General features: G+C 49.5%; 4 protein-coding genes across 18 annotated transcripts; all 4 read right to left on the minus strand.

Moving 5' to 3' along the window:
* Window positions 1-3612: 3612 nt before the first annotated feature.
* On the minus strand, window positions 3613-37696 carry tafa4b (TAFA chemokine like family member 4b). Of its 6 annotated transcripts, XM_023793928.2 has the most exons (8): window positions 33829-34326; window positions 30789-30989; window positions 29705-30682; window positions 25330-25445; window positions 24460-24596; window positions 18281-18436; window positions 5917-6041; window positions 3613-4300 (listed from the first exon to the last, which is right to left on the minus strand). In XM_023793928.2, the coding sequence occupies exons 5-8, from the start codon at window positions 24569-24571 to the stop codon at window positions 4289-4291; spliced, it is 405 nt and encodes a 134-aa protein (XP_023649696.1). In that variant the 5' UTR covers window positions 24572-24596; window positions 25330-25445; window positions 29705-30682; window positions 30789-30989; window positions 33829-34326; the 3' UTR covers window positions 3613-4288. The 6 variants fall into 6 exon arrangements, with proteins under 6 accessions (XP_023649696.1, XP_023649699.1, XP_023649700.1 ...); XM_023793931.2 differs by lacking the exons at window positions 29705-30682; window positions 30789-30989; window positions 33829-34326 and adding exons at window positions 28429-28526; window positions 28747-28760; XM_023793932.2 differs by lacking the exons at window positions 29705-30682; window positions 30789-30989; window positions 33829-34326 and adding an exon at window positions 37590-37696.
* A 1964-nt stretch (window positions 37697-39660) lies between these two features.
* Window positions 39661-50343, minus strand: eogt (EGF domain-specific O-linked N-acetylglucosamine (GlcNAc) transferase). Of its 3 annotated transcripts, none has more exons than XM_023794061.2 (16): window positions 50245-50343; window positions 48997-49258; window positions 48684-48784; window positions 48290-48398; window positions 47939-48033; window positions 47536-47640; window positions 46888-46994; window positions 46691-46794; window positions 46354-46446; window positions 46197-46268; window positions 45295-45381; window positions 43719-43787; window positions 43490-43551; window positions 43259-43378; window positions 42950-43052; window positions 39661-41731 (listed from the first exon to the last, which is right to left on the minus strand). In XM_023794061.2, exons 2-16 carry the CDS (start codon window positions 49198-49200, stop codon window positions 41585-41587), a joined length of 1578 nt encoding a protein of 525 aa, XP_023649829.1. In that variant the 5' UTR covers window positions 49201-49258; window positions 50245-50343; the 3' UTR covers window positions 39661-41584. The 3 variants fall into 3 exon arrangements, with proteins under 3 accessions (XP_023649829.1, XP_023649830.1, XP_072571081.1); XM_023794062.2 differs by having other exon boundaries at window positions 50131-50251; XM_072714980.1 differs by lacking the exon at window positions 50245-50343 and having other exon boundaries at window positions 48997-50116.
* Window positions 50344-50421: 78 nt separating this feature from the next.
* tmf1 (TATA element modulatory factor 1) lies at window positions 50422-59979 on the minus strand. 2 transcript variants are annotated; one of them, XM_023794040.2, is made up of 17 exons: window positions 59538-59979; window positions 57758-59091; window positions 57133-57236; window positions 56811-56937; window positions 55934-56039; window positions 55704-55846; window positions 55448-55614; window positions 54678-54834; window positions 54388-54480; window positions 54134-54290; window positions 53848-54040; window positions 53578-53647; window positions 53391-53483; window positions 53188-53310; window positions 52576-52728; window positions 52179-52304; window positions 50422-51511 (listed from the first exon to the last, which is right to left on the minus strand). In XM_023794040.2, the coding sequence occupies exons 1-17, from the start codon at window positions 59671-59673 to the stop codon at window positions 51371-51373; spliced, it is 3423 nt and encodes a 1140-aa protein (XP_023649808.1). In that variant the 5' UTR covers window positions 59674-59979; the 3' UTR covers window positions 50422-51370. The 2 variants fall into 2 exon arrangements, with proteins under 2 accessions (XP_023649808.1, XP_023649809.1); XM_023794041.2 differs by lacking the exons at window positions 50422-51511; window positions 52179-52304 and adding an exon at window positions 52929-52982 and having other exon boundaries at window positions 52593-52728.
* Window positions 59980-60579: 600 nt separating this feature from the next.
* Window positions 60580-66917, minus strand: uba3 (ubiquitin-like modifier activating enzyme 3). 7 transcript variants are annotated; one of them, XM_072714982.1, is made up of 19 exons: window positions 66776-66917; window positions 66625-66663; window positions 65749-65854; window positions 65259-65339; window positions 64830-64912; window positions 64624-64704; window positions 64455-64498; window positions 63937-64001; window positions 63690-63845; window positions 62939-63041; window positions 62687-62800; window positions 62428-62481; window positions 62237-62273; window positions 62060-62141; window positions 61884-61925; window positions 61577-61722; window positions 61416-61479; window positions 61287-61341; window positions 60580-61155 (listed from the first exon to the last, which is right to left on the minus strand). In XM_072714982.1, the coding sequence occupies exons 1-19, from the start codon at window positions 66793-66795 to the stop codon at window positions 61067-61069; spliced, it is 1461 nt and encodes a 486-aa protein (XP_072571083.1). In that variant the 5' UTR covers window positions 66796-66917; the 3' UTR covers window positions 60580-61066. The 7 variants fall into 7 exon arrangements, with proteins under 7 accessions (XP_072571083.1, XP_072571085.1, XP_023649684.1 ...); XM_072714984.1 differs by having other exon boundaries at window positions 66593-66663; window positions 66776-66868; XM_023793916.2 differs by lacking the exon at window positions 61884-61925 and having other exon boundaries at window positions 61577-61677; window positions 66776-66910.
* Window positions 66918-69524: the final 2607 nt, after the last annotated feature.

The raw sequence follows: 69524 nt of genomic DNA on the forward strand, positions 1-69524 counted from the left end.
CCAATCTCAAGCTTCCGCGATGTTGTAGGGTGCAGATTCACACGCTGAAATGCCTGAAGGACTGGGCAGGAGAGACAGAGATACGCGCGGCGTATCGATCCTGTGCTGTGAGAACCACATCCTGTTCTGCTCCGAAATCCGAGCGCTAAGTTCCGCTTCCGACGGAGACAAACCTGCTAGCGAGGCTCGAGGTGCACAAGAGCGAGTGCTTGTGCGAAAGATTAATTCCGTTTTAAAATGAAGTCTAATTAGATACATAAGCAGAGTTACAGAATGAATAATTCAGACAAACTAACGGTGGATGACTGATTTGCTGACGAGTCCAAGTCCTGCAACATCTCAGCAGCTGTGCAGACGAGTCGAATCATAGTCCGTTCATAACATCCGTCTTGCTAAATCTCTGGTTTTAATGACTCCGGGTGCACTTTAATTGCCCCCCCCCCCAAACCCCCATGTTTCGCAGAGAGCCCACAATGTTTCCGGGAAATCCTACCGGACCTCCCTCCTGCCGCTGATGTTCACGAGGCCCCCACGCCATGGCCGGCCGCACCGTAAACGTCTTCCCCCGGGGCTCTGCTGGCTCCCTGCCCCCGAGCCCGGTCCCACGTTAATGTCCCAGCCGCCCAAGCAATCACCCAGGTCAACAGAGCCTCCAGTAGCTAATTGCTTTCAGGAGATAACGTGTTTTTGACTGCGTGCTGAGAGACCTATCGAATAAGCACATAATGAATCCTCAACTGCCCCGATGTCAATATCATTCTACGTGCACAGAGCTAATTAATATGAAAACCTTTGATTGTTTCGTTTTTAATATTTAATTTAATTTAAATGTAATTTCTAATAAATTGCGTGCTGTGCAGGGAGCATAACTAATGTAATTAATCAATGAGCCATTACTAAAGGTGAGGGGCTGTTATTGTAACACACCATCACAGTATTAAAACACATCTGACAGCTATAAAATCCCATAATGAGGACAGTAGCCGCTCCTGGGGGAGGAGCTACTCGCCATGGTCTGAGGCACCTTTAATTATTGATAAACGCTTTAGTCATCCACGGTGTGCAGATGACACAATTCCCAAATAGTAAAAGAAAACGTAATTATCTCTTCAATGGAAACCGATACCAAAGACTAGAGGAAGCCGAGTCTGGCTGGAAATGTGAAAGGCGGAGGTGCTCGCTCACTCCTGCTCGCCCACAGGGTGCGTTTGGGACTGCTGCTGGGAGACAGTGGGGGGCAGGGGTCTCCACGGGGGGGTGCGGTCTGGGGACAGGCAACTGTACTCGCCTGTGACTGAGGATCGAGTACAAAGCGGGTCATCCCTGTCCGGCCAGGAGCGATGGCTCCTCTCGTGCCCTCCTGGGTTTATGTTTTAGATTTCGTAAGTCCTTTGATTTTCCTGCCTGAAGTATCGTAGGGGTGATAACAAAATGGCCGCCTTCCATCCCCCAGACCCTGCTGTGCCATGGATCTGCCTGAACACCAGAAGCTCTTTCCACAGGTTTCATAGCCACTTCACACTAAGCAGGACGGACCTGCACCCCCACCTGTGCTCCCATTGGCTGCTCCAGCTAAGTGCCCGCCCCCATCAACCATCAAGGTGAGCCGTGTGACACACAGAGCCACCTCTAAGCTGTTAAAGGAACCAATAACCCAGCGATGTCACTGACCTGTATTCCAATCAGGAGACACAGGGGCACCTCAAAGGCTGGTACCCACCGCAGCCCAGCAGCAGCAGCAGGAGAGCTTTAATGACCCCCCCCCCCCGGCCGTTCCTGTTCGTAGAGGGGCCTCTGCCCTGGAGGAACAGATACATCAGTGCTGCACCGATGTTTGCATAAATTCTATAGTCTGTGTGCAGCACACAACAGGGACTAGGGCTCCTGGGGGCAAACATTGCCCCCCCTAGCATGGGGGTGAGGGGGGGCATACACACACAGACATACAGACACATGCAGACACACACAGACATACAGACACATGCAGACACACACACACACACACACAGACATACAGACACATGCAGACACACACACACACACACACACAGACATACAAACACATGCAGACACACACACACACACACACAGACATACAGACAGAGACATATAGACACATGCAGACATACAGACACATGCAGACACACACACACACACACAGACATACAGACAGAGACATACAGACACATGCAGACATACAGACACATGCAGACACACACACACACACACACAGACATACAGACAGAGACATACAGACACATGCAGACATACAGACACATGCAGACACACACAGACACACACAGACATACAGACACATGCAGACACACACAGACATACAGACACATGCAGACACACACAGACATACAGACACATGCAGACACACACAGACATACAGACACATACAGACACACACATACATACAGACACATGCAGACACACACACACAGACGCGCACACAGACACGCAGACACACACACATAGACACACACAGACAGCCATGCAGACACACACACACACAGACGCACACATACACAGACAAACACACAGACACGCACACACACAGACACACACATACACAAAATAACTTGCACACAGCATCAGTCAAGCATCTCCAAAATCAGAATGCTGTATGTACAGATGTACAAAACCACATAACTAAGTCATAAATGCCAGAATATACAAATAAACAAGGAAGCTTATCTGCATGGTATAGAATTGAGCGACTTGCCGTATCCACGGTGATTTTTTGAGTGTGATAAGAGATGAGAGTAATCTCCTACCTTCATGCTGCACACATCACATTTTTATGTCAGTTTTTTGGTGGGGGGAGGGGCAGCTCTTCTGGGGTCTGATAGAGAGAGTGAGGGGGGGGGAAGGGGGGGGCAGTAAATATTCCAGCACAATGGACCCTAAAAATACGGCCGTCCTCCCAGGAGAGCAGCAGCAGTGCACCCCAGTTTTAATGAGTTCAGTATGGCTGCCCCCCCTCCACCCAGAAACAGGAAGCACACAGAGATGTATTTATGGTGCCTCACGGAGCGGCCCCACCTGAAGGACCTCTTACCCTGTAAAAAGCATCTCAACAGAGGCATGTCACTGGGAGACTGCAGCCTGCCATTTTCCACACAAGGACCCCCCACCCCTGCCTTTAATTATTTGGTCTGGACCCGATAAAAGAGATCCATCTTATTCTATTGTCGCGTGCGTACACATGTGATAAATCACAACGGGATAAAGGCAACAGGTAATTCCCACTGCGCCTTTAAGAGCACAAAGGGACGAGAAATAAAGCAGGAAATATGCTCATTGTGTGCAGACGCTACACGGCGCCCATCCGTTCATGTGGAGGACGTCAGATTCACCTGGTTACTTGTTCATATTCATTACTCCCACTTACTCTGCACTGTGAGCAGATATAGCTGCTGACAGAAGGCAAAAGGACAGCATCCTAAAATAAATACTGTTAGCAGACTGATCGCTTTACCTGAGGAGATCATAGCTGTCATCGTCCTGCTAATCATGAAGACACAAACCCTGGCCTATTTGCTTGTTAGCTAGTACCTTACCCTAGTGGTAAGAGAGAATGACATTTTCCCAGTTCGAAGGCACAGATCTTATAAAATATGTCCTTTAATTCTTGTGTGACATCAAACAGAGACAGACAGGAAGTGACTGGGAAGGGGGGGGGGTCAGAAAACAGTTAACTAGTGCAAATATATGACATGAATTTTTAATATGTTGTTGCGATCCTATCAGCAACCTTAATTAGAACTGCAAAATGACTTTCAGAAAACATTTCATGGTAGTAACTTGACCCACAAGAGCAATTTAACAATAATTTGATTTAAAATGCATGGGCCCTCCTCCACTTGCGAATATATTAACTTGCTCAGACAGCTAAACGTCGCGGCAGCGCTGAATCCGGGTTCGCGGATGCCGCCGTTGCTCAGCGGGGGCTGCCAGGACCATCGCGGCCCGTCCGACGTCCAGAGCGCGGTACATGGTCTATATGCTTTTCAGGGGCATTAGCGGAGTCCGGGTCCTCACATACATACACACATGCATGTACAGTAGCACTGGAAATCTCGGGGCTGTCTTTATGGGTCGAGGTCACTATTCCACACTCCGAGCCTCTACGAGTCTGTTTATTTCACGTAGTTTTCCTTATGCTTTTTCGCCCTCGCCAGCTACGTGGTCCATCCTCAGTCTGCTTTAACTATCTCCGCTCCGGGACACAGACGACGAGACCTGCCTTGGGGTCCGTGGCTGGTCTGCATGTTTTTTCTTGCTACCGCGTGACCTGCAAGAAGAAGCAGAGACACGACACGTCAAGAGCGGACAGGCGAGGGTAAAACCTCAGCGACAAAGCAGCCGCCCGGACGGGCTGCGATTCGCTACCCGGGGCCAATCAGCTTTCAGCTAGGGCCAGTACCCCTGTGACCCCACCCATGTATACAGCCCAGGCATTAATACAAAGGTATCAGTGCACACATTACTGGGTTTCTGCTTCCACGATTGGGCACTGTGGACTGTAGTCACCAAATGAGACGAGACATTCAGTGGGGGGTGTGCGACATCACGGGAGATGACCACTGGGAAGTGGTGCTTCCAAACCACTGTGTCGCGGTTCACTTTTGTGGCGACGTCTTCCTCCACAAAAGCAAGGAGAGAGTGAGAGAGAATATGACTGGGCTGGTGAGGGCTGGGGGTGTTAGAATGGCAGTGACATCTGCTGTTGTAAGTCACGGGTGCTGAGCTCTTATTTTACAGTGAGCAAATGTAGAATTAATGCCCCCCTGAGCCAGGATCCCCCCTCCCCCCCGAGCGCACTCGTAACCCGTTCCAGCTGACTGCCCCCTCAGTCACGGCAGAAAGCAAGGATGATGGAAACGGCTTCACCCAGCAGTCACCTGACCACCGGGGTCGTTAATGCACACAGAAGTCCGACGTTTATCCCTCGATTTTGTCGACATTCTTGCCAATTTAATTAGGTCCCTTAATGTGAAACCCTCGATGGAAACAGCAGCCATAATGCATGTTAATGAACGCAACAGATGTTGCGCTGTTACTCCGTTCTGCAAGTAAACGCTCGTACTGTGTTTCTCTTCTCATTGCAACCGTTTCTTTTTTATAGTTCACCTGTGAATAAACCACACCTGCTCGATTTAACAAGCCGCAAATTAACTTTCATAGATCACCGGATTACCAGCTCCATCAAGGGTCTTCATATGAATCAATTAGTCTCTGACATGCCGCACTCTCGTTCAATTAGCATACCTGTCATTAGGCTTCGGCATGACCCCGGATCTCCTCGGATCAGCCCGTCTCTCTTGATCCCGTGTCGAGATTCATGAATGAGGTTCGCTGATCAGGAGATTTTCTCTCCTCTATAATTTTACAGTCATCGTGGCTTTATAATGTCATTACTTCCCGTTCCATGGAGGAGCCTTTACCACAAACCTGAACTTACTAACCGTCCTGCTAGACCTGTGCGTTTAAAAATAGGTGATGAGTGTTGGAACTGATTAAATTCTGTCCCCCCCCCCCCCCCCCGCACCACTGCCATCCTTCAAGCCGACATATGCATTATGCCGTACTGACTGTTGGTAAACTGAAACATTAACATCTGAAACATCACTGTGACATTACCACTCATATTCTGTGAGTGGGAAGATAAATACGACCAGGTTCTTCTTTATCCTGTGGTTGTTGGATATACAGACATTGTGTTGTGGGGTGGATGTGCTGCCCCATCCGGAATGGCCACTGTAATCCTACAGATGAGTGGACGTGGTTTAAGCTGGACGAGCCGCCAGACACTCAGCATTCAGTGCCAAGAGCGTAGCATCTCTCCTGGGTGCCAGGGCCCTGCAGGCCACACCCCCTCCCGCCGGGCACCGCCGGCCGTCTCCTCACCTTAGTGGTCTTCACCTTGTTGCCGGTGCTGCAGGACCAGCCGGTGAGGTCGGGAAGAACCTTGCACTCCTCACCGTCCAGGCACGGCTGCATCTGGCACCACCACTTCTGGAGAACGATGGAGGCTGGAGAGCAATACGGAAGGGGGGGGCACACGTGAGGGACGGCCTCCGAGCCCAAGCAGGATCCTACACCGGCGTTTCCCAGTCCGGGCCCTGGGGCCCCCAGCGGCCCCTCCCAACTCCCTACTAGAGATGTCCGGCAGGGAGTGAAAACGTGGACCGTCCATGGGTGACCAAAGACTGGATTGGGAAACACTGTGAGTTCCGCGCCTGTGACTGTCCTTCAAATAAAGCTCATCCTCAGGTTTACCTTCAGCACAAACCACATGTACAGTGCTGGTCAACATTATTGGAGACTCAGAGTTTTTTGTATGTCATGTACAATATCTTCGGAAATTGAAATGTACCAACTTTGTATGAGAATATTTCAATCGTATGTCCAAAGTTATTCGAGAAAAAGGTACCTTTTCGAATTAAATGCAGTGATTCCACAGAATTAAAAAGCGAAGTATCAGCGGGACGACGTTAAAAGCTCCCCCGATAATTGGCTGCGTAGCCCTTCGTAAACGTTAAAAGCTCCCCCGATAATTGGCTGCGTAGCCCTTCGTAAACGTTAAAAGCACGCTCCCCCGATATTTGGCTGCATAGCCCTTGGTAACAATACACCTCTAACCTCTCTGCACCTGTCTGATGCCAGCATCTGCATCTCTTCAGTTATATTATGTTCCAGCTCTTGAATTTTTGCAGGATTGCGTGCGTTTTTTCCTTCTTGATCATTCTTGTGTGCTTTTCGGATAAGTGCCTCGGATCGTTGTTCTGGTGCACGACCCATGATCTTCGACCCAAGCCTACTTTCCTGACACTGAGCAGGACATTTCGCTCTAAAATACCTCAGCAATCCTACGTTTACTCAGGATTCCTTTAATATATTCAAGGCCCCCAGTACCTGAAGCACATAAGCAGCCCCCCCATATCTATCTACGCCTGACTGTAGCTTCTCTGCTCCATCTCTTATAAGCTTCATTCTGTCACCTATAAACAAATCACTGCCTTTTTATGGTTTTCCTCCAGCCGTCATGCCCTCCCTGACCCTCGTCCATAAAGCCCTTCCTGGTTTAGTGTACTGTGTGTGCTATAGGTTGAAACATCACCTCGTATGGTTCCAGGTCAGCCCTAAGCTCTGTAGATGTTTGATGTGCTGTTTTTTTCCCCCCACAGTTCTCGCCTGCTCCTCGAAGGCTTCTCTGATGAATTTCCCTCATTCCATTAGTCTGCGGGTGGTTCTTGATGGTTCTGCTGTTGAGTGTTGAAGCAGGGGTGCCGAGGTTTTTGGACATGTCCTTGTACCCTTTAGAATTCTGATAGCTGATGATAGCATTTTTGATGCTCTCAAATAGCTCTAATCATTACCTTTCTGAAAAAAGGATCCGGGACCGAAAGTGGCCATTTTAAGCATTAAAGTCATCACTCATTGGGTAATTCAAGTCTTGTGAGCATTGTGGGCACAGGTGAGTCTAATTTCCCTGCAATAACAATCATATACTTTTTTCAAACTGATCTGAATTCTTCAGAGGTGCCACTAATCATGTCATAGCAATGATTCCGATTTTATATTCTCTCCTCCCTTTCCCTTGTCATCACTAACACATGTATATCAAGGACATGACTGCATTTACACATAAGCTATTTCACGGCACATTTTCCAGGAGATATTGTACAGTGCTGTAGGTGAAATTCAGAGCTGCCAATGGTGTTGACCAGACCTGTAATAACACTAATTACAACAAGTGACCAATAACATCCGCATGAAACTGAATTTTCTCCATCGGAATTAACAAATAAATATGAACAGGTGGAGTGAGTGCGTAAAAAAGCAGTCCTGCTCAGGAGATGAGGGCGTCACCGGGACACACTGCAGCTATACTTGGTGACGTTTCTCAGGAACGTATGTGGATTCAGCTGCTGACTGAAACATACTGAAAAGCGCTTTGACATAGACTGTGATTTTCACGGGGATGAGGGGAGGGAGAAGAGGACTGGAGGGCATGCAGAAGCAGAAAGTCAACCCCCACCCCGAGCACACTGGATCACGTGTATGCGTGTGTGAGCATGTGTGTGTGTGTGTGTGTGTGTGTGTGTGTGTAAGGTTTTATACTGCATTGAATCCTTCTGTAAGTCAAAACGTATATAAGTCAGGTTCCACTGCTCCATACCATTCAAAACAGCATACAGAGAAAAATACATCAAAAATACACTAGTAGTACTCACTAAATAGTAGATCTATCAGCCTGTTTATCAATCCATAAATCCATCCATCCATCAATCAACCTAATCACTGCACCTTTGAAAAAAGATGGATGTGGAGGTTGCAGAGCGCCGTGGACACGCCTGCTGAGGCTGTATGTTTACTGATGTACAACGACACCGAGAACAGTGAGGACAGGAGAAAAATGGCTGGAGGTGCGGGAAGACTGGGTGGTCGGGGAGGCCACTGCGGGAAGACTGGGAGGTCGGGGGGGCGCTATAGGAGGTCGGGGAGCCACTGCGGGAAGACTGGGAGGTCGGGGAGGCCACTGCGGGAAGACTGGGAGGTCGGGGGGGCGCTATAGGAGGTCGTGGAGCCACTGCGGGAAGACTGGGAGGTCGGGGAGCCACTGCGGGAAGACTGGGAGGTCAGGGGGCCGCTATGGGAGGTCAGGGGGCCGCTATGGGAGGTCGGGGAGTGCCTGGGGCTGGGCAGCTGACTGCCAGGAAATGAGATGGAGGGGAGCGACACACTCGGGCACCAGCAGGCACATAAGAGGCGGAGTTTCGCAGTTACGCATCCCGGCAGCCACTGGACACTGACCCCGGAATGACGGGAAATGGCCGTCTGTCAGACAGCAGAGCAAGCGAAGAGAGATGGGCTCCATACTGCTGGTAGGATGCTGCTCTTCTCCAGCAAGTGATCTGTGTTTCCCAACCCGGTCCTCGGAGACCCCTGGCCAGTCCACATTCAGCTCCCATGGACTCTCTGGGGGTCCCAAAGGACCAGGAGGAGAAAGACTAGTGGAGACAAACCTCTCATCATCATCTAATGGAGAGATTCCCAGAAGAGCTCCTGTCTAGACCGTCGGCTCACCCCCCAGCGCCTACCATGCAGGGTCAGGTCAAGTCACACCTAATAAAGGAGGACGAGTAAAAGTGTAAAGGTCACCACAAAATTCTGAGGGACCAGATTCAAATCCCCCCTCCTACTCAAGCATTACAGCAAGAGAGAAGTCAGTTTGCTGGAATTAAGGCCTATGGCAGCTATTTTTCTAGGAAGAGCACTAGAGAATCTGAAACTGTGGGGTGGGTGGGGGCTGAGAAAATCCGCAAGCATGGGAACAGCGACTGGCGGGGGGGTGGACTCACGCTCAATGGACCAGTGAATGAGGGTGACGTGGTGATGACAGTACAATGATGTCAGCAATATTGGAAAGGGTGGTATGGGGGTTAAGGCTTTGATTCTGCTTAGGGTCAGGTGTGGTGTATGGGCTAGGCTTAGGGTTCTGCTTAGGGTCAGGTGTGGTGTATGGGCTAGGCTTAGGGTTCTGCTTAGGGTCAGGTGTGGCGCTTGGGCTAGGCTTAGGGTTCTGCTTAGGGTCAGGTGTGGCGTTTGGGTTAGGCTTAGGGTTCTGCTTAGGGTCAGGTGTGGCGCATGGGCTAGGCTTAGGGTTCTGCTTAGGGTCAGGTGTGGCGCTTGGGCTAGGCTTAGGGTTCTGCTTAGGGTCAGGTGTGGCGCTTGGGCTAGGCTTAGGGTTCTGCTTAGGGTCAGGTGTGGCGCTTGGGCTAGGCTTAGGGTTCTGCTTAGGGTCAGGTGTGGCGCTTGGGCTAGGCTTAGGGTTCTGCTTAGGGTCAGGTGTGGCGCTTGGGCTAGGCTTAGGGTTCTGCTTAGGGTCAGGTGTGGCGCTTGGGCTAGGCTTAGGGTTCTGCTTAGGGTCAGGTGTGGCGCTTGGGCTAGGCTTAGGGTTCTGCTTAGGGTCAGGTGTGGCGCTTGGGCTAGGCTTAGGGTTCTGCTTAGGGTCAGGTGTGGCGCTTGGGCTAGGCTTAGGGTTCTGCTTAGGGTCAGGTGTGGCGCTTGGGCTAGGCTTAGGGTTCTGCTTAGGGTCAGGTGTGGCGCTTGGGCTAGGCTTAGGGTTCTGCTTAGGGTCAGGTGTGGCGCTTGGGCTAGGCTTAGGGTTCTGCTTAGGGTCAGGTGTGGTGCTTGGGCTAGGCTTAGGGTTCTGCTTAGGGTCAGGTGTGGTGTTTGGGCTAGGCTTAGGGTTCTGCTTAGGGTCAAGTGTGGTGTATGGGCTAGGCTTAGGGTTCTGCTTACGGTCAAGTGTGGTGTATGGGCTAGGCTTAGGGTTCTGCTTAGGGTCAGGTGTGGTGTTTGGGCTAGGCTTAGGGTTCTGTTTAGGGGTCAGGTGTGGTGTGGACCCAAATATTTGCAGCTGTATACTCTGACTTAGCGAACGATTCTACTCAAGGGAACAATGACAATGTGTCGACCTACAAGCTCGGCAAGGAGATACAGGCACAGCTCATGAAAGCCGTGGCGTCTGTACCACTCGCTGTGACCAGACACTCTGACCATTCAGGTCGGGTCCAGTCCGGACGGGTCCAGGTATGACCCCTGAAAAAAGCTTGTTGGTCCTTTGAAACAACCTTAAATGTCTTTATGCTGGCCAGCATTTATACACAAAAAGAGTCATCTTAGGATGCAACCAGAAGCTCCACCCCCCCACACTTTTTATTCAACCAATGGGAACCATCCTTGGCCCTGCCGGGGGTGGGGTATAGGGGGCATGGTTGAAAGAGCTTCTCCCTCTAGGGCTGTTGAGCACATACTGTGATTTATTTAGCAGGGACACAATAACGGACTACTGTAATTTAGCTGAATAATCTTAAGCCCTTTATTAATTGGACTGTCAGCTATGATGTCGGCTGCTGTAATTATGTTTACCTGCTGCTGCAGCAGGAGAAACAGCTCCAACAATCAGAGGGCCAGCCCACCCTGTTAGACTACAGGCCAGCACTCCAACAATCAGAGGGCCAGCCCACCCTGTTAGACTACAGGCCAGCACTCCAACAATCAGAGGGCCAGCAGACCCTGTTAGACTACAGGCCAGCACTCCAACAATCAGAGGGTCAGCCCACCCTGTTAGACTACAGGCCAGCACTCCAACAATCAGAGGGCCAGCCGACCCTGTTAGACTACAGGCCAGCACTCCAACAATCAGAGGGCCAGCCCACCCTGTTAGACTACAGGCCAGCACTCCAACAATCAGAGGGCCAGCCCACCCTGTAAGACTACAGGCCAGCACTCCAACAATCAGAGGGCCAGCCCACCCTGTAAGACTACAGGAGAGAGGGCAGGTACACCCTGAATCGGACGCCAGCCCAGCACAGGGCACATACACACACAAACACTATGGACAAGGTAGAGAGACAAATACACCTGTGCCGGCAGAAATTCACACAATCACGAGAGACAAGCACATATCACACACCCAGCGGGGGGGCTCCACACCTCCAACAATGCCAGACTGTAAGTACCTATCGGCAAGAGATAATTAACTGACAGAGGTGACCGATCTAAAGGGTTATTGTGCTTATTGTAGATTTGAACACGTAAGTCTACAATTTAGCTAGATTTGTGTGAACTATGAACCTTGAAATGATCATTATCTCCAGTAACAAATTAACACAATTCATGTTTACCAGCTTAATGTGCATAAATATGGTTCATTTTCGCCTGCTATAATTTACATGCGATTCTACTCTGTAGCATTTGCCAAATCTGCCACCAGATTCCATATTTATTTCACGCATTTTCCTACAAATGAGACAGTGGCAAAATCAGAAGCCATAACAAACCGGGATGGATCAGACACATCTGTGAAACACGGGCCTCAGCAGACAGGTTTGAGAGAAGGCAAGGGAAGCACAAGATTGAAAGGCCAATCAGGGCAGTTCAGGGCAGTGCAGTGTAGAGACAGCAGAGGGCGCAGAGGAGCATGAACCACAGAGCGACAGTGTCAAGGATCTGGCTGGGCGGAGCAGGGCCAGATACTCACTGCTGTTACACTCAAACAGGCCCCTTTCAGAGAAGCACTGGCACCCTGAAATCTTCTAAACATTAGCCAGAGGGGCTGTGAACGCAAATATCCCAATCAGTCGTACCGGACATTAAAAGGACACCCTGCTAGATCCGTAATACAAAGTCCAGACATGAAGAGGACCCCAACACACATGACTAACTGGAGAGACGTGAAGAGGACCCCAACACACATGACTAACTGGAGGGACATGAAGAGGACCCCAAAACACATGACTAACTGGAGGGACATGAAGAGGACCCCAACACACATGACTAACTGGAGAGACATGAAGAGGACCCCAACACACATGACTAACTGGAGAGATATGAAGAGGACCCCAACACACATGACTAACTGGAGAGACATGATGAGGAGCCCAACACACATGACTAACTGGAGAGACATGATGAGGAGCCCAACACACATGACTAACTGGAGAGACATGATGAGGACCCCAACACACATGACTAACTGGAGAGACATGAAGAGGACCCCAACACACATGACTAACTGGAGAGACATGAAGAGGACCCCAACACACATGACTAACTGGAGAGACATGAAGAGGACCCCAACACACATGACTAACTGGAGAGACATGAAGAGGACCCCAACACACATGACTAACTGGAGAGACATGATGAGGAGCCCAACACACATGACTAACTGGAGAGACATGAAGAGGACCCCAACACACATGACTAACTGGAGAGACATGAAGAGGACCCCAACACACATGACTAACTGGAGAGACATGAAGAGGACCCCAACACACATGACTAACTGGAGAGACATGAAGAGGACCCCAACACACATGACTAACTAGAGAGACGAAGGGAATCGACAACTTTCTGCTTTTTTCATGTCCTGCATCCCACATGCTCTACCCAAGTGCTGCTCCTCGTCTAAACCAAACAGAGCATTTCTAGCAGGAGTGAATGCATCTGACATGATGATCTCTGGTTGTGGGCCACATGCATGGAAGGGCACCTCTGGAAAATTTCCAGACGTGATTTCCTGGACAATGTCCGGAGTTCATGTGCGAAAACGGATACGGCAGCTCAGAGAATCTCAATGCCACTGATTTGTCTGTTGCCACAAAACACAGAAATAAATGGGAATCATTGGATTCTTTTTCGAGATATTTCAGCAGTCCGGATGAATTGATACCCAAACAACAAGATATTCAGATGGATAGGACCTGAGCCAGCTCCCTTTCTTGAAAGTCCTTGCAAGCCTCTTGGTTCATATCCACACCCAGTGACTTTTATTCTTCCGGCATACTGGATTTTGTCCGTTCAGTGCGTGTGTGAAGCAGCTTCATGTCTGAGTCAATACGTACACGTGCCAGGTGTGTGATGCAGCAGGCTGGGCCGTGAGCACGTGGATGCCACACGAGGCAGTGCACACATGCACACTGTGTACCAGGACTCCCGCTGGGCCCACCACAAGGGAGCAGAGTGCTCTGAAGGTCATACCAGCGCGGGCATCACACTTAGAGGTGAAAAATGCCACCCAGCGAACCAGACCGGCATCACACTCAGACGTACCATGTGACCTTAAACCTGGAGGAGGGGCCGGCCTGACAGGGCAGATTTAACGGGGTGCCAGACGGGCGGCCAGATCCCGCCCTCCAATAAACTCCTCTAATTGGCGGATGGGGCCCGCAGGGGCCAAGTGAGTCACTGTCGTGTTTCTGCCACCATGTGGTCACAGCTGTAACTGCAGCTGTTTCGGCGTGCACCACACACCCTGCGCTCCTCAGCACCTCAGCCCACAGCATGCTGTCTGCAGTCTCCCCCCCACCCCACAAATCGGGGGTGGGTCGCTTCAAAAATCAACCAAACACTTGTTTCATAAATGGTATGCTTCCGCAAAGCACGCACACACACGCACACACGCGCGCGCTTGCGGCGTGCTCCGATGCACTCATTAGCATAATGACGAAACGAGCCGCAAGATGAGACCAGCGGCTCGGCGAGAGGGTGTCTGGTGTGTGTGTGTTTGTGTTTGTGGGAAAGCAGGCCTGTAACCACCCCCCCGGGGCACAAACACACAGACGCCACCAGGGCGGGTGGGGGGGGGGGGGGGGATGCTTCTTTCACATGCAGCCTGAACAGGCCCACCGCCGGAACCCCCTCTTCACTGGGCCCCACATGCCGGGAGGGGCCACCCATGGCCTTCAGAGACGACATAAGAACATCACTCCTATCCCCCAACACCCCTGCTCCCCCATAACACACACTCAGCTCTCCACACCCTCAGAATGATCCGGCTGGTAAACGGCATAGCTGAAAAAGATTAGCCAATAAAAGTGCAGAGGCTGGTCAGGTGGTCTCCACTGGGGCTGGCCGACAGCTGGTGGGCCTCCCCGGTGCCAATCTGAATCCATTTACGGCATTAAATTAGATTACACTGGCGTGCCCAACCCCACTCCACAGGGCTCACAATCACATGACGCACCCAACAGGTTAATGACTAGGGGTGATTCGCGGTTCGGTCCGGTCCGACCCGCCAGGAGTGTCATCATAAACACAGACAGCCGCACTGACCCTTACTTATCAGCCATTGGGAATCCTGTTTTACACACCCCTGCTCCAGCATTCACTGTGGCCTAATCCCTCAACCCCCCCCCCCCCGAATGCAGGAATCAGCAGACACACAGAAGAAGCCCATGCCAATCCGCTCTCCATAATGTCGGCTGTCGAAAGGAGGCGGGAGGACAGGAATGCTGCGTCATCTATGGGAAGTGTGTTTGTCCCCTATGGGGACATTTATGAAGATGGACAGGGGACCTGCACTGGATCCTGATGGGGGACCTGCACTGGATCCTGATGGCCCCTTCAAAGTCCTAGCAGTGGCTAGTAGACATGCAACGACATACCGCGCAACGATAAATCACAGGACTAATTTATGATGATCCAAATCACAGAAATAAAACATGAACTGCAAAATAACTCAAATTATTATTAGTCTGTGTAATGCCTTAGTGTATCCTAGCTGTAATTGCGTGGTTTAGACAGCAGAAGGCACAATAACTTGGCCTGTCCCCTACCAGCAACCAATTAATGCAACCTACAGTAGTAACACTGTAATAGTGAAATGGTCATTAAGAAAAGGCCTATATATTATTCACCCTTTTCATTTTTAATAGTTAACAGGCTACTATATTTTACAACAACCTTTACAAATGTCTGTAAATAAATAAATAAATAATAAATAATTATTGTTGGTTAAACAATAGGAAATGTTAAAGCAATATTTAAGTTGATAAAGAATGGGAAAATGTTACATTCTTTTAGTAATAAATTTTTCTTAATTTTTTTTCCAAAAATATCGTGGGAAAATCGAATCACAAATCCAGCATCGTGAATCGAACTGAACCGTGAACTGGGTGAATCGTTGGCTTCTATTAAGGACGCAAACTGGGTAAGTCACCTGTCCCGTACCAAAGAACAGGCACTCTAAGCGCAGTGCATGTCAGTCCATCACGAGGCACCCAATCCCACACTAAGGGCTGTCCAAAGAGTAACTGATGCCCTTTGGCTGCTAGAAGAAGCCAGCCTTCCAGAAGGGGACATGCAATCTCACACACACACACACACACACACACACACACACACACACACACACACTCAAAGCCACGTCTTCGGACGTGTCATGCCACAGGGCTGTGTCCAGAGCCCCCACACTGCCCTGGGTCAAGATTCAGGTATTCAGGTATAACAATTTAGTTACAGTTGATTGGTGGCATTGCCTTGTATCAGAACATCACCCACAACTGGCAGCAGGGGGCGTAATAGGGCCATGGATAATCTGGCAGTTTCAGGGGGCCCAGCACCTCATAGGGGGCCTTAAATATGTGAAATTATACATGAAATTGGGTGGGGGCACAAGGTGACAGTATGTCAGGGGGCCTGGAATTTATAGCTACACCCCCATCTGGCATTGAAGGTTCGTCTCGAGCCATCGCCAGAACGTACAGCGGCAGCACTGCAGAGCCTGGAGGGATGCCATCCCCACATCCCATAATGCCAGTCAGTCCACACATTTCCACGGGAGGGCAGACATAAAGGTTACCTAGAAACAGCCCTAGACCCATCTGTCGATAAATAAAGATGTTTTTCAGGAGGTCACTGGGGTCCCGGAGTCATGGGTTCGAGGGACGCCGGCAGTGGCAGGGGGGCGGGCTGCTTCAGAGGATGGTGGAGTGGAAGGCGACGCACTGGAGAGCCATGGGCCGCCCGCTAACCCCCAGAGCCATGTGGGTGAGAGATCCCATCACAGACCCTAAACCTAACCCCTGCACTGTTTGGGTGATACAGGTACTGTGCGTTTATGAGGCAGGAGGCGCCATGCCGCTCACTTCAGGCCCATCCTGTAGGGGGCGCTGATGACAGCCTAATCACTGAGACCAATAAGAGGCATGTGACACATCGGAACAGTTACAGTATTATGGCTATTTAGCAGTGGCTAAGGAAAGGCATCAGGAATCCCACACATTTTAACTGCCTCCTAATTGCCCATTTCTGGGCCTGGTGTGAATGTGAAAGCAGATGTGTGGGGGGGGTGAAGGGAGGGGGAACTTGAATTTGCATGTGTTTAAGAGGTAGTTGGGGGTAGAGCAATGGGGGGGGGGGCTCATTAGGTCAAAAAGGGAGCACATTGTCCCTCAGCTTCCCCCACACTCGCAAAGAATTTCATTACAGTGGACGGGAAGTCAAGTCACCTCCAAATCCAGGCTGCCCATTTTAAAGCAGCCATAAAGTTCACAATTAAAACAGACTCCGCTGCCTACAACAGACCTCCGGAGGCTATGCGAATGGAGAACTCGCCCTCTAGTGGCCAGAGCAGCATAGCACCCAACAAGGGTATATGTATGTAAATTAATTCAGGTTAATACAATTACGTGGTGTTTTGCAGTGAGCCAAATCATTTCCATGGCATTTACTCTTTATTAGGATAAAATGGGAAATACATAGAAATTTGATCTCTAGAATTCTGGATCAGGCCTTATATGTAATCATACAGTAACAGCAGGCCAGCACTTTTATATCATTATTCTATAATCCGCAGCACTATGCGACTCCCAGAGCAACTATATAGTTTCTGTTCCATCAGCATGTTCTACCTCGTTGTGTCAAAGTGGCTTCACTGTCTGGGAGTGAAACGAGAACTTTGCCCAAGCGAGCAAAACAACGACAGTCGGTGGGTGAGGGGGAGATGACATAGACAATCGCAAAAGCGCTAAAGCAAACGCCCACAGCGAGTCTGTCGAGCCCTAAAGACACATTATCCCTTACAGCCTGAATGACGTTTTGCCATTATGAATGAGACACACATCTGTATTTAATCCCTTCTGGAGAGATGGGGGCTGGTTGGAATCGGCGAGGTGGCGTTTGCAGCAGAGCCCCTCGTGGACGTCGTCGGCACCCATTGCCTCCTGTGACCTTCGCTTACAAACCCCCACTAAGCCTGGGCAAGACGCAGGGGGGTGGTGAAGACTCCCATGAAACACTGACGTTTCTGTCTTTTTGCAGGAGGTACAGAAGCCGCGAAGTGACCTGCTGTCAGAAATTACAGCTATGATGAAGATTTAAGACTAAAATCCCTAAAGCTGAATATCTCTGTCCCAATTGCATGAAATTATTCCTTTACTGAGATCCAAACATCTTTCTGAAACCTACACAACTAACCAAATGTACTTGAATAAGTTTTCCACTTCTTTGGCCTTACGATTGATGATTTTTGGAGCCATTCACAAGAGGATCTGACCATTCTGACTCAATGTTGACGGGCTGGCCATGATATGCTGAAAAGTTCAAGTGACAGAAGAGTAGCCAGCTGTGAACAGGACAAGATCAGCACAAATGGAGCGCACTGTCTAATCCGACATTTAAAGGCTCATTCACATCCCATTGGGAAGGAAGTCATCTGTGAAAGTCTAATCAATGAATGACTCGTAAGTGAATCAACTGCGTGGAGCGGCAGAGCATAGGTTGGTATTACTCAGGACAGACACCATGAGAGGCGGAGCCTCATTCCGCTAATGCGGACAGGCACACCATGAGAGGCGGAGCCTCATTCCGCTAATGCGGACAGGCACACCCTGAGAGGCGGGACCTCATTCCGCTAATGCGGACAGACAAGGGCACAGCCTGTATCAGTCAGCATATGATTAGGCAGCACGCTTACCTTCCACGCAGGACGGCTGTGCCCGGGTGGTTCCCGCCACCTGGCCCGGGAAGCAGGAGCACTTGACGGTCTGTGAGCGCTCCTCGATCTTGTTCTTGTTGCAGCAGCGGTGAATGGCCACCACCTCGCAGGTGCCCTGCTTCACCTGGTAATGGGCTGGGGTGGCGGGGTGGGGGGGGGGACAGGCACATTAAATAAGCACATGCAGGCTGGCGTGACATCACGGGTGACATCACGGGTGACATCACGGGTGGCAGCACAGGTGCCAGTGAGCAGCCAGCGACAGCACACACGGCCCAGAATCCCACAGGAGAGACCCAGAGGCACGCCAGCTTACTTGAATAGGACTGCCAACTGTGGGGGGAATTGTTTTCAAAAACACTGCACAGAATTTCAGGACCCCCCCCCCCCGCCAGGGGCCAGTCTGCGATGGCTGTCATTTCATTGTTTTTCTGGCTTTACAGAGAGCCGCTTGCAGCCACACCTCCTACATGAGCTCAGTCTGCTGCGACGCCAGTATCCCAGGCCTCCTCGCTCCTCATCCAGCGCGGGCAGAGGGATCGGGGGGATTCCGCAGCACGGCTTAAGGGGTGTTTGCTATGCTCCACACCAAACCGCTTGAGTAATCCTGTCCTGGTGGCCCGAGGTACCCGTCCTGGCGCTGGCGGCTGGTGGCACCACCCTCCCGGGAAGGTGTGAGGCGATGGAGGATGTGCTCGCGCCCGCTTCCCCTCAGGCTCTTAAATAAGAGGCTGCCTCTCCGCCTCGTTATTGTCACACAGGGATGGGTGCCAGTCACAATGTCATCTCGGCACATCCCCGGGATCACAGAGGAAATTAGGGCCGTAGCCTAGCAACTTGACACAGAGGAGAACGTGATTCTTGGATGTGAGCATTGTGCAATTTCCATAGCAACTTGATAGAAACACGGAAGAAATGCACCCTCGCAGCCAGCGGCTGTCGCACAAACCCTCGGCCTCCATCGCAGCTCTGCAGTCTGTCGTTACCTCAGGGCAACAAAAAGCCCATCACCTGCATCTCAGCACAGGTCGGGCTGAAAGTCATTAGGGTCCCACACTGACAGACCCATCAAAGCAGGATAAGTCACTGAATCAGCACCCCGAATTCACTCGTCTCTTTATAAACCATTTTTGCAGCAGCTGCACCGAGCAGCCTCTGATCTGTGTGTACACAAACACTATATATAAATTATACTTAAATATGTATTATTTGCAATGCAGACTCAGATTTTCTGATGGCACATACAGGAATCCCTAAGAGATAGAAGACGTAGATGGAGAGAATAAATGCTGTTCAGGTGAAATGCAGAGATGCAAAGCTGGGACTTTTTACGATGAGAACAGACTTTTTATGACAATACCAATAAACTTTGGCTTAAGAGCAAACTGGAATTTGAACATCCAAATGACTACAGATCACATTTTTAGCTAACGCTGGCGAGATCGGCTTTGTCTTCTATCACTTTGTACAGCTGGAAACCAAACTAATCAGTTAAGGTGAATCTAGACTGAGCCCTAACAGTATAGAGGACTGGTGGAGAGATTTTTGAGGGAAGAAATGGAAAGCAACCTTTGATAAATAGGCCTTCTTTTAATTTTTGACACGAGCTGGCAACGCCTCCTACTGGTCACGGCATGCAGTAACAAGCAGCAGCAGCCTTATTGACATTTGCTCCTGTGCACGGTCTGGAACTCATTACAAGAACTCTCTCCGCAAAGGCTGCCACTGTGCACCTCTGAGATCGGTAACAAACCTCATTATTTCACAAAAAACGTCCGCACTATGTAAAACCAGCCACTGTTCAAAGGCAGGACTCCCTATTGGCTGAGGTACACACAGTAAAATCAGCCGGAATTGGTTGAGGCACTGGTGCTGTCCCATTTAAACCAAAGACATTCATTGAGCGCTAACACATAGCATTTTTAACTCCTATATCTGACGAATAAAGGACAGTCAGCAGATATTGGCCATAAGTTAAAGTGAAACCGGGGATTATAAAAACAGGAAATAGGGGACAGGTGAAAGGCAGTCTGTCATGTCCTTTTATGGCGACTTTCAATCTGTCATGTCCTTCTATGGCGACTTTCAGTCTGTCATGTCCTTCTATGGCGACTTTCAGTCTGTCATGTCCTTCTATGGCGACTTTCAGTCTGTCATGTCCTTCTATGGCGACTTTCAGTCTGTCATGTCCTTTTATGGTGAATTTCCCATGAGGTTCGGTAGATGGAGGATCCCATCCCCACTGGCATGTTTCATCACCCATTTCATAGGCAGTCTACCTGCTGTGACGAGGACCGTTTACAAAGACTGTCAGAAGCCCGGTGAGGGATACCAGTGCAGACACACTTAGCTTAATACAGCCAAAACCAGTAAGCAAATAAGGCTTTACTCCTAAGGAACTATGCAGGTCCTCCTAAGTAACACTGCACCACAGTACTCAGCAAAAACACAATGTTCATTAAATAAATAAATCTAGCAAATGTGGCTCAACAGAAGCAGAGTGTGAAAAGAACTCCCATGAAATTAAATTTCAAGCTTGACTGAAGACCAGCATAAAACTCATGAACTGATGGAAATATATCAGTGACCTCGACAGGCAGACAGACAGAAGGCGGCAAACTGCCGTGTCATTAATCTCTCTACGACACAAGCTGACTGGCAGGCCCACTGCCAATGACCAAGCGCGAATCGGCGGCCAGCCCACGAGCACCGCTTCGGGGTGGCCCTGTGAGACACGGACACCCCCCTTTGGGTGAGCTGTCGCCGGCGTATTTTAGAGTAAAAATAGCAGATGCTGAGAGGGTAAACCCATAAGCCAGCGGACTGGGCTGCATGCCGCTCGGCGGCTGGAAGCTCCTTTTGTTTGACAGATTCGTTTAACAACCATTATCGATGACAGGAAAGCTGCGAACAAACAGCAGGTGCTCCGCACTGGTGAGCAGATTTCAGTGTTAAAAAGAAAACAAATCAGAGACCCCAGATCCACCCGAAGGTCATAAGGTCTGGTCTGTCCACACCAGGTTCATCCCCAGATAAAACACACAACACTTGCTTCATTTTTACAGCATTTCCTTTCCTGCTTTCCGATTACAGCTTGAAAGAGGTACTTGGCAAGAAAATCACTTAAAAATGGAGCTAAATCACTAGGGAAAGCCTTCTGTGTCCCATTCTTTAAGGACACACGTCCGCACTCCCGTGTCCCGCCGTCACATGGCGGCGTGACTGAGCTGCCTTTGCTCTCCAGGGCTGCCTCGTCATCCGTCAAGGTGACATCATTTCAGTTCCCCCCACCCCCAATGAAAACCCACAGGTGGTGTTACAGGCGTGTCGCTGCGGGAGAATCTCCACCGACAAGCACCAATCCCCGCTGGCCTCACGGAGACTTGACCCCCCCAGGGGCCAGTTTAATAGCATCTGCTACCCAAGGCCAAAAGGTTTCACACGGGCGTCGGCAAACCGCAGATGTAAATGTCACCTTCGTCAGGTGGGGGGACATTAAAGGGGACACGTAAGCGGCCACATGCAAGATGAAAGTCACCAAACCAGCAGCTGCGATCCCACAAAAATAAAATGACCCCCCCCCCCAGCTCAATAATCTCCTGGGCCCCCCCCCCCGCCGCTGTCCCCGCCACCCCCAGTAAGCAGAGAGGCACCCAGCATATGTGTACGACCTCGCCCCCCTCCCAGCGCCCCCGGGGGGCAGGAAGGCACCCAGCATTTGTGTATGATGCTGATGTCCCCCCCAGCTCCCCAGGCTCCATCAGCGGACCGTCACCTTGAGGTGAGTAGCAGACATCGGGCCACACTGGTCCCACAGAGGCACACCAGGAGAAGGACACGGGTGACAGGAGGTGACATGTTCTTGTACAGGGGGAGGAGCAGCCCCCTGATCACGCAGCAAACGGCTGGATAAAAAGTCACACCTGGGGACAACGGGGGTGGTACGCATCAACTGACAGTACACATGTGGGGGGTTGGTAGCAGTAAAATAAAAATGTTGCGTGACCACGTGCTTTTATCCAGGCGTTCGCAGAACGAACCTGGTGAATTGTACACCTGGGAATGTCAGCGGCGTGACCCGTGTGGCCCAGTTACTGAGAGCCTCTGGCCAGCGGGACCAGCAGCACCTCCCCTCCCACACCTCCTGTCCCCGCTCCCTCTATCCCGCCTCCTGATTAGAAGCTTCTCCATCGCACATCCTTAAAGAGCAAACGTCACGAATTCTTTCGCGTTGGCTCAGTCCCCCAGCACGTTATGGAGGGCCGAAAAGCCCATTGAATGGCCATAATGAAACCTTCCTTTAAAAACATTAGCATCCATAAATTGTCTATAAAAATTAGTGCGAACGAGAATACGATCCTTTATTTGCACGAGAACAGGTACATTGGCATGCGCCATCTCTCCTATCCCATCATGCTCTCCTTTGACTGGTACGTACAGGTGGGAGTGAAGCTGGGGGTGTGAGTGCAGGGTCAGGCCATTCATCCTGCGCCCCTGCAGCATTACGGGGGGGTTAAGGGCCTCGCTCAAGGGCCCAACAGAGATGGGACTATTCTGATCACAGACATAGAGGCCCAGCCTGCTGAGCCGCCCACCAGCCCCCCAGAAGAGGAATTCCATGACCAGGAATCCAACCCAGGCTGGGGTGCTTATAGCACCGAATCCTAACCACAAGACCACCAGGTTGCAAAGGCCTTTTTGTATTAGATCTTCAGCCACAGATATAATCTTCTTGCTAAAAATGGCTCTCACATCTGATTAGAATTTTAACGCTTCTTTATGTACTGGGCAACCAAACCGATTCAGCGTCGGATGAAAATGCTCAATATTTAAGGCGCAAATGGATCAGAGAACATGGAAAGGATTTTTGGTGCACCGGAGCCATCTAGTGGAGATCAGTAGACTTACAGTAAATGGTAGATGGGGGGTGGGGGCTGAAAAATTAAAACTATGCAAATAGAAACAAATCAATCCAATACAAAGGTTATCGCTGGCATAGTGGGATAACCGCGAAAATAACCGCGTCCAAAGACGCCCTTTGCACATGTTCCAAACCGTCTTTCAGTCGCAGTAAGTTTAATGAAAAGGGTTGTACGCGTCTCACCTTCACTTTCCACCATAAACCGCGCAGCAATTAGCGCTGGATCAGTAAATGGTGCCCTTAAATCCGCGTCCCCTCCGGCTAAATAAGCTGCAGTTGAAAGCCAGAAAAGGCCGAACTTACTCCACCGCGGAAAACAAAAGGCAATAATTAAGAGGGGAAAGTCCTCCTGTCAGGAAAGATTTCACTTTCTATGAATGATTCAGCAAAAAAGAACGATCGTCTGACCTCTCGGCAGCCTAAATTATTTACGTGGCGATGGTCACAATCGGTACAAGGAAAGTAGGGCTCATGAATAATGCAGACGGGGATTATCTTGTGGGTGTCGGTTAGCGGGAAGCTGCAGACTTTTTGTAGCCTGAACTGGATCTTTTCTTCAGCACGCGAAGGTGACGGTTTGTTCGGAAGAGTGCGCTGGACAGACGCGAAGCTTACCAACCCTAGCACTGTAAGGCCTGCATGCTAATTGCAGTAAGAGAGTCTGATTTCAATACAAGGGCTCCCCATTAGGAGAGGGGGCGTCCAGACGGCCCTGAGGAGGCTGAACATCTGGAGGATGTGTAGGAAGGTCCTGAACACCCCCCCGCCACACCTGACACTTGGTCCCTGCTCACCAGCTGTTTCCCCCCGAGGTTCCCAGCCCCTCTGAACAGGGAAGAGCTTACACTCGCCCCCCTGGGCACGAAGCCACCTGAACGAACGAAACATCTATCCACACATCCCCAGTCCACCTCCTCCCTGGGGGGGGGGGGGGGGTCACACTCTCAGCAAACCCTCCCGCTGAGAATTAAAACTGAGGAGACTTTGCATCTTCTGGACTTACACGGACCATTAATCTGTACTGCGGCCCAAAGACCGTACGCTGCGTGAAAAATCCGAGAGAGCGACAGGAAACGAGGTGCAGAGCTCGTCAGAGCATCACTGAGAGCCGTCTTCATTAAAGACTAAGCGCAGAGGGACACTAGGGGAGACTGGGCTCCTGACGGCATCGTCACAACTCTGTCCACATGACCCTAATGAGCCCCAGGGGGCGGCGAGGCGCAGGAAGAGGACTCACCAGTCGGTCCTCGCGAGTTACGGTTGCCAGCGTGTGAAAGCCAGCAACACTGCAGCATCACGCACAGCAGGAGGGCGGCTTGCCGTGAGCACAGGGGCCGTGCCCACACCATCGTCCTTCAGGGGGAGGGAGGGGGACTGAGAGGGAGACAGAGAGAGACCTTTGTGCACAGGGAGACTTGCATGCATTTTGACAAACTATAAAATAAAGCTGGGAAATCTGCAAACTGTGTTACGGACTGACCCTCCAGGGCCGGAACCGGGGAACCCTGCTCTAGAGCAATCACAATGACAGAGACAAGGCGTGGGTACCATATCCTCCCTCAAGCCTCAACCCCCCCCCCCCCCCCCAAGACTCTACCCTACACCTCTCTGTGTTATAGTCAAGTTTTTGGCGTACATTGGAGAAAGTCTATAATCCTAAAATCGACGGGACTTACCTCCATAACCTCTATGTCTGTTGGCACTGACCACCTACAGCTAAGTCACTTTGTAAAGCTACTCTACATATTCTCTCGTAATTCCCATTGGTATCTCATTTGAATCTTGTGCACACAGGTTTTTGAGAAATTAACATTTTTACTTTATCCTAGATTTAATTGTTTAAATTTACCCATTTTAATCCTTCCCACGCGGAGACTGAAGTGTTCTGGTCTCTGACTCTCTGCACTCAGTCTCTCTTTCTATTGCACTGAGCATGTTAAAGGCCCAATTACCCCGGAATCCATAAAGTTTTTCTAATCTTACATTACATCTTATAGCTTATTTTAACTGCTCTGTGCATCACAAAGCTACCAGAAACTCAAAAGGTTACCTTCACACATCTGAAGCTAATGCGTCCATGTGAGTCTGGCAGGGAGGCCCTTCCTACCTCTCTGCGCTTCCCTCGCTCGCCTCCTTAAATCCCCTCCTCCTCGGCTCCGGCACCGGGTCGGCTGGACGGAGCGGCTGTCATCGCCTGGGTGCGGCCCTGGCCGCCGGACGGCCCTGCGGAGAGACGGACAGTGCCATCAGCACGCTCGCTGGCACCGGGGACGCTGTCTCCTTCTCCTCGAACTCCCGTCACGGCCGCTGTCCACGGAGCGCCGATCACCTAGCAACGGGGTCAGGGGCACGTAACGTTAGGCTCACGGGCTGCTCGGCGAGTTTCGGCTGTCACCGCGGCGTCAGACTCGCTTAACCCGCTCTGGTGACCCGGGAAGGCAACGCGATCGGCCGCTGACATCAAAACTTTATGAGGAGGCAGAGTGTTGAGGGAGGCAGAGCAGCTGGCGGACGCACACACACACGCAGACACATGCGCATACACACACACACACACGCAGACACATGCGCATACACACACACACACACGCAGACACATGCGCAAGGTCCATGGGGTCTCATTTGGAGTAATTGCCACAGGTAGCCATCTCCCTACGGCCAAGCCACTGGGCAAACAGTGTGGAAAACAAGCCACGGATTTATCAGCCCACCCCGCCAAGCCAGCAAAGGGGGCTCAGCTGGGGGGGTGAACGAGCCCCCATCCACCTGAAGAGATAACCCAGATACTGACCCCCGCCGTCTGGGGTCACTGCAGTCCGTTGAAAAAAATCAGAACATCTCGTTTTGTTTTTTTCCTCATTTGTGGCTGAACTATTTGCTGCAAGAAAATAAACATTCTGCTGAATAATAAAAACAGAAATCCAACATTCTTTCAGTGCTTCCTAGTGAAATCAGATGCATGCTTTTACACGGAGACGCCATTCGCAGTCCTACATGCACAGGCAGCAGAGGTCAGCAGCGTTCCTGCCTTGGCACTCTGCGTCAGAGACGCCCCGACATCGGGCCGCTCAAGCGGACAAACGGAGGATCGGATGCCACTGCGGTGAGGCAGGGGCACGTGTGACATCACTGCAGAGCTCCCTGCGTGTGCCACTGGCTGCCCAGTGTCCTGGAAGCCGAGTTATAACACGGAGCCTGTGAGTGTCTAACTCGTATGGGACTTGTGGGACTTCTGGGTATCAAACTCCCCTCCCTCCCTCCCATCCTCAAACTCATTACCAAGCTACCACAGGCAGTAGTCCGTGTCATAACTCCACCCTGATGGCGTGACTTAAAACGTTTCATATTTATCAAACATTCTCTTTTCCCTGTTTCACCACTATAAGCACGACCCAAGTTCCGGGGCTCTTAATCTGTAAATCACTGTCATGTGCTGTTAATGAACGCAGTAGCCATTTAATCTCAAATAGTCCAACTTGATCTGCTTACATTCTTCAGCAGATGTTTTTTAAATTCTATTTTAATCCTTTAATCTCGAGTTGAAACCAGATTAAACATATTTTATGGGCCCAATTAAAAAAATCTTCCCTAAGCAAGAATGTTTTGAGTGTTTCTCCGTTATGCAAAGGTTTCATCAATCTAAGATCAATGAACCAGTGTTGAATATCCTCAGACTATCCCCTCCATCCACCACTGCTCCTTTGCTCCCTTTCACAGCAGTAATAGGATCGCGGTCACTTTTTTTTCTGGGCACAACCGCCGATCTCCAGCCCGTGTACAGCGTAGACGCCTCAGACTGACAGAGCAATCTGTAAATAAAATGTAAATGCAGCGAGGTTACTGCTCTCCCCTGGCGAGGGGAGGGGGCGCATTACGGACGGGTGAATAATCAGAGCAGAGTGAGCAGTGACGGTGAAGAGATAGAGCAGGAGAGAGAGAGGGAGGGACGGAGGGACAGGAAGATCAGTCACCGGACCAGACAGAACTGGCACAGACCTGTAGCCGTTTGACGTGTCAGCAGAGAGAGTCCAACAAAGGAAATGCTCTTTATTTCAACGCCTGCCCCCCCCCCCCCCTGTTTTGTATGGCGGTAATGGACGCATGGGCTTTACTGTAAACACGTCCCTGTAACCAGCCTGGCCCACAGTCTGTGCAGTGACCCGCGGAAACACGGGCCCCGATGCACAGCTGGGAAGCCGGTTCAGAGCCGCCCCGAAGCCGTCAGCCGCAGTGTCCGGAATGGGGGAGCATATGTCACACCGGCCGCCCCCCCCCAACCCAGCCGGCCAGCCACCTCTCACAGCCTAATCGCCTTCCACACTATAATTACTCCAGTTTGCTCAAACAAATGCATGAGTGACTCGTTTAAGTGGAAAAGGTAAACAAACCCAAAAAGAGAGAAACTGTTTAGCATCAAAGTAAAGACAAAAAATACAAAATCGACACCTGGTACTTCGACATTTACTGCCAGGAATGCGTATCGCACAGGATTCCCACTTTGTGATGCATTTACTTTATACGCGCCTGCTGTTGTCACTAAAGCCAGTCAGTTTGTTCCTCGTTCAAGGGCATTTAGGGAAGGTATCCAGTCACTTACTTCACAGCAGTCCTTCTGGGACCTAAACCTGTTACATCTCCCCCTCCCCCCCGCCCCCCGACTACAGGGCCCAGTTCCTTAACCGTTTGCACCAGCTGTCACCTTCTGATGCTTGAACCAAGAGGACCACTGATGAAGACGAGCAGAACCACCCCACCTCCAGGGGGCGCCCACAAGCACTGGTGTGTCCTTGCAAGCTGCCTGAATCCACCCTGAATCGCGCTATTGCATTTTGGTAGCCATGCCCCACACTGTGGGGGTAGCACTTTCTTCTCAATCGACATTCTCTGTGCGTCGGCCCACACAGCCTTACTGCGTCTCCGGGTCCCAGGAGTGGGCCATCCCAAACGTCCGGGACGCACAGCGAGGGGGGGGGGGGGGTTGGTCTTGTCTCCAACAAGCGACTCTGCCGGAAAGCATTACATTCGGCTTTTAAAATCTGTCATTAATATTCACACACCCGAGTAAATCTGGGCAACCAATTGAAAAATATTAATATTTACTAGAAGGGGCACATTGCATATTCCTTTTGAGGGCAAGACTGTCTGCCCTTTAATCCTGCTCTCTGGAGAATCATTCTGGGTTTACGTCTTTCCGAGGAACACCGACCCGCCATCGTCAGCGTCTCTGATTCCAGGCTGAACGAGGCTCCGCTCTTTCTATCTGCCGATGAATGTCGTTGCTTCTCCCCGCTTCTCCGGCTCCCCCTGCCAATAACCGTTTAGACGTCGTAGTTAACGCTCCTGTTTTGGCCTTCTGCTTCAAACGAACGCATTTCGAATCCCGTGGAGGCTCACTTACACACGAAATAAAGCAAACTACCGGCACTAGATCAGTAAGCGGAATCGAAAATAAGAATTAAAAGCTGGCTGAATACAACATTAGTCTAAGGATTTCGTACTGGAAATAAAACAGTTTCTAATTAACCTGTTACTTGTGTGACGAAGGGGATCTTATTAACTTGAAATACAGACGCATTAAGTAGGGGCATACGAAGGCTGCCTGGACAAGAGAAATGGCGAGATCAATGTCCTAAAATTTATTATTAATTAAATAAAACTGGATTTCCCAGGTTTTGTTTTTCTTAAATGCATCGAGAAGTCCCAGCCACATTTGCGTGTTGTTTCCGATAATTACATCCCATATGTCTTCGGGTTTGTATCTTCTATAAATAGTTTATCATTATGCACACAGCAGACGGATCTCTAACCAGAAATTTCACTTTTATACAGTCAACTGGACTTAAAATCACATTAGGATGTATAGGTTTTTCATCTACAGGGTTCTTAAGTTTGCGACTTCTGCAGATTTTTTTTTTTTTTTTACACCATTAGCTGTTATTCCATTTTATTCGCACACAAACCCCAGATAAACTATTTTTATTCGTATGTCCTTAGGCCTTGTTAATTTTTACATTTGAAATGTTATCTTCTGCCAAATTTCAGATTTTTAATCTCAAATCTAGTTTCCTGCGCACACTTTAAGGTCAAAGAAAAATAAGACGCGACGATCCATTTCATAGGTAAAAGTAATCAAAGACAAGCAGAGGTGACGATATCAATATTAATACGTCGATCTAACCCTGAATTTGTATTCGCTAATAAAATCGTTAATGGGAAACGCTCTCATTCTTCCAGTTTAAAGTTTAATGACTTGTCTGGCTGAGGTGTAAATCGTGTTGCTTTTTTTCCCAGCAAAGGCAGAGAAACAGTTATAATAGGCCTCTCTCATACTCCATCTCCTGATCTGCAATATGAAAACATCGCAGAAATCCGGGCTTCGGCGGAGCATCGACACCGGTAATTCTGCACGGTTTATGATGCCAGAGATGGCGGGAGCGTCCAGTTGCTAATTGGCGGTGGACGACGGCACCTGGTGGACAAACCTCGTAGCTGCAGTTTGTTATCTCAGCCGCAAACATCGTAATTTGAAGAAAAGCCATATAGTTAGTTTTAAATACTGCAAGCTATATTTGTAAGAAAACAACAAACTGCATGCATTGCGAATAAACTTTAGTAAACTTGCAAATCAGTCATAATCAGGGATCATCAACCTGTCCGTACACGGACAAACGTGTTCGTGGGAAGACTCGTCATTGTTCGTGGTTTTAAATAAACAAACAAAACAAAAAAAAACAGTAAAAATGTTAAGTATACTACATTACTGAATACGTTGCAGATGGTAAACATGTCATCTTGAACACGATGCCCGTCAGAATTCACCATTTTATTGGTCCCAGGCCATAAGAGTAGCCTAAATTATCTTTATGTGACGGTTTACTATAAAACATGACATTCAAATCATTTTAAATGCACCATGGTTCATATAAGCTCTAAAAATATATCCCACTGGGGACGACACAAATGGAAAACCCCAAATGAAAAACAAATCGTGGAGCCAAATGGACAGATTAAGTGCAAACGCTGAACAGCCATGTGTAACCACAGACAAGACCATCTGCTCCACACTTTTCAATAAACCAACACCCTAACCAAAAGTCAATTAAAATTCATTATCCGTCAGACAAGGAGATCAATGATGAGCACTTTGTAGAAACAGTATCCTGAGCCCGTAATACCACGGCTTCACCATTAGAAAATATATAAATAACATCCGGATGAGGGTGTTGATTAAGAGCTTCTGTTTTTCCTGGACTGGCCAGCGTTGGTGAGCCAAGCCAGCTTTTTGAACCACCATTAAAAAGGAAATGCAGCTCACAATGTGCCACGGGGAACAAGATCTCCGGGCAAAACGGACGAGATCTGAGAGCTGGAAAGAAAAGAGAGGGTCCCACGCAGCGGAAACGCTGTGTGGCGATTACTGGGGGCCCTGAACCGTCCTCGCAGTCTGCCTGCCTTCCAGCCTATGGTGACAAAACAAAACAATAGAACAAACACATTCAAGGACGTCTCTAATAAGTCTGGCTGTGCACCCAAATTGTGATTAACCAAAATCAAGTTACTGCCCACCTTTAACAGCGTCAGACGCAGCCAATCGCATCGACTGCACAGCCTTGTTAGATGTCGTTTGTTTATGGATCATGCCAATCGATTGCGATCTTCTCTGCGCACCAACTGCAGGCCGCTTCTGGTCCGACTGGCCCTCAGGTAGACAGAGAACATCTTGATCACTCCAGGCCCCCTGAGGCCGTGCGAGGCAATCCGGGAGATCTGCAATCCGGTAGACCAGCATGTCCGTAATTACATTATCGGCCAGGTGCGTTGGCCATGCAGAGCGGTGGGAGCAGCACTGCTGATCGATGGCTCATCCTACAGAGCCAGTGAGGTGCATCAGCACTGTCAATAGGTAATTCATCTGCTCCTCCATCCTGGGAGAGTGACACTGCCCCCTACGGACTGTCCACTCCCCCCCAACACCGATACTGCCCAAGTGGCCCCCACCCTGAGGGCTCAGATACACCCCTCCAAGGCAATCCTGGGAAAGCAGAGCCTCCATCAGGCAAAATCCCCCCTCAGCCCCAGCTTCCACTGGGGGGGGGGCATCCACACACACCTCAGTTAACCCTAAATTCCATCGGTCCTGACACCCCCCTAAGCTTTGGTAAGCTAAATCTATTAAAAAAAAAAAAAAGACAATATATACACACACACACACACATTTTTCCCCCCATTACAAATGTATTAGAAGAAATCAGCGCAGTTTGCCTCTTAATTAAGTAAAAGCTTTATTTATACAGCAGAAAATTAGGTTTTATTTTGCAGGCCATACACATGGTGATCCACGGTAAGGGCTGCCCTCAGCTCAGAGTCACGGCTGCCCTCAGCTCAGAGTCACGGCTGCCCTCAGCTCAGAGTCACGGCTGACATGCTGCACACAGTGAGAAGGGGCCCTCTTGCCAGCGTGGGATTAAGGCAAAATCTAACCTCTCGCTGCAAAGATATTTCTTTGTTCCTTTCGCGGCTCAGAGGGAGGAAAAAAAAAATGAAATGCAAAAGTGTGACATTTGAGGCCAGTCCCGCACCCCGCCAGCGTGACTTGCTGGGGAAGGACAGAGGGTAAATGACGTAAGAGAAATCACAGCCCCTGTCCCCAGACCCATCCGGCTCCCGTCCTTGTGACTTAGCTATGGATTCGGCTCACCACGGTCATCATCAACAGGGTTTCACCAAAGTTCTGGCACCGTTGCCACGCCTGCAATGGTGTACTTCTGCCAGAGAGGCGGGGCCTGTTCCTAGTTTGGTAATCGTCACTGATCTTGCTAAAACGCTATGATGGAACAACTTAAATTATATACATTTTGACCAAATGAATACAGAAAATAAAACATTTGGAGTTAAGCACATGTTTGCCTACCACCAGAACGAGCTACCGCATAGCCTTCCGGCCTTTTCCCACGCGAGTGAACACAGTCGATGCAGTGTGACGCGGTTCTGCAGGGGGCGCTGCAGAGTCAATCATTAAAAACTGTCAGCTGTACACTTTCAGGCCCTTCAGCTGGTCCCCTGCAGCTGCTCTCCCACGCAACAAGACAGTCCTAGAGTCGGAATGTGGAGTGGGGGGCATTGTTTTACAGAGGTGAGGCAGCACTCCAGAGAGCAGAGAAGCAGAATGAGATGGAAGAGTCAGTCTGAGGATAAAAAGATAGGGTCATCACTACATGAGAGAGAACACACAGCCCCCACCTTCCATCTAATCTAAATCTATCAATCAGTGGTGGATAGAGTGGATCGGTAAACACGGGTGAAAAATGCATCCAGTGTGGAGAGGAGCAGATCGCCAGCCTGCTCACTGCATGGCCGCTTTATTTATCACCCGTATCACTGGACAGGAGCCACGCGTCACACTCTCTAAAAGAGCCATAGCAATTAAAACAAGACAAAGGCAGGAGTCAGACAGGCCAAGCCAGACACCTGTGGGCAGTTCAGGTGTGGGTCAGAGGGAAGGATTAGCATGCATAGGCTGGAGGAGGGGGGGGGGGGGTAGAAATAATGTAGAATGTAGGCTGGGGGAGCATATCTGACAGCTCAATGGAGGAGGAGGAGGAGGAGGAGGGGGGGGGGGGTGACAGGCGAGCGCAGGCGCACTCGGAGACGGTGCGGGGAGAGTCATTCAAAGTGAAGCTCTGAAGGATCTACGGCGGCCGCCCTCTCAGAAAACAGAAGCGATTCGTGTGGAGGTGGAGGGGGCCGTGGGAGTGTAATCTCTGTAGGATTAACTGCTCCGTTTGAGCCGAAATGCACCCGTCAGTGAGCATTAAGTCTCCGGGAACCTTTCAAACACCGGCGTCCTCTTATTCAAATCCTTACATCGCGGAGGAAATTCAAATTTCCGGATAGCAGCTGTGTCGACTGGCAAAAAGGGCAAAAACCCTAACAGACGCGGAAATGCTAAAACGCACCGAACAGGGCTGGAATCCCGGCGCGTGCAGAGATGGCTTCGTTTTCTTTTTTCGGATGTGACCAATTAATTTAATTCGTTTTGTGTAAATACGGCGTTTCCACGTTCCTCCCACGAAAGTGATGCTTGTAAGAGCCGGTAGCTCTGCCCCCCTCCCATGAAAGAGTCAGATCAGCGGCTCGGCGCGCGCACGGCTCTTATCCAGCCCAAGCACGCGCTCTAACGCTCACTTTTTCCAAATGCAGATTTCACGTTAGGAGTGTAAGGTTGTCTAACTTTGGCTACAAATTAAATCAATTTTAGTAACTCCGACTTGGCATGGCACGATTCTTAAACATAAAACCTTGAATGATTGGAACAGCGGTTTGAAGAAAGATAAATCGCACTTAAGATAATTGCACTTACCACATTTGCTATTAGTGTACATCCCAAAAAGGAAAAGAAAAAGAAAAAAACAAAAACAAAAAAAACAGAACATTTAACAAGCAATCGGTAGACCAATTATCGTGCATAACAAACCAATCCGTGACTGACAATTTGTCCCTGCTTACAAAAATACCAAAACAGACCACCAAAGTCAAAACGAGGGTATTAAGCAGGGCATCGCATCAATGTAAGAACAGATAAGGGAACAAATATGTACGGTCTTACCTGAATCGATACGATCGATGGTCTAATTCACCCAAACAGGCTTTAAGATATCCGCCAGAATCAGATGTTAATTGTTTTTCACTTTAGTGATTCTAATTTCCGACTTCAGTGAAATTGAATAATTTGTTCACAGCGCAAGGACGGTTACAGTAGGACCTCGGGGCCGGTTATCGCAAAGCCGCCACCGGCGCCACTTCTGCCGTCTTAATTTCGAAGTTGGCGTCGCTCACATTTCGGTAAATTCGTCGCACAGAGACATACACCAAGACCAGCAGGAGGTCACATCTGCACCAATACAGAAGAAAAACGCACAGAGGAGCCGGATAATCCGAACAGGCGTGATTCAGTTAAGATCCGAGCAACTTCTTGTCTTAGCGGCAGGCAGGCGATCGCATGTCACCCTCGCTGGAGGAGACCTGAGTTATAATGATAGTTAGGGATTCCTCACTCCTCCCCAGCTGCGATCGATTTGACAGGAGACTCGCAAGGCTGCTCTCCCCATCCCAAACACGTGCAGAGCCCCCGCCCATTTGCCATATTTCTAGTCTGTTCAATGATGTCATGCTTTACAAGTATTAATGTGAGCGGTTTGTTTCAGTGTCAGCCCTTTAAACTTCACATCGTCACCCTAAAATGTGTTTTTTTTCTTGGCTTCATCAGTTTGTGTGCAGCTTTTTCAAATTCAAAGCAAATAACAAGTAGTTGCATTATTGCAGCTCTGTGGGTGAACTGTTTCTGACTAAGGTTTGTTTTAATAGAGAATTTCAGCTATTACACTAATCACAGGGAACACAAAAACACGACACATTATGGGTTGAACTCGAACCTCTTCGGGATTAGCGGTTAGGTAAGCTGGATCTATTACATTTAATTGTTTATATCTTACTGTACGTTTCCATTTTTTTTATTTGAGACAATGTTAATGTTAATGATCAATGGCCAAATGTAACCGATGACTCATACAAAAATACAAGTACATACACAAGTATTTAGATCACCTTCAAAATATAAATATGAATTAAGGATTTCCAAAGCTATCCTCGCAAAAAGCAGCCTGTTCAGTCTTTTCTGTCGGACAACATTGTTTCATTACTGAAAGCCGTAACTTTATCTGCGGTTATAACGACATCTAACAGAACGGGACACGGCGGTGGGCGTTCCGTCAGGCCCCCGAAAAGCCTCCACCACCACGGAAAAAAAACTTATTAAACGAACCATCTGTTCCTTCCTTTTTCCAAACCTCTTTCATTAGTCTCCCACTCAGGAAATTAAGCTTGCTTATCTTAATGTTGTGGGAGATGTCCGACCTCTTAAAGGGACATGTCCTGTTTTTTAACCCGTGGTGGTTTGAGGTTAAAATGAGGTACCCGACCGCGGAAGGTTGGCGCCCTGCACACGTGGGCCAGGGCTTGAAGGGATCCTTCACGTCCAAAAATTGGACCCAACCTGAAAAACCACAACTGCAAATAAATGCACACCTCCCTCAGCCTTCTCTGGCTCAAACTAAGCACGTACACCAGGATTAGTTTAACATAATCAGAGAAGACACTGAACATGAAACGTCTGAAGGAGGCAATCAGAATTCCAATTTTGGCAAACAGTACGACCATTGCCATTGCACGCACCTGTACACCTGCTTGGGGGCCTTAACACTTCTTCAGTACCGAACACATTTTGTCTAATAAGACATTAATCATAGGCAACCTTATGAAGGGCCACCCAGGACTTTAATGGCCTATTTTAGCAAGGATATCTACTATATATATTATGTGTGAAAATAATATTCAGTATAAAAGCACCTCGTATGTCAGTTTGAAAACAAGGCATGGAGTAGCCACACTGCTGTGAATCACCCGCTTGTGAAAGGCACGTCCGAAATTGGAAATATGTCTTCAGAAAGTCGGCGCTCAGAAAATATGATTTAAAAGCAGAAGGCCGGGCGCTGCTAGGAAGCGTCATAATTTAACGGTGATAAAAAAAAAAGCACCCGCCCAAAAACTAAAATCGCAAGACAGCTCATGACGTATTTGTCCATTAAATATAGTCAGCACAAATCTTTCATATCTGGAAAAAACTGTTTGTCTTTTATAGTGGAGTTATATTATAATCTGTCCTTTTCCAGTTTAAAAGAAATACTAGTTGCCTAGATTTGCAAATAAGACGTTTATCTGGTGTATATTCCAATTAGAAATTCAGTAAATCTGTTATAGAGCAGAACTTGGTTGATATGTTCTCTTCTACAATACGATAGATCTTTACAAAGCGGAGGCTTTAAATCCCGGTCTTGAAGGATTGTTGAAGGAGGTGTTTTCAACATAATGGGCAAGGTTAGGGGGCCGCCATTCTGTGATGATAACTCATCCAGATCACAACAGACAAAGCAAGTCACCTTGCTCATTTTAAATTCTGTATTAGTCCAGTGCCCGTGTGCACCGAAACAAACGTCCAGAAACAAAGAAAACGGTAAATTAGTGTCACTGATGCAGTTTATGTCCCATTTAGCGGTTTAATTAAGCTTATTTTTTAACACACTTTCAATGACTGGTTGCTCCGGGCCAGTTGCATGGCTAATTTACATATCACGTGTCGTTTTACTTCGATGAAGTTGAATAGTCTCCATACTAATGAGCATGCTCACGAACGATAGTTATATTCGAAGCATACATTTTAAATTCCGCCTATAAATCTGAATTGACTAGTCCTTGCTTTGATTTTAGCTGACAGTACGAAAAGGGCTAAATGGATTGATTTCGAGTTTCTTTTCGTTAGTCTAATTTCTGCACATTTATTTCGCCTCATAGGTCTTAGACACGAAAAGGTTTAATTTTGCTTTAATTTTTTTTATTGTATGAATCAGCTCCCTAATTCAAAACCGTATTGCATTTTGTCATTCTCTTTTGCAAATTACTTTAACGATGAAATTTGGCATTTTATGCATGACTGATACAGGCCTCCTTATTCACACTGCATAAAATCTTAGTTTGATTAAGGTGAAAATACCGTAAATGTTGCACAGATCCTCACACTTGCCACAGCTTTGGTTCTTCTATGAAAAAGAGTCCATGGCCTGAGGAATATCCCTCTTTTTAGTTAATCAATATTGCTGCTCTTCCTTTGGAAACACTCCCGAAGAAAGGGCTCTCTGGTCATGTATGGTTTTAGTTAAGTGGCTGGTAAAATGAGCTGCGATTGATTTATTCAGTGCGGTGGTGAGAAATGTTTTCTTCGTATTCCGAATTAGATTATGCTTAGATGATGAGCACACAACTGATCTTGTGCATGAACACAGAAGGAAATGAACAGGCAGAAAGACGGACACTAATGCACAAAACAAATCGCAGCTCAAATCCGCCTCAGGCAAAAACGACGATGGGCCGGTTAATTTTATACGGTGTGCAACCGACACAGTAAACATTCGTGAACACTCGGAGTGTTATAACCATTATGCGCATAAGCCCAGAAAACTGCAGCTGGCTACACAGAGCCAAACGTTATTACTGTCTTTGAATCATTTTTTCCTTCAAGTAGTGGGAAAGTGTCGTATTACTTTAGTACAACTTTGAAAGGCATCTATTGGTAAAATATCGATTTGGCCATATAGTATCACAGGTAAAGGTTTAAAAACTCTATTATAATTGCGTTGTAGAATCAGAATCAATATGCAAATCTTGAAGGAGGAAAAAACTATTCTGTTCTACACGTCTATTTTGAAAAGAGCATTAAAAATAACTCGTTTGATATTTTTGCCTCATTTTGCTTACCACACATTGCAGGTGAACACAACAAACACGGCGGAGCGGACGTACGACGATGCTTTTGCTGATGACAAGCCGTCATTTAATTGGAGAACAAGGGCACACAAGTAAACGCTCATTAAAATGCATGGAGCGGAAGATTCCGTCAGAAAAGAGGCTTTCAATTTGTCTTAATGAATAATTCCCAGCATCAGCTGAGCTGACTGAGAGCACGGTGTTTCTCGGGGCAGTAACTCACCTATTACAGGGGCTAGTAGGGACGGACATGTGCGGAGATGAGGCGCAGCTACTGCAGCTGGCCCCGTGAAGTTTATCACTATGGAACAGCGGACGGCCAGCGTCGGCATCCCCGCCGATAACAAACTGCCCATGTGTCCTCATCCATCTGCGGCGAGAGGAGCCAAAGCCAGACTCATCCGTATCCATCCTCACCCTGAGTGTGCGGCCAGAAACAGGCAGCACACGAGCCGCCGTCCCCTTCCCTAGCCCTACCCGGCCCGGCCACCGCATACCCGCAATCCGCTCCCGTCCGCCTCCTCGTTTTCAGACCTTCGGCCCGACCTATAGGGAAAGCGAGGCGATGAACGTGAACGACTAGTTTGACTGCAGCGCTGGGGACACAGCCGGCCTCGGGCTCATGGGGACCGTTCACACTCTCAGCTGGCCTCGGGCTCATGGGGACCGGTCACACTCTCGCCTCTGTCTGCGCTGTGACTGAGGAAAAACTGAATGTGTGGGAGAAACTGTAAACACCAGAAAGCATTTTACCCTACGGGAAAGCGCGGAAAGACAGCAGATTGCTTCCGATATATTTAAAACATATATTTATTTATAGCCACAAGTGAAATACATTTAGTGGCCACTTTATTAGGTACACCAGCTTGCTAACGCAAATGCATGCTCCTCCCGTGAATCATGTGGCTGCAACTTAAGGCACACATGCAGCATACAAACAGGGTCAAGACGTTCCGTTACTGTGCGGCTAAGATGTCTGATGTAAGGGATTTTTAAACATAGTGTGATGTCAGACGTGGTGCTTTCAGCATCTCAGAAAGAGCCACGTTTCTGGGATCGATCTTCACACACTACAGTGTCTAGAATTTACAGAGAAATCATTATTAACTTGTAATCAATTGCATTTATACGGCAGAAATGATCTTGTTAGTAATAAATGTCAGAAGATAATGGCCAATCGTCACAAGTCACAAGTGGAAAAATACAGCGCTGTACAAGGGCGATGTTATTTCACATAGTTCTGTCTACCTTGAGATGCCATTTTATCGGGCAGGAAACCGCTAATCATACACTATTGACCATACAGAATGGTCTTTCTTTGTGCAGATTCAAACCATACATTAGCTGTCTAAATCTTCTATAATGGCGTTTTAATAGGCAAATATTCGTGCTACAAGTGAATTTACAGACATGTAAATGATGGGTGGGTGGTAAGTAGGGCGTACATTACATATGGTTAACAGTGCATAGGTTTGCGACGCTAGTCTGTCGGTATCTCGGATGTGTTTTAAGAAGCTGTGAACTCATTTATGATACTACACTGCCATCTGCTGGATAGATGGTGCCAGTGAATTCGACGTCTATAGTTCTTCGTTTTGAGGTCAGGGAGATTTATGACGATGACTGTCCACGACCCAAAGTAACTGCCCTTAGGTCTAACGTGCGTTCTTTGGTGACATGCAGGATAAAACAGAACCGAAGAAAAAAGGAAACAATGGAAGTCAGCAAAATTCCGAAAACGCAATCTTAATGACCAGTCGTTTTCTACATTTTATAGTAGAGTTCAGTGGTAAACGGGTGAGTGCCCTAATCATGACATAAAACGGCAGAAATATGAATTCGTTTCATCAAAAAAGCCACAAAAAATTGTGTCACAAAAGTATGTCTATTTCACTCCTATTCACAAGTCATTTCTATTGGATGCTATTTTGAGTTTTTGTAAATTGCACATAGATTTTCTCATAGAGTTCTTACTAGGCTCTGTCTTGGGAGATAATTTCCTGTTGAACACATTCACACATATTGTGAAATACTATATACCAAAGAAGCAAAAACAAAATCATTTCTTTGAGCCAAAATTATTTTATTGAAACACAGAGCAAGATGTACAACTTAAGTGTTTTGTTGCGTCAGACTTTCTAATGGCTAAAACAAATTTCACTAAAAATCCACTTAACACCATATTATACATTAATAGATTTATATGGTGTATTAGTGTCTTAAATTGTGTATAAAGGGAATTAAATAAGGTATCAGGGTATAGAAAAGCAAAACTGACAACATGCATTGGTAATAAATACTGATAAGGCAGTTAAATCACAGCACACAACAGAAAAGTTTAGGCTGGTCACAAAAACAAAAAACGCCAATGCATATTTATCATAATCAATACTTTCTCTTAAAAATGTTCTGCACAAATAGGTTCCACTTTTAAGAACCAGATGGCATAAAAAATAATAAAATACACATTTTGAGGGACAACAGAGAGGAAAAAGACAAACAGACATTGACACTGAAGGGTAACATATGCCATGACATTCTCATAGACACATGGGTGACCTCAGCATGACATCATGAGAAAGGCCCCTCCCTTTCTCCCCAGTGCCCCGGGAGCACAGGGCAGATGGCTTACAGAAAGTACCACGTGCATCGGCGCTCCCATCTCACTATACCACTTACTCCCATATCTGTAGTGGAAGGATGAGGCCCGGGACACTGGGATCAGGATCAGCCCAAAGGCTGAAGCTGTCCCGACCTGGAACTCCACTGGAATCAGGATCAGCCCAAAGGTAGAAGCTGTCCCGACCTGGAACTCCACTGGGATCAGGATCAGCCCAAAGGCTGAAGCTGTCCCGACCTGGAGCTCCACTGGGATCAGGATCAGCCCAAAGGCTGAAGCTGTCCCAACCTGGAACTCCACTGGGATCAGGATCAGCCCAAAGGCTGATGCTGTCCCGACCTGGAACTCCACTGGGATCAGGATCAGCCCAAAGGCTGAAGTTGTCCCGGCCTGGAGCTCCACTGGGATCAGGATCAGCCCAATGGCTGAAGCTGCTCCGGCCTGGAGCTCCACTGGGATCAGGATCAGCCCAAAGGCTGAAGCTGCTCCGGCCTGGAGCTCCACTGGACTCAGGATCAGCCCAAAGGCTGAAGCTGTCCCGGCCTGGAGATCCACTGGAATCAGAATCAGCCCAAAGGCTGAAGCTGTCCCGGCCTGGAGCTCCACTGGAATCAGGATCAGCCCAAAGGCTGAAGCTGTCCCGGCCTGGAGATCCACTGGAATCAGGATCAGCCCAAAGGCTGAAGCTGTCCCGGCCTGGAGCTCCACTGGAATCAGGATCAGCCCAAAGGCTGAAGCTGTCCCGGCCTGGAGCTCCACTGGAATCAGGATCAGCCCAAAGGCTGAAGCTGTCCCGGCCTGGAGATCCACTGGAATCAGGATCAGCCCAAAGGCTGAAGCTGTCCTGGTCTGGAGCTCCACTGGAATCAGGATCAGCCCAAAGGCTGAAGCTGTCCCGGCCTGGAGATCCACTGGAATCAGGATCAGCCCAAAGGCTGAAGCTGTCTCGGCCTGGAGCTCCACTGGAATCAGGATCAGCCCAAAGGCTGAAGCTGTCCCGGCCTGGAGATCCACTGGAATCAGGATCAGCCCAAAGGCTGAAGCTGTCTCGGCCTGGAGCTCCACTGGAATCAGGATCAGCCCAAAGGCTGAAGCTGTCCCGGCCTGGAGATCCACTGGAATCAGGATCAGCCCAAAGGCTGAAGCTGTCTCAGCCTGGAGCTCCTCCAGAGTTCACTCCAGGCCTCCCAATCGTCTCAGAGCCAAACAGCCCTGTTTGCAGTGTAACATTTTCAATTACATACAGAGACACACGTAGTATAGTAGAGGAGTGCAAATCCACGCTGCTGCATACACACCTGGCTGCAGCACTGCCCAGCAATACGCCCCCACCCTCGTGGTGGAGGGGCCCCATAGCGGAGGGGCCCTATAGCTCATCATGCTGGGGCCCACGAGGCCACTTTGGGTGGTTCTGCACATGCTCAGCCGCCCCCAGGACCAGCCGCATGAACTCCTCGACATCAAAGGAGTAATTGGTAAATTTGGGGTGCTCTCCCAGAGTGGGGTGGTGGCCCTGTGCAGGGACAGACAGAAGGGTGGCAGGTGTTAAAACCTCGCTGGGACCTGCCCCTCACCCCCCCAAGATTAATGCCACGGTTAAATACCAGACAGAAGTGTGTGACGCCAATGATGGAGGGCCAACAATGGATAGATAATTATAAATTATTTGTTCTATTTTTCATTATAATGTACAGAAAGGTGCACAAATGTACAGAAATATACAAAAAAATCTGCTAAAAATGTGATGTAGGTGAGAGAAGTGGCAGATTCAGGCATGTTAACTATACAGATGCAGGTGCTTAAATGCACAGATTCAGGCGCATTAACATACAGATGCAGGTGCTTAAATGCACAGATTCAGGCGCATTAACATACAGATGCAGGTGCTTTAATGCACAGATTCAGGCGCATTAACATACAGATGCAGGTGCTTTAATGCACAGATTCAGGCACATTAACATGCAGGTGTTTTGCTGCACAGATTTAGGCGTTTTAACATACAGATGCAGGTGCTTAAATGCACAGATTCAGGCGCATTAACATACAGATGCAGGTGCTTAAATGCACAGATTCAGGCGCATTAACATACAGATGCAGGTGCTTTAATGCACAGATTCAGGCGCATTAACATACAGATGCAGGTGCTTTAATGCACAGATTCAGGCGCATTAACATACAGATGCAGGTGCTTTAATGCACAGATTCAGGCACATTAACATGCAGGTGTTTTGCTGCACAGATTTAGGCGTTTTAACATACAGATGCAGGTGCTTAAATGCACAGATTCAGGCGCATTAACATACAGATGCAGGTGCTTAAATGCACAGATTCAGGCGCATTAACATACAGATGCAGGTGCTTTAATGCACAGATTCAGGCGCATTAACATACAGATGCAGGTGCTTTAATGCACAGATTCAGGCGCATTAACATACAGATGCAGGTGCTTTAATGCACAGATTCAGGCACATTAACATGCAGGTGTTTTGCTGCACACATTTAGGTGTTTTAACATACAGATGCAGGTGCTTTACTGCACAGATTCAGGTGCCTTAACGTGCAGATTCAGGTGCTTTAATGCCAAATGCAGGCGCTCTAGTGTTTTCCAGAATATAAATGCTGGAGATGGACGTCTTCACGCTGGTACACATGCATTATAAAGCCGGTTATAGCTCATAAGCGCCCCCCCCCCCCCCCGGATTTGGCGCGCTGCCCCCACGGTTCCCCCCACCTTGTCCTGAGGAGCCACTTTGTCCCTTCTCTGCCACGTCACGTAGCGGATCCCTCGCAAGCGGGCCAGGTCTCTGTAGCAGCTTTCATCCTGACAGTTATATCTGCAGAAAGAAACACAGCCGGACACTTTATCTTCCATCCTCAGCCGCGAGCGGCATGGCGCCCGAAACATCCCGCCGTGATTAATGCCTCTTTAATTACACAGCGCTTCACCATCCTGGCCAGCGGCGGAGATACGGGCATCTGCGCACCGCATCCTGCACGGTGCGTCACGTCAAGACTGGCGGGGGGGGGGGGGGGTACGTACAGCTCAAACACCACGGCCCAGTCCGGCAGAAACAGGAGATGGGTCAGCCCGGCCCCATGCATCCCTATAAAGATGTCCGAATTGTGTGTCGTCCGGATCTGCTCCAGGAAGGGGACGTCCCTAAGTGTTTGAGGAGTGAGGGACAGAAACAGCAGGTCAGTTTATGTTCCGAGACTCCTTAGACTGCAACGGTGCCCACAGCACATCTCAATGCTACAATACCGCACTCACTTGAATTTGTAATCCACGAGCTTGACCTCAAACAAAGGCACGGTCTTCAAAGCCCCGATAAGCTGTAACCGAGTCGGTTATAGTGTGATTAATGGCCACACCAATGAGGTTACAGCTCGCCAAACACAGTGAAGCTGCCGCACCTCCGGTTTATTGTAAATAAGGTTTCATTGGCAGGTTGTGCTCTATTAAATACCAGCAATAAATCATTATATGGGAAACAGCTCACCTCTTCCTGATTTAAAATCTTACGGTACTCCGTACTCCGGGAGAGCAGCGTGACACGAATCCTGCCATCCTGAGAAAAGGCCAGGGGCCACAGGTCAGGGTCCAATTAACATGGGGGGGGCGGGGATTTCAATCACACATCCATCCATCCATCCATCCTTTATCCTGTGGAGGTTTGTGATGGTATTTCACACCAAATCATGACAAACAACAGGTTTTTAAGTTATGAATTTCTGGAATTGGCTGCACCATATAAGTAAATCACTGCTGAAGCGGATGCCCAGTGTTACTCTAAATGTTTCTTACGGTACGGCAGCCAGCATCGTACCTTTCTGTAAAGTCAGACACACAGTGAGACCTTCAGAGAGACAGTCTACTAATCTTAGGCCTAAACCTGGACCAGCTGAAATGCTGTTCTATTGTGCCACCTAGGGGCCAGAATCATATTATTTTTGTAAGGCACAGATGCCTTTACAGCCTTGTAATTACGTGCCAGCAACAGCTGCTGGCTTGTTTTACTCAAAGTGAGGAAGGAAGGAACAGAGCAGCTGAAATCCCGATGGAAAGTTGCAGGCCACTGAGGGATTGTGGTTGTGTGCATGTTGGTTGATGGTGGGGAGCAGTGACATCATAGTGAACTTAGAGGGAACCCCTTAACAGGGCAGCGTGGTCTGCCCTAGGGAGCCCTGAACACGGTAATGCGGCCTACCCAAAGGAGCCCCTTAACACGGCAGCATGGCCAACCCGAGGGAGCCCCTTAACAGGGCAGCGTGGTCTGCCCTAGGGAGCCCTGAACACGGTAATGCGGCCTACCCAAAGGAGCCCCTTAACACGGCAGCATGGCCCACCTGAGAGAGCCCCTTAACAGGGCAGCGCGGTCTGCCCTAGGGAGCCCTGAACACGGTAATGCGGCCTACCCAAAGGAGCCCCTTAACACGGCAGCATGGCCCACCTGAGAGAGCCCCTTAACAGGGCAGCGTGGTCTGCCCTAGGGAGCCCTGAACACGGTAATGCGGCCTACCCAAAGGAGCCCCTTAACACGGCAGCATGGCCCACCTGAGAGAGCCCCTTAACAAGGCAGCGCGGTCTGCCCTAGGGAGTCCTGAACACGGTAATGCGGCCTACCCAAAGGAGCCCCTTAACACGGCAGCATGGCCCACCTGAGAGAGCCCCTTAACAGGGCAGCGTGGTCTGCCCTAGGGAGCCCTGAACACGGTAATGCGGCCTACCCAAAGGAGCCCCTTAACACGGCAGCATGGCCCACCTGAGAGAGCCCCTTAACAGGGCAGCACGGTCTGCCCTAGGGAGCCCTGAACACGGTAATGCGGCCTACCCAAAGGAGCCCCTGAACACAGCAGCATGGCCTACCCGAGGGAGTCCCTTAACACGGCAGCGCGGTCTGCCCTAGGGATCCCTGAACACGGTAATGCGGCCTACCCAAAGGAGCCCCTGAACACAGCAGCACGGCCTACCCGAGGGAGCCCCTTAACACGGCAGCGCAGCCCGCCCAAGGGAGCCCTTTGACACGGCAGTGCAGCCAACCCGCGAGAGCCCATTAACACAGCAGCATGACCTACCAGAGGGCCCTCCTGGGGAATGTACAGCCGGTGCAAGACATGCTGTGAGAACGCCCTGAACATCCCATCGCTGTGGCAGTCTGCAATCTGCAAATCAAACACGGGCGACAGGTTCTGCAGCGGTTAATGGGCTGTGACCCACCTATCAAAGGACATCACAAGAGTGAGAAAGACCTGTATCTGCACTGTAAATACAAAAAGACTCCCCCCCGCCCAGATGCAATCCCATATTTTCACTGTAGTCCAGCAGCTAAACATCATTATAAAGCCTTACATTACATGGGTAAAATCATCTAGATGGTAAACAAGAGCAAAATTGTAGACCCGCTTTTGGCGGGGGGGGGCTGTAGCCAAAGAATCTTGATGTACAGAACCAGTCAAAAGTACAGACACACCTACTGAAAATCATTTGTTCTCCAGCAAGACGACAACCCTAAGCACACCTTGAGATGGAGTACTGTGACAAGTGACCTGGCCCCCACAGTCCCCCCACCTAAACTCTATAGAGCTGCTTTGGGATGAGCTGCATCAAATAGTAAGAGCAAGGTAGCCAACTGGTGCCATGAACTTGTGGAAGCTCCTTCAGGACTGTTGGAGAAGGCACTCTGTCAACCAGCATCCAAAGGGAGCCACCGGGAATGTGAGAGTCCGCAATGCTGTCATCTAAGCAAAAGGAGTCTCTTCTGAAGAGTCTAACATCTGAGATGATTTTGAGATACTGAACACTTCTGTTGGTCATTGCAATATCTGATATGTATTCATTACCTTCTATATGGCAAACGACAGTGATAAAATAGAGATAAGTGCATTAAAAGGAGATGTGTCCAGATTTTTGACTGGTACTGTATATAGTGAGCCAGAGGGGTGAGTGCAACCCATGGTAAACGGAGGCCGACACTTACCAAGGGTGTGTTGTAGAACAGGCCGTACCTCATCCGGGGCAGCAACGAGAAGATGGCATCTTTGAAGCACACCTGAGGAAGAACAACGCAGTCTCAGCAAAGCCTGAGAGAGGCTCCTAAGTCGCCACAGAGGAAGGGGGCAGCAGAAACGCCTCACCCGCCTGGAATCGAAGCTCTTCAGGTGGATGACTTCATAGTCTGAAAAGGTTCGCCACGTCTCGCTGAACAGGTCGCCATAATCGTGCCAGCTCTGCCCGGCAAAAACGGCGTTGCCAGATCATGCGGACACACAGAAGGCAGATAACATCGCTTCAAGGTGTGGCAGCTTGTGCTGGGTGGCCCCACCCTCGCCCCCTGTCAGCCAACTAGCAGTGCCTGGCACTTCCCCCCCGCCCCCCCAGCCTTTTCCCTTCCCATACAAAAATAGAGGGGAGGAACAATGGACAGGAAGCAGCTTCTGGCAGAGCACCCCGGCGGCTGGAAGAAGGACTCACAGTGTCCCACATGACGATGTTGATGTCCCTGCTGAAGGAGTTGTTGATGTGCTGCGAGATGTACAGGTTGACGAAATCGCAGAAGTGGTGGTACATATTGACGCCTGCCCCGGGACAATGAGAAGAAGGGCCACTTATTCTGGTAGCCCCGAGGTCACGGCCCCCCACCCCACAGAGCCACGTCACGAGGGCCTTACCCGCGTCCAGCTTCATGAAGATGGTAGGCCTCTCCACCAGCAGGTCACACTGCCGCTCCGCTAGGGGACTGAAGGGGAGGCTGCTGTAAGTCTGCAGCTCAGCGTACCTGCAGTGTAAAACGGTGCAGCACACTCCCTTAGTCAGGGGCGGGTTAACCGACCTGGGGGCCCCAGGGAGCGTCACACCCCCTTGGTCAGGGGCGGGTTAACCGACCTGGGGGCCCCAGGGAGCGGCACACCCCCTTAGTCAGGGGCGGGTTAACTGACCTGGGGGCCCCAGGGAGCGGCACACCCCCTTAGTCAGGGGTGGGTTAACCCTGATAACCAGAATAACCCGCTATGCAAGGGGGATTATTAATAATATTATTATTATTATTATTATATATTATTATTATATAGTAGTAGCAGCCTATTAAACTTAACACTAGCAAGAAATAAAGGCATCTATTCAAGATTGGTTCTTGGAATCCTATACACACACACACACACACACACACAAAATACAAGACTTTTGGCATTTTTAGTTTTTTGATTGCAGTCACTGTTTTTATACAATTGAATTTCCCCAAAATATGATCCCCACAACGTCAGAATAATAGGTTTTCATCACATTGTGGGGACAGGCAGGTACTGCAGAGCATCTCATACCAGGACTGCAGGGGGCTTTTGTGCTGCCCAGCTGACTGAAGAGCCCTGCTGTTTAGCCTGCACCGTCCTCCAATCTCGCCGTCCCGTAGGAAGTCCTCCTTATACCTGCAAGGCAGCAACTCCCTTAGCAGAAAATGACTGCACATTCAACGTGTACTTTAGGATGGATGGATTGATGGAAGACAGTACGACAAAAACAATACGGATGGATGGATGGTCACAGAAACAATAAAGTAACATGCAGAAATAGGGATAGGTTTCCTTTATGGCGTGAATTGTCCGTGCTCAGCTAACGGCCAGCCAATGGGAAGCTGCGAGATGAAAGGGGAGGCCGTGTAATGCTACTCGAGTCCCACAGAAACTTCTACACCAAGCCCTGTGGCCATGCAGCCAGCAGGCTCACCTTTCATGGCTCCTTGGAGGCTGCCTGAGGTCAATGTAGAGGTTGGTGGCCCTGCAGAATCGCATGTGGCTGGTGCATTTTAAGGAGGAGTCCCCCTGCCAGACACATAATCGCAACATTCACCCATCACATGTACATACTAATAAATGCGACTTGCAATTGCATTTTGGTGAATCTTGAACCAGAAAATAATCCTCAGCCATGTTGAAGGCTATAAACACAGAACCCAGACTAGCCAAAATTTCAATTTCCGGTGATTCTTCATGAGGCTGAGCTCAGAAGGTTATGGCTACAGTAGCGTCCCGCTGTCAGTGACTCATGCAGCAGGAGGTAAATCCATGTCAGGCTCACGGGCTCAGAGGCCTTGCAGAAGGTCTTCATCTCATCCTGACGCTCCCTCACATAGCCGAAGTCAGCCTGCCTCCAGAAGACGTCCTGAGCAGCCGCCAGCGAGCTGACCCTGGGGGCAGGAGGGAGGAGACGACGCTGGTGCATGCGGCCAAAACCCAGAGCATTAAGAAGTTTCAGGAGAAAATCAAAAACAGGAACTTCATCCTGTTAAAGCTACATGCAAAGGAACGCCAGAGCGGAGCTCACAGGCGCCGGAGCTCACAGGCACCGGAGCTCACAGGGGCCGGAGCTCACAGGAGCCACAGCTCAAAGCGAGTCTCGCAGATGACAAGGTGACAAACTCATGAGTATCTGCTCATCGCTTGCCCTGGGGCAGCTGCTGATGTTGCCATACCATCCCGTATCGACCTTGGTGCAGATGGGATAGCCAAACCGCTGCTCGGGACTGCAGTCCTTCTCGTAGCCCCAGCAGGCCCCCTTGTCTCGCAGTGCACCCTGGGGACGACAGGAACAAGCCAGACGCAGAATGAAAAGAGTCTGAACTTTCTAGACTCTCCCGGCGCTGATGCAGGTTGAGCCCCAGCAGCACAGTATGAGCCTTTGCTCTTCAGGTAGCACACTGGGGTGTCTGTTGCCATCATCCATGGGCAAGGCCCACACCACCAAAAGGAAATTAAAGCCACTTATAGTTGCCAGAATTCACTTACTTTGAAAGGACAATGTGGGTCTTCCCTGCAGAGTTTTGCGATCTTCTTGTTATTATGAAGAAAGTATGGGATGTGCTCATCCGGCAAAGAAAAACTGCTGTAGTTCAGCATTTCACTCCCATGCTGGCCCAGGGGGCGGCCGTCATCCTCTGTGCTGACCACGACGCAAGCAAAGACCATTCCCAGTACTCCCAGCAACGACATACTCTCTCGTGGAAAAGTGCATAGGAAAGCTCTCCAGGGTGCCGGCACACATGAAGCTCTGCGCGTGGAGAGACACGGGACGCGCTGTTTACACCCTGGACAGAAATAAACAGCTCGGCACAGCGTGAGAAAGCGCAGGTCCCAGCTTGAGTCGTGAGGTGGCAGGAAGCATCACTTGCGCCTTTCCTACCATTGTTCGACAATTAGGGACCGACAAACCGAAGTCAACGTCACGCTTAATGCAAAACTTCTCATGCTAATAGACAAATACGAAGAGAAACGGATCAACAACAATGAGACTTGAACTTCATGTCTTAGACTGTTAAACTGCTCACTAGAGTAAAAAATTTATACATCAAGCGACCTGCCGGCATGACGTGAAAATTTTAAAATCCCACACCGCTTTCTGAAATTCAGATAACACAAGCAAGAAAATCTATAAAATGTCCCTTTCCTCCTGTTTTCCAGCTCAGTAATCACATGAAGCACTTGTTCACTGTAATTAAAGCTGCTTGAACCTATCACATCGAGGTATTATATGTCACTGTAGCTACTTAATATGAATACTGCAAATATAAGCAACATATAAACAAAACCCTTCGATTACAAACTATATAAATAGCTCATTTTCCTTTTTTACTCATCCCAACATCCACGACTGATTTTGCCTTTAATATAATTTCTATTACGCTTTCTTCTAATTGATCTTAATAAATATGACACGCACCGCTAGCTGCTATATATATAGCCGCATAAATCGCCTCCTGGCGTTTATTATCCATTTGAATACAGGGGTTTGACATTTCAGGGAGCGCAAATAACTCGTTTACATTTGCTAAAAGTAGTCAGTGTTAAAACGGGCACTAATGTAATCCAGCATCTGCCCTCGTTATAGTGTATACGGCGTGCTCCCGGCGGGGTTAAACTAACCATCTGCGGTATATGCATGCAAAGACACGCCAGGGGCTCATCCTGCATTTCACTACTTAGAAACCACTCACGAGTAAAACTCTGGGCATTTAAATGCGCTAAATCTTTACTTACGTTGCAGACTAACTAAACAGTAGCGCAGGAGCCAGTCGCCATAACACCGGAAACTATTCTCCGGCATGCGATTAACTCTCGGCCGCCAGGTGGCGCACGGACCCGCAAAATTGCTCGAGACGTTAAAAACAGACCCAAGCTGGACTGTATTTGGCGGAATGACGATAACACAAATACTTACCGCGTAATATTTTATTTTGTCTTATTTAATCACATTTGATATATACATTAATTTACAAGTGATAACTGTCTGAAAAACCAAGAATCTATACATTTGCAATATCCCCTCCCACAGTGTGCTATGTGATTCCACACCATAAAGTCAATCACAGAATAACATTTTAATATCTAGAACATAACATACAGTAGAGGCCCTACTACTCTGTAGCTTTTTACTTTATCTTTTCAGTAGATTGTGTATAATTTTAGAGCCATTAAACTTGACTTAACATTACTTAGTGCAAACCATAATGATGACACCCTCCTACAGTGTAAAAGAACCTGGGGTCAGATCAGAGAAGACATTCTTAGTGGGGGGGACGACACCGACTCTTGTGTCCGACTTACGGGGGAAAGCTGGGGAAGAAGCTGAAGGTAAAGCAGCAGACGTTCCGCCATGTTCCCAGAAGCCCGAGTATGGATACACCTCCCACCCCAGCAGTGAGAGAACCTGCTTAAAGTCCTGCAGGCTCAGGTGGTTGGTCCTGCTCACAGTCAGGTAGTTTGCCCACGGAACTTTCATCAAAGAGCCTCACGGACTCAGAAAGCACCACAGAGGCGTCTACAAACCATCCAAAGAAAGATCTTCTTCATAACACTCCTTCTTTAAGGAGTAAATTCTGTTAAAAGCGTTCCTTACAGTCTCAGAAATACCCTAACTTATAATCTTCTCACAGGCAATTAATTCACATTCTGATAAAAGCAGGAACGTTTCGACGCAGACAAGCTCAGGATCACACTGTCATTGTGTAAAAGGAATCACACTAGAATGAAAGAGCCTGTCGGCTCATGAATGACGACGACGATGGTGGCGATGAGAGGAACGCAGCTTGGGCCGGCCCGCTGAAAGCACACGCACAAGTCATTTTCTTATTTTTATTCCATCTATTTTGCTGAAGCCTAGATTCTATTTCTGGTTCCTCAGCAGTTCGTCAATTTGGGTTTTGTACATGTTCTTCACGTCGTCCAGGTCCAGCCTCAGCTCCTCCGCCTCCTCCGCCTTTTCTCCATACATCTGCAGGATGGTGTTGTGTCTCTGTTCCAGCTCCTGGATGGACAGAGAGAATGGAAGGACATTAAAACCACAGACAGCTCCAGGGTCGTGTATCTGTTCCACCGGGACAGTAGGGAAAAGAGGGCTTCGGCTGGGATGGCCGGCATCCAAATTAACCAAGTCAGGGGCTCGGAGTTTTCAGGTCAGAGACATAAAGAAAATGACAGGACAATGGCCAAGTTTGTAACGTAAAACCGAGTTCCCGGGGCGAAAATCACCAACATTCCCCAGTCTTTGATTTATCAATGCAATGTGCTATGAGTAGATAAATGTGCCTGGATTACGCTCATCCTACCAAATGTGCAAGAATTGTTTTATGATCCATCTGAATGATACCTTTTGTCCAAAGCGATATACAATCAAGAGAGCAGGGGTCAGTCAATCCCACGAGCAACTGGGATTGAGGGCCTTGCTAAAGCGCCCATTGGTGACATCACTCTGCCGACCCAGAGATTTGAACGAGCAACTTCCATCTGATCACAGGAACAGTATCCTGACACAGTAAGCCATACACCACCCAGACATTAGCATGACCGCTAAAGCTGTGGCAGCTATGGGTCACGTGATGATCATGTGACACAGGCTGGCTAATCGAATGCACTGTTGACGCATGTCATACACAAACATATATCGTTAAAAGGCCGATGTCATCGGCCCTCACCTTCAGCTGCACCCGCAGTCGGGGGATCTCCTTCACCTTCTCCTCCATCTCGTCATTCTGATTGGTCAGCTTGACCAGCTCCTCTGCCATTATGGAGCGGGTCTTCTCCAAGTTGGAGATCTCGATCTGGGAGGGAGGATAAGCAACCATTAACGCGTGCGGCCGCGCGTTAGATATATATATATATATATATATCTCCATCGACAATAGCTAATGAACACTTCTGATGTAAGAAAAGCCTCGGAGATCAGCTGTGCGGAAGGAGACGGAGGATCACTGTAGGCTCAGGTTAACGTTCTTTCGGCCATTTTAAAGCTCAATGAACCCCCGTAAACACGCCATCGACAACACCAAGCAGGAGGAAGAGACTCCTCTGGGAAAGAGGGCGACGCCGTGCCTGCAGCTGGACGATCTCCCCCTCCCGCAGCTTCAGCTGCGACTGCAGGTTCTCGATGACGCTGGAGCCGCCGCCAAGACGCGCCGCCTCGTACAGGTTACTCGCGCTCGCCGACGTGTGCATCGCGCCGAAGGGATGATCGAGAGAGTCGTCCTGAAGTGGAGGAGAAGAGCAGCGGTGAGCACGACTCCTTTATGCCAAACCCTCCAGACAGGCTCTTTGCTTTAATCACACGGAATCGCAATTCACAGCTCATTACGTTGTCTAAGTAAGCACTGGGTTTACTGCTCATCTTGATAGACACTGTTCACTGCATTCAGGAATCTCATTTTTTCCCCCGATTTTATCCTTACCTGACCAACAAAAACAATTCTGAGGTACGAGCCAAGGTTAAGTTATGCTGCCATCTAGTGGAGGAAAGCAGAATGGACCCTTTTACATAAGAGGGAGATGCTGTGCTGCAGAGCACGTTTCTGCTCCTCCCCAGTTCTGAAGAATGAATGAGGCTCTCAGTATAATTACGGACTGAAGGAAACTGAGTGACCATTATCACACAATATCACTCATCACAAATTACTGGAAAAGACCAGTAGGGGAAGTGAAGTGACCCACCTGAGAAAACACAGACGTCTGTAGGCCACTGGCGTCGCCCCCGCTGATGGAGCTGGAGCGAGACAGGGTGGGGGTGGAGGTGGCGGGGGCCTCGGTCGCAGAGAGCACCAGGGCTTTCCTGTCCTGCTGGGAATGCCGCGAGGTGAGAGCAGGCGGCCGCAGTGCGGGGTACGGCTTGGCATCACGCACCGGAGTGTCCCTACCCTTTCTCTGAGGGCTTCCTGGGCCAGGTAGCATTTCTTCTTCTCCTGCTCCACCTTCATTTTCTCCATCTCCAGCTGATTGGTGAGGAGCAGCTTTGGGGGGGGGGGGGGGGGCAAAGGCAGCAGTATCGTCAGCAGGGGGCCCCTTGGCAGAGGTCACAGGCCATCGCACGTCTGCAGGGCTTACCTTCTCCTTCCGGGCCTCCTCCAGCGCCCGCACGTGTTCCCCCCTCAGGTTCTCCAGCTCCACACGTTCCCTGAGGAGAGGGGGTGGGGCACCAGGTAACATGGGAGCCTAATCCAGATGTTCTAGGACTGAATGGCCTGACCACAGAGCCTAGGTGAGTGCTATCATCTCACTGACTACAATTCCCAGAATTCTAAGATCCTTCCAGTTTGTGTCACTGGGGTACACAGCTTCTGAGATGCCCCCCCCGACCAGAACCTTCCGCGCTACCTGCTGCTGTCGTCCTCGGTCTGCTCCCTCCGGGTCTTCTCCACGTCCAGCTGGCCCTGGAGGCGGCCCTTCTCCTGCCGCAGCAGGGAATTCTGGGACTCCAGCGAGGCCAGCTGGGACTTGACCGCCAGCAGCTCCTCGGCTCCCGAACGCTCCCTCTCCACGGCGACAGCAAGCTGGGCCTGGGCGTCAGCTGGGGGGGGGGGGGGGGCACCGCTTAGCTACACACAGACGGGACCCCACCCCCAAGCTCCCGTCATGGACTGCACCCCCACGCGCTGCTCACCAAGCCGGTCAGAGATGTTCTTCTCCAGCTTCTCCCAGGACGCCGTCTGGCCCCCTAGTGAGGCCTGCAGGTTCTCGATCTGCCTGAGCAGTGGCCGTGTCGCCGAGGTGACACTCTGACTCAGCTCCTGGTTCCGTGTCTCCGCCGCCTGAAGCCTCTGCGGGAGACAGCAGGACATCAGGTGCTTGCATGGACCACCGCAAAATGCCCCCCCCCCCCCCCCCCCGACGGCCCACGTGTGGCTGCCCCCTTACCTGCTGCAGCTCCCCAATCTCCTCCCGCAGGTAGTCCTCCTTCCTGGCCTGCTGCTGCTCTGCTCGCTGGAGCGCCAGCCGCAGGTCTGCCACCTGCAGGAGGAGCAGGGGAAGAACAGCGCAGGGAGCAAGAGAAATTCTGTATATATGTGGACAAATTACACAATAAAGATACATCCATCCAACTCCCAACCCATCTGGGCTGGGAGCATATGCCACAGCACACAGGAGATTTTTATAAAATAGAGTTTTCCCTTATGGGGACCAGGAAACCGGGACATACAGCCCACCTGGTTAGCCAGCGCCTCCTGCTGGAGGCGGGACTCCTCCTGCGCCTTCTCCAGCGCCATGCTGAGCCTCTCCTTGGCCACCACCTCCCGGCTGAGCGCCGCCTCCTGCGCCTCGCTGTCCTTGGTGGCGTTGGCCTTGTGCAGCTCGGCCAGTTCCCTGTGGGGGGAGCAGAGTGACGGTGGAGCCCCCGCTGGCCCGGAGGCCGGAGGAGGTCCTCGGCCGCTAGCTGCTTTTAGCCCCGCTGGCCCGGAGGCCGGAGGAGGTCCTCGGCCGCTAGCTGCTTTTAGCCGGCCGGTCAGACGGCCCCTAAGCAGGCGCCTCAATCCCTAACAATCATGGCTTTAATGATGTATTTTCTGAAATAAGGGCCCCGGTTATGGTGAACACCAGCTTCTGCCATTAACATTCACACGAAGACACAGGCACTTAGGAGGCCAGCTTGCTCATGCACTGAAAAATCACCTTTACAGGGTATTTAAAGATTGAAAATACTTTCCATTTTACCATATTTACTGCTTTATGTAATAAAAGTTTGGTTATATTTCAGTTGCAGTCATAGATTTTTAATTAAAGCTGTGGGTAATTTATTATACATTTTAAAAAAAATCTACCTTCCTATAATGAAAACACGACCTTTGCAGTATATAAAACAGCTGGATCGATAGTGTTTATGGCACATGTGCCGTCCGTGTAATGAAGCATTCTGCGAGTGGATGGGCACGGCAGAGGCGGCCAGCTGCCAGCAGATGGCTCCAGTGAGGCTGCCTACTTGTAGGCGCTGTCCAGGGCGGCCTGCAGACTGCGGTTCTTCTCCCACAGCTCGTCGGTGTCACTCTGCAGCCTGCCCAGCTCCCTCTCCTGCTTCTCCACCATCCCGTTTAGCTTCTTGATGTTCTCGCGGTGCTGCTTCTCTACCTCCTCCTTGCCGTCCAGAACCTGCGGCCGAGACGGGCATGGGGGGGGGGTGAAAGGCCTGCAGTGCGGCGCACAGAGACCTCCACCTCGGACAGAGCCGTCGGCCTGACCTGCTGGAGGTGTTTCAGCTCCTCCTCCAGCTCCTTGATCCTCTTGGCCTGTTTGGCCATCTGACTGTCACTCTCCTTCTCTTTTGTTCGAAGCTTCTTGATGATGTTGGAATGCTGTAGGTGCTGCTTGGACAGCTTCTCGCCTGCCGGGCAGACAGGGCTCTCAGCACGGATGTGGTCGGCTCTAAGGCTCCAGCCTGAATCAGCAAAGCGCCCCCTGGTGGCCTTACCTTCCTCCAGCAGACCCCGGATCTGCTCCTCTTTCTCTCGGATTAGTTCCAGCGTCTCGTTAGACCGGAGCCGTGTCGACAGCTCCTCCCGCATCCCCTTCATTTCCTAAAATGGGTTGGAGCAGGTTAGGGAGGGTGGGGAATTGAACATTTATTGATTGACCAAACTACACAGATCTACAAATTAACCAGCCGTTAGCAGGACCCCAAGGGTTTCATTTAGCAGAGGGGAAACTTTACGTGTCAGAGTGTGTGAGGCAACATTCACGTGTATGGGGTCACAGGGCGACGCGTGACATTCACGTGTGATCGGTCACAGGGGGACGCGTGACATTCACACGACTGGTTGCACGAGAACGCGTGACATTCATGTGTGATCGGACACAGGGCGACGCGTGACATTAACGTGTGATCGGTCACAGGGGGACGCATGACATTCAAGTGTGATCGGTCACAGGGGGACGCATGACATTCAAGTGTGATCGGTCACAGGGGGACGCATGACAGTTACGTGTGATCGGTCATAGGGGGACGCATGACAATCCCACATGACTGGTTGCATGACAAAGTGAGACATTCGCGTGTGATCGGTCACAGGGCGACGTGTGACATTAACGTGTGATCGGTCACAGGGGGACGCATGACATTCAAGTGTGATCGCTCACAGGGGGACGCATGACAGTTACGTGTGATCGGTCACAGGGGGACGCATGACAATCCCACATGACTAGTTGCATGACAAAGTGAGACATTCGCATGTGATCGGTCAAAGGGAGAAGCGTGACATTCACACGACTGGTTGCATGAGAACGCGTGACATTCACGTGTGATCGGACACAGGGCGACGCGTGACATTCACGTGTGACGTGACATTCACCTTCACGGCAGAGTCCCGCTCCTTACAGGCCAGCTGGGCCTTCTTCTCGGAGTCAGCGATGCGCTGGGTGAATTCCTCCCGCAGTGAGTGAATGTTAGTGTTCTCCTCCTTCAGATTGACCATCTCACTGCACAACAAGACCACAGCTGCATCACGCTAAATTATGCCACATGGGAAACATGCAACAGGAACCCATCTCAATTGACCTGGGTCCTGGGTACCAATGGGGTGTATCCTCCATTTCAGTATGGTTTTAATAGCAAGACATGAGCCTGGTCAGCAACATTCAAGACACCCGAGTGGAGTAAAGTCACACACTCACTCTTTCAGGTTGTCAAACTCCTCCTCTAGCCGGGCTTTATCTTTGCTGAGAGCCAAGAGCTGTGACTCTCTCAGCTCCAGACGGCTTGTCAGCTCATCAATAATCTGCAGGAAATGGACAGAAAATCTCAGCAAACAATCCAATGAGTGCATTACATCGAACCAATTATCTTCCATAATCTTTTTTCCGGTACATCCAGGTCCCTTTCTCAGGAAGCACAGAACACTACAATCCCTTACTGGACAAAACAAGGAACACCCCAGACAAGACGCCAGGCTATCGCAGAGCACACACACAGACACACATTTAAAGATACCAATTCAAGGTCATGTTTATGGACTGCGGGAGAAAACCCGTCATGCACAGGGATAAACATGCCACTCGCCACAGAGAGAGGAAGATTCAAAGGCCACCTTCCACGGGTGACTTATCCCAAAGCCCTTCAGATCCCCCTTCTTAAAAGAAAAGCAGGGCAGACACGTTAGCATTACACTACCCTACAAAATCGCCATAAACTATAGGTGCAGTGATGTCTGTTTATTCCTGTTCTATTTTACTGGAAGAAATTATGTATAACTGAGGAAATTAAGCTCCTGACGGTGAAGAGAATCTGGCAGGTAAGTACCTTCTGAAGCTCTGTAATCCGATAGCCTGAGCTCTCCCTGGGTTCCCCCATGCCTGCCGGCTCCGTCATCCTGTCCAGATCTCCGGCAGTCCTGCAACCCACACTGGCATCCTCGTGGCCCAGAATCTCCTCAGGCTGCTCACAGTTCACGGGCGTAGCACTTCTGCCGCTCTCCTCCATCTCGTTCTCGTCCAGCGTGTGCTCCCTTGCGGCGTCCGCCGGCCCGCCCTCACCCTGCTCCTCCTCTTGATCTTCCGACCCGGCGCCGCCGGGCACCAGCGCGATAGGGGTGCTGGGGCTGGTGGTGACGGAAGCCAGAGTGCACGCCCGCCCCGGGAGCTCGTCGTCGGAGTTGATCTCGCTCACGCTGCGGCTATCCAGCGACTGCACGCTGAAGGAGTCTATGCGCTCGAAGGCATCCGAGGAGCCACAGCTCTCCGTCAGCTTTTGGAACTCCTCCAGGCGCTGGAAGTCGGGGCAGGCAGAAGGGGACAGCAGCTGGAAGGAGCTCTGCATCAGGTTCAGACTGGCCTTGGCCTCGGGCCCTTGGCGGGAGCCGGCGGAGCTCTCGCTCAGCACGCTTTCGTGGTCCAGCACTTCGATGTCGCTCGTGGTGGACGTCCCTGACGAGAAGGTGCTCACCGGGGGCGACGGTGTGTTGCTCTGCCTGTCCTCCGGTTTGGGGTCTTTGGAGTCCAGTGGGACGTCCTTGGCGGGACCGGTTTGTGACTTTGAGGAGCCTTCGCATGCCAGGGGCCCAGGAGACCCCGGGCCGTCCGGACTGTCTACGGCTTGAGCCACGGGCGGTGAGAGGGGCTTGTCTACCTCACTGACATCTGGCACAGCACTGGTGCTGACTGAGCCGCCCTCGCTGTCCACAGCGACCGAGTCCTTAGGGCTTGTGAGAGCAGCACAGGGAGCCAAGTGCTCCGGAACTGCATTTACTGAGACAATGTCTGTGACGGACACAGGCTTTGATGGTTCCGGGGGAACTGGTTCACTAGTCACCACTTCCGTGAGCACTGGGACACCCGGCTCCACAGAGTCTGTCTTCTGAGAACTCGCTCTCTCCAAAATCACAGGCTCCTCCTCCTCCTGCGGCCTGAGAGACTTGGCTGGGGGCACAGACACCACGCCGGGGGTATTCGCAGTAGGCAGGTCCCCCTGGGACAGGAAGGCACTGAAGAAACTTTCCGATTCGTCTACGACGGTGCGGGTGACAGGCTTAGTGATGGCCTCGGTGGACTGGGGGACACTCGGCGCGCATTCCTGCGAGGGGGAGTCCCACTGCCTCACACCCCAGCCACCACTCAGCGAAGTCTTCCCAGGTACGTCTGCAATGGGAAGAAGGGGTATTAAAACAACTGCTGATAACGCTGCTGCTAAAACGGGCTCTAATAAAGCTGCTTACGCCAAATTGTCTCACTTTGAAAGCTCTTATATACATGCCTTATATAATTTACACCACTGGCAGATATGTAAATTACTTCACATTTGCACTAGTTACTACGTTTATTCACATTTGAGGGAAACCGGAATTAGAACATTGCTGACTTATAAGAAATAACTATTATTAGTAACGAACATGACTATAATGTAAATATTTGCATGCAATGTCTATTTTTGCAGCTTGTTAACTATATTTAAAAGCTTGCAGGGTCCACTGCCCCACCAGCCGCGCTCTAGGGAGAAATAAGACGAGCTCGGTTTTCAGGCTTGTTAATAAGCATCCCGAAACCAAAAACGTAAATAAATACAGAGGAGGAAGGGCTTCACTTACCATCATAAGTCGGCACCGCTATCTCGCCCCACTGATCTTCTTCTTTAATGTCCAAAACCCTGTCTATGGACTTCTGGGCGGTCGTCAGCGCTTGCTTGGCAAAGCTGGATAAATGCGAAGCATTAAACCAACTCATGGCTCTCCGTGTAGTTATCAGATAAACGTCAAACCGATGGAAGGAGTGTACAGGCGCACGCGATAACCCGGGTAGCTAGTTAGCATCCCATGACGACATGCAGTTAATAAACTAGCGAGTTACGCCCTCGAGTCCGAGCTAGAAGCTATTAGAGCGTCCTCATCGCCCCAAACGATCATTTTAGTACTGAAGGTGGCTATTCGGCGCTGTTACGCCATGTCTGACTTCGCCGAGAGTTATTAGCTCTAATGTGTAAATAGTGTTTTCATCTTCCGGCGTCCACTTCCTATCCACGTCGCACCGACCAGACGAGTTACGTCACTTCCTGTGAAATGTCACTCCCGTTTAAAGGGACGCCACGCGGCTACCAGACCGATTTTCCTATCAAACCGTATATACGTGTAAAACCGTGTCAGAAAAAGGTTACTAATGAAATGCAGATACAGTATCACCTTAACATGACTTTACGTGGTATTCTGTGGTATATTAGATCATGGTGGGCTTCATTCTAACTCTGAGATGAACATTATAATAATGAACACTTTATTAATCCCCGTGGGGAAATTCTTTTTACGCCTCCCTCAACTTGCTCTTTGCATAACAAGTTGTCCGTGAAGGGCAGCCACCCGTAGCAGCGCCCAGGGAGCTGGGGGTTGAGGGTCTTGCTCAACCCATTAATAGCATGAAGGGAAACAGGCGTTTTTCCACGTTTGTTGTGCTGAAATGTGATGTTAGGCATTTAAGAGAAACTCTATTGGGAAGGGCCTAGAAAAAGCAAAGACTGAATGGTATCCAGTATGAGACAACTGATATCAAGCTATCAGAACTATTGTTCTTCATTCCCTGTAACTAAAGAACCATGTGTAGATCCCACACCTTCCCCACAGACAGAAATAAGCCAGGGAGTGCAGATTTTTTTTTTAATTGTAGATTGTTATTGAAAACAGGCCCAAAGGGGTACAGTTAAACGTGTAAAAGTGAGATGGAAAATAAATGTGCGACATCCACCCGTCGGTCTTCTCATCCTTATCCAGTGGAGGTCTATAGTTAAAAAAGGCAGACTGCGCAAATGAATGACGCTTTGCACATGACAGTGGTTCAACGTTATGTAGCTTTACGACAGTTAAATGACGACTAAAACTGAAATGTGTACAGTTTAGGGTTACCAGGAAGTAACACATGAATGCGAAATGTCTAATCATTTACTGACTTGAGGAATGGTTTTTAAAAACAGACCATTCAGGAACACTGAATATAATCTGTAAAATACACCCCCACTTCATCACAGTGAGGAAACAGAGGCTATACTGACACAAATGCCTTTAGTAAGCACTGCATTTCTGCTGAGAAGTACTGCACAGCAAGGCTGCTCGGGCGGTCCTGCCCCGACGGCCTACGTGCTCAGGCTGAGTTTGAAGAGCAAGGTTTGCGGGGAGGTGATATCCGTCACGGCCAGCTCCTGTCCGTCCGTCAGGCCGAGCTCTGCCAAACAAAAGCGGCCGTCCATTAGATATGCTCTTCAAATAAGCCCAGGGTTTGAAAAATACAGAAATGCATATATTTCATGTTCAGAGGAAAGTCCAAACCAACAGTTGGTGAAGGACTTGGATTACCTTTCAATGTTTTACAAAGATTTGGCCGGGTTCTCTCTTCTATAGAGGATATGGTCTACAAAGAAAACATGGATCTATCAGATTTTTGGAGAAAAAAAAAACCAAGACAAGAATAGAAAGAAATATCACCTGTAAATATAATGTCTTATTTTTCCCTTCCAAAGTGGCTGTGATGGCCGGTGATTTCATCTGTCTGCAATAAAACGGTTCATTTTTACATACCAGTCTTCAAGGTACAGAAACACTATCTACTGAGACAAAGCTTTCCCTGCACTACCCCTTTCACTCACAGGGTGGCGCTCTTGGTCAGGTAGTTCAGCACATCCTGCAGCTTGGCTGAGGGGGCGAACTGCAGCTCCTGAGGCACCTGGCTGCAGGCGGGGCAGTTCTCCTGGTGCCCATCAAAAGCCGAGGATACAGCATTAACACGTGAGGACCACTGGCAGGAGGAGCCCTCGCCCACTGGCAGGAGCAGCCCTCGCCCACTGGCAGGAGGAGCCCTCGCCCACTGGCAGGAGGAGCCCTCGCCCACTGGCAGCAGGAGCCCTCACCCACTGGCAGCAGGAGCCCTCGCCCACTGGCAGGAGGAGCCCTCGCCCACTGGCAGGAGGAGCCCTCGCCCTGCCAGTCCGGCGTCCACTTTAACGAGACAGGCATGTGAAACGGCAGCCGAGCAATAAGTAGGAGAGACTGGCCACCAGTTACCTGCTGATGCCACTCGGATCCACGGACACCGTAGCATTTAATCTGAAGCCACAGAGCTCCAAACCCACCTTCCTGTCCGCCTCAAACGTGTAGGTGTACAGGCCGTCGACGTCGTTGAACATCAGGTAGTTGTTCAGTGAAATGTAGGCACTGCGGAAAAGAAGGCAAGATAAGCCAAGAGAGGCGGAAATAAGCAGCTGGGGAATGAGACCGAGGAATAGTCGGGAAACAGAGCCAGAACCAACCTCGACGCAATCTTGAAGACCTCAGTGGCACATGCAGCTGGGGGGGGGATTAAAACAAACAAAAAACACCAACATGTTATCAAAATGTCGTTGCGACATTGCCGCCTTGTGCTGCTGATTACAGACAGGCTCTCGCAGCCACTGCAGGTAAAAGGACAACACGGCAAACTCCAAACACGGACAGGACGTACCCGCAATGACGGCGTTTGTGGACGCGACGGCGGGGATGATCCTTTTCACAACCCCTGGGAAACAGAGATTACAGCTCAGTCTACTGACTGTTCCAGAATGAGACACCTTAACTCGCCTAAATACTCACAAACACATTCATTCAGCTAATCTCCAATACTGCAAAATCTAATTAGACTGAAAATTGTAATTTTTCCCTGTGAAAAGCACTTAATAATACAGACATTTCCGGCCCCGCGGGTCACCTTGCCCTGGGCTCACCCTGAGTCAGTCTGTAGGTCACGCCGGTGATGCTGAACTCGCCCGCTCTCTCCCGTGATCTCTGGAACACCCACTGGATGTGTTTGGGGTCGTCCCCGTCCAGTGGCACGCCGTCTGGGGGAGACACGGCCAGTGGAGGTTAGGGATGCCACGCGGGACAACGCAGGACCGTCACTCACCGGAAACTCCCGCTATAGTGAAACCTAAGGTATAACAGCGGGGGCGGGGGGGCGGCGGTGTCCGAAAACCCACCGCCAAAGGGATTCTCCTTGGGCCACTGCAGCAGACGGACGTACTCCACGCAGTGCTCAGGCAGCCGGGGCATGGAGGCGATGGTGCACATGGGGTAGGTGATCTGTGAAAAGGACACGTGTAAGTAAACGTGCACATCCACACCAGCCAAGGCTCCCTTCTAGGGACAGTCACCAAACGGCACTGGGGCCCCATTCACAATCTCAGTGCTTCTTACCCACTAAGCTACACACAGTCACACCAATTGGGAACGACAGCATCTCAAAGCAACAACAGAGGAGCTCTCTGAGGGGGCCTGAACCCACAACCTCATGGTCACAACGTGACGCTTCTCATTCACCACACCAGTGCCAGCTCACTTCTACTCCTCCTGATTACATGATGCTCTTTCAGCCTCCTAAAACAGTCAATAACCTCCGTACTGAGAAACAAGCTCCAAGAGGAAAAATATTATTTCTGAAAGTTTCATATAACTGCACTGCCCAGGTTTTCCCAGGCATCTGACTTACTCCTGCAGTGCAAAGACAGGTAGTGTAGGAGAATCACTGTCTCTATACTGGATACAGTGTGATTTTGTGTGAGAATATGTGATGGACAGGCATCCTTGTCCAGAGCGTGCCCAATGCCTCCTGGGACAGGCTCCAGACCCCCCACCAACAATCCTCTCTTTATATGGGCGTGCCTGACACAGATCGATCGCACCCTAATCCTTGAGGTGCTTAAGATGGTTATTTCATAGACAGAAACACACCTGCGGAGGGTAGAGCTCCAGGGTACATTCAATACAGGCAGTCATGCCAGGCAGGATGACCCGGGCGTTGCCCTTGAAGCCCTCGGTGCCCCCGTCGATGAGTGGGATAACGGAGGACGGATCCAGCACGCCCTCCTCGAAAGTCAGCAGTGACATCTGGTGGAGGAAAGTGGAAAAGCAGCAGGTCAGCGGCACTGAGAGGCACGCCCACAGAGGTCTGCACACGGCGATCCATAAAGAGGCGTACCAGCATGCCATTCATCCACCGGCGGGCGATGATAGAATCCAGGCCACACACCACGATATGGAACTCTGAAACATGGCAAAGAGCCAAGTGAGCATTTCACCGCCTGCGTTGTGACTGGGGCCTTCTGGTTAAATCCGGGAACGTGCCACAGTTAATCGCTTATAATGGCTAATCACTGGAAGTTTCTGAAACGATTTTTCAATGTTTCCCCAAAACGAAGACAGAACGGGCTGGTCTTGGGCGTAAACCTCCCGTGCTGAAAATTAGGCCCCCTCCATTTCATAACATCACATATGGATTCATAATGAAATGAGACATGATATTGCAGGACAGACAGCAAGTGCTGTTATATAAAAACTGGCCTCACCAACAAAACTTTACTGAAAGCACGACGGGGCCAAAAATATAGCGAATTCATAAGGATATTAAGAGTCTTCCTGTCAGGGCATCCCAGTATGGTGTGAGTCATCTGCCAAGGTGAAGCATGTTTCAGAAAACCAACGAGAGGCTGTACTTACGTTGGTAAAATGACTCATCGAAGTCTTGGATTTTCTTAAAATGTCTGACTGGGTTAAGGAAAAGCAGGACCTGTACTGAAGAATCTCCCTCCCATCCTTAAAGTGAGTCAGTAATGACTGTTACATTTCAGGGAAGGCGGGGCTGACCGTCCCCGCAGCTGCAGGATACGCAATCACGTTACATCCCGGGATTCTGCGGTTGATGAATTCAGCTGCCACCTCAGCCTTGGGGCGGCCCACATCTTTAGGCCTTGTAAAAGAAACCCATGAAAATAAGAGAGAGCTGATAATTACAGAAGTAGGTGTTTCATTAAAACATGAAATATAAACATTTAAATACACAAAGAAAAGAAAATGGTTTTTATGAACACTGACCTGAAAAGAAACTGCCTGTTTAGGTTGGACACGTCAATGGTGTCCATATCCACAAGGTGAATGTCTCGAAAACCTGACAGAGCCTTAGTGACACAGGACAGGGGGACAAGCTTTTACCAACATCCAACACAGATTTCCTAGAGCACAGACAAGTAAGATGCGTCTATTTCTACACGGCAGCTGAGCGATTACTAACAGAGACTCATCCCGATTCATAATACAGTGACGTAAGACAAGAGCAAGCAGTAATCATAAATCCTCCAGTGAACATTCAATGTGTTAACATAATATCTGTCCATCGCACTGTTAAATATGCACAAAAAAAAGTGTGTGAATATCGAATGCAAATAACATTAACACAGCTCTGCTAAATGACAAACAGTAAATCACAATCCGAGATGAGACGGCCCAAAGCCAGAGGGGCCATACCAGGTTTTTCAGGAGCTCACATCCCAAGCCGCCAGCTCCGATGACCAGAATCTTGCATGTTTCCAATAAAAACTGGAGCAACTGAAAATAAAACATTCACATATATTCACAGCTGATCCAGTTTAAGTGTCACATTGTTCCTGGAGTCTCAGATTCTACAGATAGCATGACAGAGGTTCTGTTAAAAAGAAAGATTAGGGGCAGGTAGATTTAATCTGCCAGGAGTACTGAAGAATGATTTTCCAGTAACATGCTGTAAATGTGCATTAAATATGAGAAAGTCAAAAAATGGGGACCACTGCAAACAGCAAATGCGCTGTTTCCTCACAAAATGCCAAGTCGGGTTAACCTTCTGTCAGCAGCAATAGAGGCTATTATGATGTATGATGCCTAAGCCACTTTCATTTTATATTTTCCTTTTCAAACGCGGCAGACTCAGCTCGGTTTATTTCGCGCAGTTAATTCATTGCCGCCGGCATCCGCCCCTCACCTCGGTGCTCGGTTCAAAGTCGGGGTGCGTGAAGGGCCCCGCGCGCTCCAGGAACTTGCTCACGTGATTCCAGCGTCCGTCCCAGTTTGCGTCGTCTAGCGCCATTCTGCGCGGAACGGAGGCAAGGATCAGGCACAGATTGTAAACGGCCCACGTATCCGTACATTATACTTTGTCACATCTACGGAGGCATTGAAGCTGCATAAAGAATTAACAGCTTTGCCCATGGATGGTGATTCTGTCGTGACCACAGGGCGTCTGTCATTTCTTAAGCATGTTAGTGGACGTTAGTCTGTTCTCTACATTTGCCCCGCTGTGTCCAAAATATTCACAAGATTATATTTCTGAAATTAATCAGATACTATATTATGCACAACACACCATTTGAAATGCTTATTTTTATTTTACTATTAGCAATTATTAAGCTTGTCTCTATATTCAATTGCACAGTAGATCTGATGGGCGAGATACACAAGCTATCCAAAGTGTGACTCTCGCGTGCATCGTTATACTGGCGAATACATAAAAGTCAATATTTACCCTCTATGTGCCAGAGTACACAGGGTACACAGTTATGTTGGCAGACAGCCTGTCCAAATCTGAGATCACCGTACATTACGTTTTAAGCAAGAAGTATATAAGTCTTATTAAATCTGACGGCTGGCTGCAATTAGAAGTATCGTGTGAATTCAGCAATACAGCCCATTGTGACATATCGTGGTTTAGCTATTTAGATAGCCTTTGTTTGATTTCAGACATTAGCTAGCTAGTTCTGAGTGCTTCACTAGCCAATTCATTATCAGATAGATGTCTGCAGCACTGCCATATCTTCATAACCTCAAACCTGCTGTCAGTTTCTATCGTTTCAGCACTAACTTCTGAGCCAGCTCTTCTATTCTCCTTCTTTTCTTCTCCCTAAAAAGAGAGAGTAAAAGAAGGTTCATACACGCTCAGTTTCAAACGAAACTGATAAGCATAAGTCGTCCAGTCAGTGTCTATTGAAGCTTCTGTTCTAACTAATACTTACGGCTCCTCTACATCCGCCATATTTCCATGATCCGCCGCTTTCCCAACATGCTTCGCGCGAACCGACTGGTCCAATCAGAGGTAAATGCGGGGGTCTCCGGTGGCACGAGGGCTTTCTTGGTAGATAGCAACTAGTTTGGTTGCATTACGTATCATGCTGAGGAATGGTAGGCTTATTCAGCTTATCAGTTTAATAATAGTGAGAAGTAAAAGCATTTGTTCGGGATTGGGTTTTGGAATCCTATGTCACCGAATATTAGAAACGATGACCAATAATTTATTTTCAGTTAAACCTAGTAAGCTCCATCCATCTGATGACAGTCTACCACAGGGTATGCACTTCCATAGATTTAGAGACACAAATGGAAATAAAGTGAATGTCTTTTCAAGAAAACGCAAGAACACAGCTGAAATACAGGAGGCAATGGGGAGAACATACAAACAGTATTAACTTAAACACAGTTCTACTCTCCCTCACTTCATCCCCTAGCATCAATGACAGGGAACCCAGCATTCACCGATGTCCTGTGCAACCCTACCTGCTTCGCTCCCTTCTGATCTGTTGATCCACTGTCTCACCTACATGCACAGCCCTTCATGAGAAACGCCACTCCCCCGTGATCTCATTCAGTGCAGAGTCAGTGCAGGCTTTGCTGAAGTGCAGCAGCAAAGGACTAAGTGAACCAGAGCAATGTCGATTGTAAAATCTACTGTGTGAGTTTGAAGACATCTTTGATTTTGTTGAGACAAAGGCTACATCCATACCAACTTAGTGCAACACTGAATCGGCACCAATAATCTCCCTCCCATCTTATTTTGCTGCTTGCTGCTGGTGAAAAGGGTCACTGCCAAGGATTCTTTACACAGCGTGTAGTTAGAGTATGGAATAGTCTTCCTGCTAGTGTAGCACAAGCTAAAACCCTGGGTTCCTTTAAATCAGAGCTAGATAGGATTTTAACAACTCTGAACTATTAGTTGAGTTCCCCCCGAATGAGCTTGATGTACCAAATGGCCTCCTCTCATTTGTAAATTTCTGATGTTCTTATGCTCTTAAGTCTTCTTTGCTATCTGCCACACCAGCCTGCACCTGAACCCAGCTATGTGGAGCCTCCTCCAGCAGTCAGTGAAGTTCCTGGGCCACATGGTCTGCAAACGGGACATCGCTACAGACCCAGACAAGTTGGAAGCAGTGAAGGCCTGGCTTGTTGCTATAATTAGGCCGGTAGTATTGCAAACACACCTGGGAGGAGAGCGAGTCGTCGGATAATATAGCCGCTGTCTGAGCCAGACTGAGAGAAAATGTGGACCAACCACTCCTGACTAGCATGGCTCTTACACTCCAGGGAGCCAGCTGGCTGGAGAAGCTCCGGTTATTCCAGTGTGAGATCCAGCACTGGGAGGGTCAACTTCACAGCAATGCAGACACCCTGTCCTGGCATCCATGTGGGGGCAAATGCGCTCACTGCCAATGGGTGGAGCGGAGACAGCTTATTGATGCTGCTCTGACCTCGGACTCGCTGTGAGAACACCACGGCACTGCATCCCAAGATGGTCCTACAGTGGCAGCAGTGAGGGTCATCTCTCCGCCCTGGACCAGCGCTGCTGTACCACCGCTGGGAGTCCCCGATTCCGGAGGAGTCCCTATTTTGGGGGAGTCCCTACAGCAGCTGCCAATCCCTGAGTCCCTCAAGAGAGCAGTGCTGCAGTGCATCCACAGGCCCTAGCCCTAGCCACCAGTGCCTAATCTTCAGTCAACGGTCATGGTGGGAGGTCTGCCAGCTGCTGAGGAACAAAAACGCAGACCACTCATCTGCACCCGCAGAGTGACATTCTTGTGGCCCCTCACCACACAGCTCACCCTTCTCACCAGCAAGCACCAGCGCGACTGGGACCAGCACTTGCTGGTCAGCAGCTTAAGTCAGGCAGCGTGGCCTAACCACTCACTCTAATGCTTAACATTGGGATGAGGGCAGCCACTTTTTCTTTTGGGGGGGGTAATGTTTTATTCTACTGCCACTTTAAGGGCAGGTCAAGGTGTGCAAAAAAAAAAAAAAAAAGAGTTTTTTTTTTACGTAAGAAAACGTGACTGAGGGTGTGACCCTCCCCTACCTGAAAAATATTATTTTTCCTGCATAAACAGAGGAGGAGGAGTACCCTGCTGCATCAGGCCTGGATTAAGTCAGTCTGCACTCATTTTCCACATATATGTTGGACGACCGATACCGACGTACACCTGAGCGAGTGCCGCCTTACATGCATCCTGTGCGGTTTCTGAGGCTGGGCTCTGACACCATGCGAGCGTCACGGACCACGCCGACGTCGGGGATGGAGATCTCACCCCTCAGGCCCTGCGATGACTTCGAGTGCTACGGGAAACCCGCTGCTGTACTATCAAACCAATTACTTAGTAATAGGCAGTATTGTGTTTCTGGTTGTGGGGTAAGTAGATTTTTTAAAATGTTAGGCGTATACTTTTATTAATTTATTTTTAATTATAAATAATGCACTAAGTCTTCAACTTGACAGCCGAAAGGTTCCCAGGTGTCCCTTGGCATTTCTTTGCTTGCGTTACGGCAGAAGCGTTTACCCGCCTTTCGTCATGCGACATTCACAGCTTTCAGTTTAGCGGACTTAGCCCGATGGGCCCCATGAACCGACATTAACGTTCATCATTATAATAGTGCTTCTGTGTTGGGCTGATAGGCCTCTATCAGCAGAAAGCGACGGAGCAGAGCAGGAAGCCGCAGCGG

This window comes from Paramormyrops kingsleyae, chromosome 8, assembly GCF_048594095.1.
Source record: "Paramormyrops kingsleyae isolate MSU_618 chromosome 8, PKINGS_0.4, whole genome shotgun sequence".
NCBI classification, from domain to species: domain Eukaryota; kingdom Metazoa; phylum Chordata; class Actinopteri; order Osteoglossiformes; family Mormyridae; genus Paramormyrops; species Paramormyrops kingsleyae.

Excerpts from the sequence above, each read along its gene's own strand:
- tafa4b (XM_023793932.2), bottom strand. The coding sequence starts at position 24,571 with ATGGTGTGGGCACGGCCCCTGTGCTCACGGCAAGCCGCCCTCCTGCTG. Across the intron at positions 18,437-24,459 it reads TAACTCGCGAGGACCGACTG|CCCATTACCAGGTGAAGCAG; the intron begins GTGAGTCCTCTT and ends CCGCCACCCCAG. Across the intron at positions 6,042-18,280 it reads ACAGCCGTCCTGCGTGGAAG|CCTCCATCGTTCTCCAGAAG; the intron begins GTAAGCGTGCTG and ends ATTGCTCTCCAG.
- eogt (XM_023794061.2), bottom strand. The coding sequence starts at position 49,200 with ATGTCGTTGCTGGGAGTACTGGGAATGGTCTTTGCTTGCGTCGTGGTC. Across the intron at positions 48,399-48,683 it reads ACCAAGGTCGATACGGGATG|GGTCAGCTCGCTGGCGGCTG; the intron begins GTATGGCAACAT and ends TCCTGCCCCCAG. Across the intron at positions 43,552-43,718 it reads AGATTTTAAATCAGGAAGAG|CTTATCGGGGCTTTGAAGAC; the intron begins GTGAGCTGTTTC and ends ACTCGGTTACAG.
- tmf1 (XM_023794040.2), bottom strand. The coding sequence starts at position 59,673 with ATGAGTTGGTTTAATGCTTCGCATTTATCCAGCTTTGCCAAGCAAGCG. Across the intron at positions 54,291-54,387 it reads AGATTGGGGAGCTGCAGCAG|AGGCTTCAGGCGGCGGAGAC; the intron begins GTAAGGGGGCAG and ends TGTCTCCCGCAG. Across the intron at positions 53,311-53,390 it reads AGGAAGCCCTCAGAGAAAGG|GACAGGAAAGCCCTGGTGCT; the intron begins GTAGGGACACTC and ends CATTCCCAGCAG.
- uba3 (XM_072714981.1), bottom strand. The coding sequence starts at position 66,692 with ATGAACCTTCTTTTACTCTCTCTTTTTAGGGAGAAGAAAAGAAGGAGA. Across the intron at positions 65,340-65,748 it reads ACTTTGAACCGAGCACCGAG|TTGCTCCAGTTTTTATTGGA; the intron begins GTGAGGGGCGGA and ends TTTTATTTTCAG. Across the intron at positions 61,926-62,059 it reads CGTTTGAGGCGGACAGGAAG|TGGACGCCGGACTGGCAGGG; the intron begins GTGGGTTTGGAG and ends GTCTCGTTAAAG.